At 44.1% G+C, this 72,089-nt stretch overlaps 1 pseudogene; it reads left to right on the top strand.

Moving 5' to 3' along the window:
• The first annotated feature begins 55,079 nt into the window (after nt 1–55,079).
• On the top strand, nt 55,080–67,204 carry LOC140003208 (ubiquitin carboxyl-terminal hydrolase 42-like; annotated as a pseudogene).
• The last annotated feature ends 4,885 nt before the right edge of the window (nt 67,205–72,089 follow it).

Genomic DNA, 72,089 nt, shown 5'->3' with positions numbered 1-72,089 from the left:
ATTGTCTGACTTTGGCTTATGGTGCGTCTGTTGCTGTGTCCAGCACAGTGCAGCCCCCAAATTGCTACCAAAACCTTGCCACAAACCTCAATCCCCCTGTTAAAAGAGACCCTCTTGTTTGTTGCCCTTCTTTCGACACTCTCTAACAGGTTTATGTCTTTTTCTTATACTGTGGAGCCCAAAACTGCACTCAGTACTCAGTACATGGAATACCAACAGAGACTGCCTGGCATTTTCTCTTCTCTGCAGAAGCTCTGTTGCTAACACTGTCCAGAAATCACCACTGTCACAGACAGTAGTAGCATTCCCTCCTCCCACAGTTGGTTCTTCCCCCCCAAGACTTAGACACCATCCAGAAAAATAAGAAGAATAATACTAATACAGTAAATAAAATAAAATAAAATAAAATAAAATAAAATAAAATAAAATAAAATAAAATAAAATAAAATAAAATAAAATAAAATAAAATAAAATAAAATAAAATAAATTAAAATAGTCAAAAGCCATCAGGAAGGCAGTGGTGCAGACTGTGGAGAGCCTGGGTTCAAATCCTTCTTCTGTGAGGCTCTGAACCTATATCCCACCACAATCTCTCTGCTAATGTATGGCAGGGAAAGGAGGAAGAAAGAACATATCTCCTGCACTTTCCATTTATTGTTGACTGACAATTCTGTAGAGTTATAAAGCCTCAATCAGTGAGATACAGGGTTCTTCTCACATTGTCTCACTGTGCCCTAAGCGGAACAGCTCTCATTTAATAGATGCTTCACCACAAAATCATGAGTCATCTGCAGTTTTGAACTTTTCTGGGATCAAGTCCCTTCAGATGGTTGAGGAATCTGCTCCAGCACCTATGTAAACTGGTGCTCTACTAAGCTAGTGAGTGAACAAGAGAGAAATCCTCTGCTAGATGACTTGACAAATTGGGTCTGAAAATAGTGTTGAGGCAGAATAGTCCACGATTTTTGCCTTGGGTGCACAGAGGGATTGGGTGTTGTAGACTTCTTTTATTCTTCATTAAGATAAACATTTTCAAAAATGTGCTTGTTCAACCTTGCTCCCACTGTGTGCATGGGAGGGAGATAACTGAAAGTGGGGAGCGTTGCTTGGATCCTGCAAGTGGCTGAGGTCCAGTGGGGTTGGAGGCTTTCTTCCTCCTTTTGGAAATGCAAAGCAACCCTGCACCTCCCCTGCACTTGCAGAAGGATCGTGACAGCCCAAAGCACAGCGGCTTTGTAATTGCTGCATACACTTCGATCGGATTTACGTGGCAAGGGTTTGGTATCAGGGGCCTGCAGGGATGGCGTCTGTGAGAACAATCCAGACAACAGCCAGCTCCAGATAGCTCCAAAAGGGCCCCGGCGCTTGCCAGAGCTGAGCCAATAAGCGATGTTGTTTGCACCTCTGGGAGAGCAGATGTAAGCAGGGGGAAATACTGCTGCACAACAGAAGCTGGAAGAGCAAGGAGTGAGAAGCAGCCCTGCAGCCCCCAAGGTGAGTGCAGCAGGAGGCAGGAGGTGCTCCAGGCTCACAGCAGCAGTTCCCCTGCGGGCTGTGCAGGGAGAGGCCCCTGGTGGAGCAGGCTGTCCCCCTGCACCCATGGGTCCCTCATGGAGCAGATCTCCACGCTGCTGCCCCCCTGTGGGTGGAGGAGCCCCCGGTGGAGCAGGTGGCTGTGGCCTGGAGGAGGCTGCGGCCTGTGGAGAGCCCCCGCAGGAGCAGGCCCCGGGCTGCAGCTGCAGCCATGGAGAGGAGCCCCCGCAGGAGCAGGGGGGCTGGGGGGAGCTGCCGCCCAGCCGTGGGGGACCCGTGCTGGAGCAGTTTGCTCCTGGGGGATGGATGGATGGATGGAGCCCGTGGGACGGAGCCGTGTGGGAGCAGTGCTTGAGGAGCTGCTGCCTGTGGGCAGCCCGTGTGGGATCAGCTGGGGAAGGACGGCATCCCGTGGGAGGGACCCCACGGGGAGCAGGGGCAGGGAGGGACCCTGAGGGTCACTCTGCTGAGTCTGCTTTGCCCGTCACGATACTTGTTGAGCCATCGCCCTGTCCTTATCTCAGCCCTGGAGCCCTTTGCATCGTATTTTCTCCCCCTTTCCCTTTGAGGAGGGGGAGTGAGAGAGCGGCCGTGGTGGAACTCGGCTGCCCACCCGCTTCGAACCACCGCAGTTGCAAAGTCCTGGGAAAGATTTCTTTCAAGAAATTAAACAAGGTGTTTAACAAAGAAATGCAGAGTTTCCTTTTGAAGGCTTCCTGGAGAATTGGGCTTCTTTCCTATTCCCAGCTCAGAGGAAGGGAATTGTTGATTTCACCTTCTTTTTTCTGACATGGAAATCAAAGGTGAACTGCTCTACAAGGACGGACAATGTCTCAGAATCAAGCTCTTTTGCTCTGTAGTCCTTTCTCAAGGAAAAGATTGATCACACACCTTCCACAGATGTAGGGGAGCAGAGAACAATTTGGGAACTACTCTAATTCAAGTCAGTTTGGGCATAGTGGCACTTCCCTAGCTGTTTCTGAGACAGACGCATTAGCAACAGAGAGTGTTGTGCCGTCACTGGGAGGCGCCTGCGGTGATGACTTCAGAAACAGAACTGAATTGTGTCACCACAGCACTTTGGCAACAGCTGCCTCCGTGCACGTTTAGCTGGGAGGCACAGAGAAGGGTGCTGGATGCGATGAAACCACGTGAGGATTTGTGGATCTCCCCTTGAGGTGCACAGAGAGGGACCATGCCCTTCTGTAAGTGTTTTGATGCTTGGCTGAGGAAAAAAATGTGGTTTTGTTGTGAATGCTTCATTGTAGTATTCTGTAGTTTGTGTCAAGTCCTTACAGAAGCCTCAAGGTTGGTACTTTGCTCAATGATGGAGCTGCACAGAGTGAGAACAGACCCAATGTACGGGTGAGGGCCTCTGCACGTTCTCTTCTTCCTACAGACGATCAACAAATAAGGGGAGACAGAGAAGAGTGTGCTGTGGTCCTCCCATAGACCGCAAGTACTAAAGCATAAACAAGAGGCTTAAGAGTCCCCCTGTCATGTTAAAATTCAGGACAGCAATGGACTTCCTCACACGGGCTGGCCTGTCGACTAGTGTCTCAGGCTGTGGCGTATGAAGATGCACTCCATCTGCTTTCAGGGTAGCAATGGCAGTGGGCAAGCTTCCTGACCTTAACATTTGTCATTTCATTTCTCACCTGAGTTTTGGTGGTTCTCCACGGTTCATTCTTAGTCTAGAAAAAAAAAAAAAAGAAAAAGAAAAAGTGAATTTGGATCAAAATAAAAGGATAAAAGGATTTCCTTTCCATTAATTACATGTTCTTAACTTAACTAAAAAAAGTGAACTGTGATGAAAATAAAAGGATTTCCTTTCCATTCATTACATGTTCTTACCTTTGTAACAGATTTGGTTATTGACTTAGAAGGCAAATATCTGGCCAGACTGCAAGACTTGTGCTCGCAGCGTGGGACAGCTCTCGTAAAGGTGATTCAGGGCAGTTTCTGGTAAACAAGACATCAGATCTCCCAAACAGCTTTCTTTGTGCTAATGTAGGAAGGGTGAGTAAGTGTAAAGGTAAGAGCCCAGACACCGTAAGAAGCAGAAAGTGTGAAGGAAACTTCATTCTGGCTGATACAGCTCCATATCTAGTTGTCAAGTATGAAGAGAGCAGTGCTAAGTTTCTTGGGGAGAGGTAAAAAAGAAGAGACTGGGAGATTGTAAAAGGAAAAAGTGGGATTCCCTATTTCAGGAAATCCTAGGAACTGGAAATAGAGATTGGAAGAGTGCTTTAAGCCAAGACAGACATGTTTTAAAACTAAAACGTAGGAGTTGAATGAACCAAGAAATGAATCCCTTTTGATTATGCAGTTGTGTCCAGTGTTATCTTGGGAAATATGGTTTCCACATAAAACGTATCTGGGGCTTGAAGTTCTCCTAAGGCCCTTCTCTGTGTATTCCCTACTGTTTGGTAAGCGCTGAGGTCACACTGCAGACAGCAGCACGTCCTCTCCCCACTACTTAGCTGTCTGTTCTCACAACACGTCTAGGAACAAAATGGCTTGGACACAACTGCGCCTAGGACCGAGTTCATTCAAGCTGCTGGACGAGGTAAAAGCTCTGGACAAGCGAAGGGGAGGGAGGGATGGGTGGACATACAATATGATCACTTTAATCTCATTTCTCTAAGAATCCTGGCTGAGAAAACAAAACAAAACAGAATCAAAAAGAACAGAACAGAACAAATGAAGCAAGCAGCTAGCTTGCTGGAGACATTGTCTGGGAAGCAGTGAAAACACTTGCAAACAAAAACACGTCAAAGGACTAACTCTTTGAGCTTAATTCTAATCCAACAGCATAACCTCAAAGTCCTGTTTCTGTTCGTAACAGGCTGCTACAGTAACATGTCCCATTGGATGACTTTGCAGCATAGATGTCAGGAATGCAGCTTGGGATCCCCTCCTTCTACTCAGAGTTCACTTTGAAGGGATGAGCAAGTAATTCTTCCTGGGTTGACGGAAATCTAAAGTCTGTTTTCTAACACTCTTGCAGACGCTTCTCTGTCCATCGGCCTGTCCTGCCAACTCTGGTGTGAGTGTGAAGTTGTGGCAAGAGGGATTTCCCATTCCTATTTGACCTGATGGACACCAGCCTTCCTCGGAAATGGCTGATGTTGCTGAGGAGGCAGCAGTATCAAAGCCCTTGCTGATGAAGGTACAACCAGCTGGGGAGGCTTTGGCATTTCTGCACAACGCTGCTCCCTGACTGTCACTCCAGACTCAGATTCGGAAAGAAGCAAAGCAAGCTAGAGGAAAACTGGATGTCCTGGTAATTTTCTTTTTCTTTTATTTCTTCATTCTTCACTTGTAAGAAAATCTAAATCTTAACCCTTTGTTTGAAAACACGGCTTTACGGAAATGCTTATGGGTGTGCTCCTTCACCTTGTGTGGAACCTGCTTCACCTCGCTTCAGCTATAGGACACCTATGCTCCAATTTATGCTTCCCATGATAAAGCGGTGTTCTTTCGGTATTCTTTTCTGTGATGCTTGCAGGCGAGGTTGAAAAGAGTTGTCAGTAGGATTCTTCGTTTCCTTTGCAGTATCCAAAGCTCCGTATTACCGTGGATCTTCTCCTCTGATCTGGAAAGCTTCACAGGCCAAAAGAGAATTGAGATGACGAAGGAAATAGAGAATGCTGACCAATATTGCCAAGTACCACCCGTAAGTTTTGTGAAAGAATCCGGTGCATTTCTGTAGTGGTAGAAAGTTCATAAAATCATCGTCGTGCACTTGAAGGCAAGCAATGCTGTAAAAATGAAGAATGCAAGGCCCTGCTTAAGGACAATCTTCAGGCTGCTTCTAGATCAACAGCTTATTTGCTTCTTCCACAACCTCATCTCCGCTTGCTTAGAAGTTGTGAAGGTCGGAAGCACACTCCGTCTTTTTCATCCCCTCTGTGTATCTTTTCCCTGACAGCAACTTCTGTCTTGGCTCTTCACATCCAGCCAGAGCAGTTGCTTTGCCTCCGCAACCTGCAGGCTGACCTCTCGTGTGTACCTGTGCTGGACTGAGGGTAATGCTTGTAACGCACACAGATGCTGCATTCACTGTGACTTTTAGAAAAGAGAGCAAGAAGCTAACCTGCACAGCAGACTCTTAGGTTTCTCTCTCTCTCTCTCTCTCTCTATCTGCATATATATTTCAGTACTTATTTACTTCTTTAAAGATACCTTAAATAGAATAGATACTTTAAGAAAGCTTACTTGTTCTTCCCCTTTCCTTGTTTTTAACGTTTGCTTTTCTAACCAATCCTTAATGTTACAACATGGGATTGATGCAGTACTCAGTCCTTAGAAGTTCTCAAAGCACATCAGTGATTTCTCTATTTCTCAACCTTTCCATCTTCATTGAGATCTCTCATCTGAATTTAGGTAGGAGGTGAAGAAGAACACTGCAAGCAGCTGAAGCCGTATCAGACACATGCTTCTGCTAGGAAGTCATTCCGAGTGATTCCACGGTGTACTTTAGACAGGTTTGCTCTGGTCCTCTGGACTCAGCATCCCCAAGGGATATTTCAAAGCTCTCGGAAGGACCCGTCATTATCTCTGACACTGCAGCCTCCAGTAGGAAGGGGTAGATATTCCTTGCCCTTGTGCAAAGGAACTACTCAGTTAGCTGTTTCTAACCCAAATCTCGTTGTTGTCTTCTATTGACAGACACCACCCGGCTAGCCAAGCTAAACCACTGAAAATGGAAGGAGTGGGACATCTTCCAAAGCCTGCTGCTGCTTCTAAGCAGAAGTGCGCTGTAGGTGGGGACACAGCAAGAGGACACGTCCAGGCCACGGTGGAACTGCAAGGCACCTGTCTGAGCCACACAAGGAAGTCAGCGATTCCCAGTTGGAGACTGTTGCTCGACCAGTGACACAGCAGCTGGAGCGCTTCTGGTTGCTGCTGATGGGTTCCCGTGAATCAGCCAGGGATAGGAGCTATGAGAACGACTGAAGCGATTTGAAGTTACCCGAAAGAAAGAAGAGAGGAGAGAAGAAGACAAGAGGGGAGGGAAGGGGAGGGAATAAAAGGAAGGGAGGGGAGGGGAGGGGAGGGCAGGGGGAGGGTAGGATAGGATAGGATAGGATAGGATAGGATAGGATAGGATAGGATAGGATAGGATAGGATAGGATAGGATAGGATAGGATAGGATAGGATAACATAGGATAGGGTAGGGTAGGGTAGGGTAGGGTAGGGTAGGGTAGGGTAGGGTAGGGTAGGGTAGGGTAGGGTAGGGTAGGGTAGGGTAGGGTAGCATAGCGTAGTGTAGCGTGTTAGAGGGGAGGGGAGCATAGGAGAGTATAGGGTAGTGTAGGGGATCGGAGTTTAGGGGAGTGTAGGGTAGGATACGGGAGGGGAGTGTAGGAGAGTGTAGGGGAGGGGGGCATAGGGTAATGTAGGGTAGTGTAGCGAACGGGAGTTTAGGGTAGGATAGGGGAGGGAAGTGTAGGAGTGTGTAGGGTAGTATAGGGGAGGGGAGTGTAGCAGAGTATAGGGACAGGGAGCATAGGGGAGGGGATGGTAGGGGAGGGGAGGAGACGGGAGGGGAGGGGAGAGGATGGGGGGGAGGGGAGGGGAGGCAAAAGTGGGGAGAGGATGCAAACGAGGCGAGGGGAGGGGAGGGGAGGGGAGGGGAGGGGAGTGCTACCATAAATAAAATTGCCAAATACATGACATTTTGGATCTGGAGCCAAATCTTTGTGTACATGTCCTCTCCGTAGCCCCACGTGCTGACCACCCACCCGAATCTATCATACTGTTGGTCAGAAAGAACAGGGAGCATAGGGGAGGGCAGGGGAGTGGAGGGAAGGGAAAAGAGGGGATGGGAGGGGTGGGGAGCGCTACCATCAATAAAATTGCCAAATACGATGAAGGTGCAGCAGAGCCTGCAACCTCCAGTCCCCAACATCCTCCAACCACCCCCCACTGCTCCGTGGGAAATAGATAGAAGAATCAAGACTGAGGTTTAGCCTGGGATGGAGGTAGTGTGGCGAGGTGGTTTTCTGTTTGGTTGGTTGGTTGGTTGGTTGGTTGGTTTTAAAGTTTTTAAATTCTCACTGTCCTACTTTGTGATCAGTTGGCAATAAATTCAATTACTCTTCCCCAAGCCAAGTCTGTTTTGTCCATGAAGCCATCTTCCAGTCCTGAAGTAAGAAAGGAAACAGACCTGCAAGCAACTGTTACACAAGTGCAGGAAGAGTGACAAAGGAGGGTTTTGAGGCATGAAGTTCCTGCAAGGATGCTCTGCTCTTTCCTCACTTCAGTATGAAAAGCACGGCACTAGTGGGTGGTCTGTGGTGGTAGTTGTTTTTTTGTTGTTTGTTTGTTTGTTTGTTGTTTTGTCAGCTCCACCCCACAGTATTTTGCTTGTTCTACTTGTTTTGGTGTGCCCCCATTCCCTCCCTCAAGGTAAAACATCCCTAGGGGCCATAACTTGCTGTTAGCAAACAAGATCTTGCAAAAGAGTGAAGTTAACATGGCACCACCTGCACTGGTGTATAAATAGTTCAAATATTTTCCCTCACTTTCCTGTAACTTTCCTGTAAATTGCTGGTCAGGAGATAACAAGTGGAGAAATTTAGGATAAGAGAGAGAAAGTTGTGTTTCCTATTGCCCTGGAGTTTCTGTTGGTCTGGCCACGGAAATGGAGTACTCAAAATCCTCAGGACACTCAGTTTATACCAGATTTATCCTAAAACTGCAGTATTTCTAGGCCCTTGGGATTCTTATCAATTAAAACATACTTTTTCACGCACAGAAGATGCAAAAAAGTGCGTCTACTGCAGTATGCAGACAGAGCCAGTCCTGTCTCTTGATTCCTTCTGCCTTCTGCCTGAAGAGCAGCAGACAATCGAGTTCTTGTCTTCAGTAGCTACGGCCTTAACCAACTGTGCAGTCTGTCCATTCATACACAGAGGAGGAAAAATAGCGTGGAATAACTCCTCTCCTTTGTGCTAACAGAGGAGGGTACAGCTTCCTCACTCCAACCCCACCGAGGCAAACCAGTCAGCAGTGCACGCCAGAGCCTCTGTCTCTTCCCCGTCTCATGATGTGCAGCTGGATCACTCTCCCTTCTATCCCCAGGATCGCTTTCAGCACAGTCACAGAAGGGTCAGACTCACAGCTTTAGGAGCCATCAGAAGAGGCTTTCACTCTTCTGCCACCACACCCCCTATACACATGCAATTTCACACATGCAAAGAGACACCATGGATTGGGGAGTTGCACAGAGAGGAGACCACACCCGTTTGCCTGCCTGCAGTTTGACACCAGTAGGGAGGGAATTCCCGTCAGGAGTTTCCATAGAGATGACAGAATATGGCCCTAGGGTCCTGCTGCTTCTTTCAGCCCTAATTCTTCAAATCCATAGGAACGGAAGAAACCTTCCCAGCCAAGTGCTGCATATCTTGAAGGTTGGAGAACCCACAGCCTTCTGCTTCATTTCATTTTAAAGATCAATCCCAATGTCACTCCCATAGAAGTAGTGGAAGCCATCTGGCTGGCTTGGCTTTCTCTCCAAAGAAGACCAAATGAGAGTTGGTCACGGGTGAGGATGAGCCCTGACAGTTCCTGCATTTTGGTTCTCCTGCAGCCCGCAAAGCTCTCACTGCCTTGCCTGAATTTGAACCCCTTTGGAACCAAATCTACAGATTATCTCTGTAAATCCAAAACAGCACTTATTCACCATGTGAACAACAAATGCCTGGGATGGTTAACAGCACTTAGGTGCAAAAAAGAGCCCCCGCAGGAGCAGGCCCCGGGCCGCAGCTGCAGCCATGGAGAGGAGCCCACGGGGAGCAGGGGCAGAGAGGGACCTTGGAGGAGGGAACTGTATCCTCTTTTTTCATCGGTGCTGAGATTGAGGATCAGGATTTCGTGGTAGGAATTTGTTTAGATGAACCAATTTACCTCCATATGGGTTTTGTATGTTTGTTTCACCTTGTCTTGCAGGACCATCTTGGCTGGGTCTGCAGTGTTGTGCAAAAGCGAAGTTTTTCACAATAAAGAGCAGCTTTTTTTTCAGGGAAAAGGCTGAGGTGGCCTTCATCAGAGTCTTGTGACCTGAAAATGCAGAAAATGGGTGCATGGCTGGATGGGTGGGTGGGTGGGAGTTGGGAATTCAGCCTTGGGATCAGAACTGGGACGTTGTTGGGATAGGAAATGATCAGTGGGATGGGAAGTGATGATGGGGATAGGAACTCATTGGGATGGGATAAATGGGTTTTATTTTTATTGCATTCAATCCACTTTATTGACTGTGTTGTACAGTATGGCGTTGTTTTATTACTATAAAATTATGATGATTATTATTTACTCTTATTAATTAAACAATTTTTATACGTTATTATATTATAAATTATAAATATTAATATTGATTATATTGTTTTTATTCCTTTTCTACCCTATTAAACTCTCTTTATCCCAGTGCACTGGTTTGGACTTTAGTTTTCCTTCCGAGTCGTTGTGGATTCACTCCGGATGGGGCGACATTAGCGAACGCCTGTGTGCTTCAGATCCAAGGTCACCTTTGCCCTCAACTCAAGATACATGTTTGCATCTGTTGTCGTGAAACAATGTTAACAACATCAACAAAAAAGTTCCCTACTTGCTAGCAGCATCCCTACGTTTGCTGGGGTCTGCTCTGTGCATTTTGAAGACCGTTCCATGCTATTCAGCCCCTTCAGGAGGAAATGGATGGTTCTAGGAAAATGCGTCTTGACCTGATGCAAAGCTGTGACTCAGCACCCTGCAGCCCCCGCAACCCCTGGCATTTTACCTGCAGCCCCTCCAACAACTCTGATGTTCCCTGCATCGACTTCAACCACTGCGCTGGGACCTGAGGCCCCTCAAACCCGTGTCACTCGCCCTGCAGCCCCTCCAGCCCCTGGCATGTTCCCTGCAGCACCTCGAGCCCCTGGCATGTTCCCTGCAGCCACTCCAAGCCTGGCACAGGCCCTACAGCTGGCTGCGGGGACTATCCAGAAATCTGCTCCAGAAATACAGTGATGGCAAGGAGCCCTCCACTTCATTCTTCCTTTTTTTTCTAGCTGGAAGCATTCAGAGTTGTCAACGGAATTGGTTTGGAGGAGTAGGAAAGACAGAATTGCTGGGTTTCTGCTTTCTCCCAGAAACTATCAGACCACAACATGACAGTTGTCTTTCTTTTACGTAATTTTACACCTGGATCTTTCTCACTTTTATGAGTGTGGGGTATTCCTTCTTTCTCCCTTTACCTTCCTCCCTTCCTTCCTTCCTTTCTTCCTTCCTTCCTTCCTTCCTTCCTTCCTTCCTTCCTTCCTTCCTTCCTTCCTTCCTTCCTTCCTTCCTTCCTTCCTTCCTTCCTTCCTTCCTTCCTTCCTTCCTTCCCTCCTTTCGTTCTGTCTGTCTGTCTCTCTTTCTCTCTTTCTGTCCAGCACTGATTTTATGGCTACGTGTGTATATCCACAGTGTACAGTTTTCTCCGTTCCGTTTCTTCCCTGAGTCTTGCCCCTCTTCCCTGCAACTGAACAGCATTGCCTTGATCAAGGAAGTGGCAACATGCGGCTTACACAGTAACCTGCTGAAATTACAGCTATAACCATGGAGCACAGCTGCCGATCAACACAAGACCACCAATCGCTCACATTTCTAAACTGCTCGTCACAATTCTTCCGTATGTAGGCTGTGATGCTGCTCATCTCTTAAGCACCCATCCATTTCTTCTCTTCCCAGACCCTCAAGGTGTCCTGGTCAAACCACCTCCCTTCCTCTTGCCCCATCTGGCTCTCCCACCTTCCTTTTCCCTCAAGGCTCAACTTTTTTTTTTTTTTTTTCAGCATAGGAGCTCCATAGAAGCTGCTGCTGCCCACCTCCGAGTTGACTAGGGCTGAACTACTGAAAAAGAAAAGAAAAGCTATAAATAAGAGTGAGAGATATTCAGTATTTCTCTATGTTGTCATTTATTGGTGAAGATGAAAGTCTGCAGTTCATGTTCATGACACTAGCATGACAACATGACCACAAGGGGGACTGTCTGGTAGTGAAGAGGAACTTCTGCATGGATTAAAAATCTTTGCCTTTCTTTATTCTGAACTGTTTTTCTTATGGCTGCTAGAGAGAGATTCTCTGCCTTAGAAATAAAACTGCCCAGGCTGTTCTGATAAACCTGTAGGGTTAAGGCACTTCTACCAAAACAGATTTCAAAAGGCAAGAAGTCAAAAAGCAACAATTCAGTAATCTGTGTACGCTTCTATATTAAGTTTTAAGATAACCTGGTTTATATTTAGTTCACACAAATTAACCAAACATAGCAGCATACAACCTAAGAAAAGCTTAAGAAATTTATTAGATGCACAGATAAAGTGCTGTAACAGAGAAACTTGTGTAAATCTATTCTAAAATAAATAAGGTACAGTTAAACCACCTTTGACTCGTTTTAACTCGGAAAGAAATAACCTAAGTTTTAATCATTTGAATTTTAAGGTCAAGGTGAAATATAACATAACTATAACAGTGGTTGTGATCTGTATCAACTATTTGAGGCTCCTGTTCCTCTTGAGGTCTCCCAGAAACAGGAAGGCTATTGCAAAATGTATCCATTAGACATAGTTCCTTTTACAGAAACATTTTTGTAATAAAGTCTGGTTGCTCAAATACATGTTAAAATATTTAACAAGGAAACAATTTTCTCCTGATCCAGTCAATCTTTTAAACAAGACGATGTATTTTTCCTATGACGCAGCCCACAGGAGGGAACAGAAGTAAACATCCTCCTGAACTGAAGACTGTTTTGCTTGAAGAACTAAACTATTGCATTATTATATGAGAGCAAGAAATATCCATTTGGGTTATCCCTTTCTCCAAACATGGTGCCCAGTGATACATGTATTTTTGCCTTAATCTCAAAGGCCCGTTTGTCTCCAGGTAAGGTACGTTAAAAAGAGATTCCCTTTAAGCATCTTATCACAAGAGCTCTTACTGCCTTTCCATCCGGGGAAGCTTGTGTGTTAAACTGCCCTTGGAGTTTTGGATGCTACTAGATTTCTGTGCTCTGTTATCCATAATTTCAGGCACTTCGGGGCTAACATGGCTGTTTAAGTCAATGCAATAATATTACCAATATATTCAACACTCAGAAGAGTCACCACAGTTTCCTTCACACACTCAGGATTTCAAATTCTTCTTCCAATTCAAATAGCTTGTCAGTAGATTCAATGAGTTCTGTAAAAAAAGATAAAGAAAAAAATGCTTCTAAAGAAATGCCTGATTTTGTTCACTTAAAAAAAACAACTTTGAAAGACGCATTCCAGAAAAGTACTTTGTAAGAGTGAAAAAAAAAATCTGTGCTAGCAATTGTATGGCTTGTTTGGATACATGCCTGCTATATATTGCTTGACACTCACAAAGGATAGTTATTCTACCTGTGATTATTCTTTTATTTGCTAACGAGGAACATAACATTGCACAATTAGGCTTTTAATCGGTGCCTTACCTGCTCCTGTGGTTGTCACTTCTGGTTTTGTCGGAGGTATGAAAGGAGGCCAGTGTGGCGGGTGCTTCTGGACCAGCTCAAACATCCGTAGACTCTGCTGCTTTAGAATCTCCTGAGGACAGAATGCTTTCATTTTAAAAGCTGGCTCGGGAGACGCTTCAAACACAAAACGTGTCTGCTTAATTGAAAGTGTTTTTTAATTACGCATGTCCATCAGGAAAATAAAGTCTTTATACAGACATACTGTGAAATCCAAGCACCATGGTCTCTGTAATACATCCCTAGTTAAAACACATCTGGAAGACAGATCTCTTGAACTGTACTACAAATTATCAGTCTTATCATCTTTTGATATCAGCTTTGATATCTGCAAACCTGTAATTTTGTTGACATGTAGCAAGCACACTAGGAATGTACAATATTTTCTGCTTTTTAAAAGAAAGTTGCTTGCATAGAACTCTCCTCAAGTTTTCTGTTGATCAATAGCACAAAAGACAGATCTATCAGCTCCTCCAAAGGGGGAAAAAAAAAAAAAAAAACGCATCAGATTTTGAAGGACAGGTTTTGGTCAGGAAAAAAGGTGTTCCTGAAGCCAAACGCTATTCCTCTTCAAAGAGAAGTTACCTTCTGTCCTGTATTTCAGTTATTTACAAACTGTTTTCCTTAGATGATTTTTTTTTTTTAAATAAATGCCCTTAGAGGTTGATGGTACTTTACATTCAGACGTCTGGTGCTTAGCTTAACAGCTGCATGCAGAAACATCCTCAAGTCTGTTTCCTGTGGCAGCCAGCACCTTCTGTTCTCCCTAGATCAGCAGGAGCTAGAGGCCTGCAGCACTTACAGAATCAGATCTTTAAGATAGCAGGGACTAACAGTCATAATTAGAACACGCAATCTATTATGTCAAACAATAAAAAAGGATCAGGAAGCAAATCATTGATACATCACTACAATATGGCAGTTAAACCTTAGTCATTTAGTGAGAATTAGAAGTTAAAAGCAAGTGTCACCCAGTAACACCTTCAAGTGTGGATGTTTACACCCATTTTCCAACTGGCAGGGTTTGTGGCTGGTAAAGTGCTGAACAATTTCCAATTAGCAATTCAGTAGTATTGCCTTACCCTGATGCTTTAATGCATTCTTCTCCATGGCTCATACAATTTGTATACAAAGGAAAATGCAAAGGAAAATTTTACAAAAAACAGACAATAAAAACCAGACTTTATAAAGAACAAATCGAGATGCTAAGTTCCCACTCTTACCTTTTGTACAAGACTACACCGGTTATCAAAATCACATTCTTCTTTGCAAAAGAAGCCCTTAGGGGAAAAAACAAACACACAGAGTTTTACCTTTGCAGATGGTAGGTATGTGGTACCAGCAGGTAAGGCGGTTTGACCTCTGATACAGTAATGCCCTGTACGATCAGTAGATATAAGACTCCAAATATGTGGCAGCTCTAGGGAGAGAACCCACGGGGAGAACAAGGCCCTGCAAACCCCTAACGAAATAGTCAAGCAAAAAATAGCAGCAGCTCCTGTGTGCTCCTCCATGGAGCGCCACCCAGTTCCTACAGTCCAGGTATCAGCAGAAGCTGAAAACTTGTAGATGATGGACCACCTAAGGAACATTTCCATTCTGGTATCTATACTGAAAATATTTGCTCTTCATTATGATTTTGTCTGTCTCGTTGCATCATGCCACATTTTGCACAGTTACGTAGTTAAGTATTAAAACAAAACAAAACAAAACAAAAAAACTTTCTAAAAAGCAGCAGTTTTAAAAAACAGGTATGTGAATGAATGACAGATACCGGTATCTTTACAGATTGTTTAAAGCTTTAGAAACACATCCCACTGGTGACAACTGCCAATCACCCAATCACAGGATACTGGCATGGGATCAGATCCAATTTTTTCAAATACCACACTACCCCCATGACATTTTGGGTGAATTACAAATAATACATTTGTATTTGTAATTTGGGGTGAAATACAATAATTCCACTTAAACAGTTTCAACTTATGATATAAAGTAAGTTTAAGTAACTTGTCTAGAGGTGACCAAACCTAAAGTAGTGATAGAATAAAACCCGTAAACCTGTTTCAGTTCCTTGCTCTGACCATTATAATGCCTCTTGAAAGAAGTAAAAGCTGCTCAGTAAAGAAAACAAAGCGAGCTCCCTACAGTACAGACAGCTCCCCACTTGCCCTAAGATTCTCCATGTAGTTATGTACAAACTACTATGTGTTGATCACAGAAGACAGCTTTGTGATCTTGGTTCTGTTCAAGGAGATGCATTGCTGCCCTTACCAATGTAGAGAGACATTACTTTGAGATAAAGTACATGCATTCAAGATTTCCTGACACTTACTAAAGCTACTGAAGGGTCCAAATTCATGATCTTCATTCTATGTGGGGCTTCCTGGCAGTGGAAACTCTCATCGTCAACCGTGCCATTTTCTTCTGAATCTACAAAGCTTTGAGTGGTGTGAGGGTCCAGATAGATCAGCTCATTGCCTGGATGGGTAAAAGCCGTATGTTAAAAATAAGCAAGTGACATTAATAAGCACTTGGTCCAGAACTGTAAAATAGAAATTAGATTGCCATTGCAGTCAGTATAATCTAGACTTTCCAGCTAGGGATTCTTTAAGAGAATCGGAAGGTTTAGACACAGCGTTTCCCACAGGGTATTTAGTATAACTTCCTATTGTCACCTATTACTGTAATTTTTTGGTTGGTTATGTTCTATCTTTGTCACATACTTTTATTTTTCCATGTGAGATCCAGTACTTTTTTTTTTTTTTTTTTTTTTAAATCTCAAGTGTTGTAAACACTAACATTTGACAGATTAAAAGGTACAGGATGTTCACAGATGCAATCTGTAATCCCATTAGGCATTCATTCAGAAATTGGAACAAAAAAGCCTAACTAAAACAGGTTAGGTTTTACAAAAGGACAAAATAGGGTTGCAAAATTTTGGCCCAAAGTGGGGTGAAATCTGAAGGAATGCATTTTAAATTAATTAGAGCAATACTTAATAACAGAAGGTATGCAAAAGGTGAAAAAGATACTGCCATCAGAAACAGTTTTGAAATACAAGAAAATAAAAGTGACATTTGACCAATACACTTGTCAAATGCTATCAGCTATTCTCAGTATGTTGCTCTTGTTGATGTCATCACTTATTTTTACACCTAGCTTTGCTGTTAACTTTCTGCTCCTGTTAAGGATCATCTCATACTGTTTCTAAACTCTTTTAGATATGCTTCTTCATTTATTTTATTCTATTCTCATCTTTCTTTACTTCTAGAGGTTCACGCTTAGACCCCTTACTATTTCCCCTTCAAAAAATGTTCTCTTTTGATCATCTGCACATTTGGAATAAGTTTCTTTTTTCCTTACCTAAAAATCCTATGAAATAATAGGCATTCTTTGGTTTCCCTCCTAATGCTCCCAAAGACTGTGGCATCTTAAAGCATTCCTAGGAGTTCAAAAGGAATAAAGGAAATTGTAATTCATTTCTTTACTGACATCACAGATACCCAAACTTATTTGACAGTAACGAGCAATGAATTGAAAGAAAACCTTACTTTAAATGCATCAATATATACGGGATTTATGTGATTTATCCCTAGTCGTAGAGGTATAATAAGCAAGAGGGCTTTCCAGCCTGTGCAGAGTCCTCCTGCCTTCTTGCTTCGGCCAAGAGCACTTCTGTGCAAATGTGCACTGCTGTGGGACGCGCTGCTGCTCTGAGGAGGGGACCAGCACATTTTTTCTGCGGGAATAAAACTAGAAATCAGTCAACGCACAGAGGAACACAAAGCAGATCTTCCTCTCAGTAGTGAATTAAGCTAGTTTGCCAGGGATCTTTATAGGGCACCCAAGACAAAACGAGCCGGGCATGGCAATTACAGCTATTTAGTAGAAGTAATTCTAGCAGACAGTATGTGCTGGCACGTCCAAGTGAGACGTTAGATCAATGATTGGGGGATGACAATTTAAGACTGCAGTGACATGTCCTATTAATGTTATTAATAGTGTCAAGCTTTGCCTATAAAACGCCAGAGAAATGAAATGGCAGCAATGATGACAGTAGAAATTCTTCAAGGAGCTCTTCACATCCAGTGATGTGAGCACGAAGTTGGCATCAGGGATCAAAAAAACACAACTGAGTTTGTATGTCCTTCTTCCCTCTTCTTACCCTTGCAAGACAAACCCATGGCCCCCCAAGTATTTGTTCATGTTTAGATACATGCTGGCAAATGGAGTCAAATCAGAAACTGTTACCAGAAAACTGATGAGGTGTCACTTCCTGATGTCTTCAATGACCACCGTATTGCCCATAGATACATAAACTGCTAATGAATTCCATTCATCAAATAAAGCAAGCTTCCTAGAAAACATTAAGGTACTAATTAATATAAACTAGTTGGATCAAAAGGGTAGCTTTACACTCAGAACCATTTGATTTATTTTTTTTTTTTTTCTTAAGAAAAAACATCCTTTCTGCATTTTTTAAAGTCTCCATGTAAGAAAAAGAAAACTTTAAACGTTAAATGTTTAATATCTTTAGAAAAATAGGTACTGAGTGGTACCAGGAAAAACATATGCGCTGCACCATGTGCAAACTGTTTTGTCTTACTGCTAAGTGCAGTGACAGTAACAGTTCAACTACATCAAGTTTATTACTTTTTATTGCACTCGACAGTCTCTGCACTGGGTTCTTGCCCAATTGTGTCTTTTCTCATCTGGAAAAGAAAAAAATTCCTATGCCAGTTTTGCAGATTACTTTTTGCTTAAGAAATTCCACTGAATTCAGTGGAATTACTTCTGCCTGAGCCTGCGTGCACAGCAGAAATGGGGCGTTAAAAGCTAAATCAGCTAAGGGTTTGGGGCACCAAAACTTCAGTGGGAGACAGCAGCACACAGTTTTATGTCCACTTCTGCAAAATCCAAACCTTTGGGGAAGGGAGCTACACTCTTAAGCTGCACTGGCAGAATTAGCTGTTTCAAATAAGCCAGAAAGAAATGGGGGTGAGCGTTTCACCATGAAAAACTTGGCCATGAAAGATCTGGAGTCCAGGGCATGCTTCAGCTCCCCTCCCTCTTCAGATCATGTGCCTGTTCCAGGGTGTCAAAGACTTGCTGCTGAGCTCGCAGGACCTGTAGCCTAGCCCCTGCCTGAGGTAAGACACCTCCACGTACCCCTGGAGAACTGAGCAGCCTCAGTTCCTTTCAGTGTGGCTCCCAGACTATGAGGAGCTGCCCATCTTTATCCAGTAGCCTTGCTGGCAGAACTGCTGCTCAGAAAGGGAGGAATTGCAGCTCAGTTCCCTCCTCAGCCGAGATGGCTTCTCTCTGATGTTTCACACCACCACTCCGACCTACACGGTGGCACTCTCGACCTGCCAGAGCTGTGCCACTGTGCAGAAAGGAATATACATCTGTGGTGTGACTGGTGAGGGCATGCAGACGGCATAGCAGGAGACTTTCCTGCAGTTTCTTCTCCTCAGGCTCTTCCTTTATTAAAATTTAGAGGTCACCCATTCCCAACTCAGTACCTGCACACCGAGCTGTGGCATGACATTCCATGCTGCACTTGTAAATAGATGGCAAGTACATTCCTGACTGTGGGACAGGGGGAGATGCAGCCTTCAAAACTCTGCCTGGGCCTTCTCTTGGCTGCCCCAGGGGAGTACGTTCTGAATGAGACTGGTATGATCTCACTTACTTTAGTACTTGAGCAACTGTATTTGGTCCAAACCATTCTCCAATTGACTTCCCCTCTCCAACACCCACCTGTGCTGTTTTCATAGTGAAAAAAAGACACACGTACACAAAATCAAAGAAAAATGAGACCATAAAGAATGTGGGAACAATATACAGTAAATACCGTGACTGTCAAACATTCTAGAGTAACTGCAATCTGTATTTAGCAATAACAATTATTTTCTCAATCTATGCTCTTTTCAAAACTTAGGGAGTGCCAGTTTCTTTAATAAACAAAAGGCTTCTAAACTACAATGAGAATTACAAGTTAACAAATGTTAGTGCCCTTTATTACAAATTACAGCAATAAGCTACAAGACTGCCTATTCTAACATTACTGACTCTGGTACCCAAGGCTTACAGAGTTTATCAAGAGCTAGATTCTAGTACATGGCTTTATTTAGGTCTCAGGGAATGTTTCTGTACTACTAGTCTTTGCGCCCATCTGCATACCTTTTTATTTTTATATAAGCATACACATTGTCTTCACATCCACTTTTTAAAATTATGAATTAACATACTGCAAATTAGTGATTCAACACAGTAGAAATTTCAGTGGAAAAAAACTGAAAGTTTATGTTTGTTCTTACCCATCTGGTGGACTGAATAACAGCAAGCCTTCCTGTCGAGAAAGCATCGTAGGATTCTGTGATATTCTTCTGGTTGTTTTTGTGTTTTTCCCATTGCCAATCTGAAAGGAAAAATTGATATAGAATAAAAAATGGTGACGTTTTCATTACACTGATCAAATGTCTAGACAGCAGAAAGCTTTATAATGAGATGTTAAAAGACATTTCAATTCATCTCGAATATTTACATTTTGTGTAGAGCTCCTAGAATTCCAAGCTTGTTATTTATCATCAAGCTGCCCTTTATCATCATAGGCTAGATTGTAAAAACAGGGAAAATAAAACAAAACAAAAACATCAACTGCAAACATATTCTGACGGATCATGCTGCGTGTTGATAGCCATTCCAGTATCTCTGAGCTTCCAAGATTATTTAAAAGTACAGGCTGTGTTTAGACCTTGTTGGATTTCTAAGCACCCATTAAATAACAACATAAGATCCATACAGAAAGTCCAAACACTCCACTGGCAGCATCCTGGGATGTGACATGCATGCTTAAGAGCTTGCACCAGGGGGGTTTGGACCTCGTGCTGCTGACAAGTGAGGAGTGAAGAGAAGGGTAAGAGCACTGTCCCACGGTGGCAGGTTTTCCCTTGGCCTCAACTTGGGTGTTACACTAAAAGGTTTATAAAATAATGGCGACAGGATTCCCCATTTGTTCTCCTTCTATGCCTATTTCTCTGCTTCAGGCTGGGATGATTTCACCCAGCTGAATATGAATTGATTCATTAGGAACTGTTACCAGGGCATCAAAGAAAGTCTCACTAATAAATTCAGGGTTTGTGCTTTTAATGGAGTACTTACGAAGAAGCGTCTGCAGACAATACCGAAGTTCCCTCAGGACCAGCACTCACCTCTCCCTAAGTGTCTGCAGATCAGTGCTTGGGCCAGCATCATCTGCCCGCATCGCAGCATACATCCCCAGCCAGCGTCCGACGAAGGACCCGTGCCTCCTGTTAGGAAAGTTCAGCACAATCAGTGCAGGCTTTCAACTGGGTGCAGCACCACAGAGGACATTTCAGAGTGCTAGAAAACAGATAGGGCTGCTGAAGCCTCCATGAACTGTCCTACAGATAAAAGGCACAGAGCAAGACTTTGGTTCCATGCTGTTGGTCTAATTCTAATCTCTGCATTGCACAAATAAACAAAATTCATTTATTCCTTGTGGAGCTGACTTACTCTTTTCATTCTTCAAGCAGCATTCACAAACCATTTACTGCATGCTATACAACATGATCACCTGTTTACATACAGACATAAATAAACACTGATTTTAATAATCTTCATGTTTGCATAAACAGTTAAAATGATGCTCAAAATGCGCTAATACTCTAGAAATATTTTCCCAGCCTACGATGCCATCACTTATCTTGCTATTTAATTTAGAACAATGCAGCAAATCTGCAGTATACTCACCAATAGGCGAAAACTTTCTTCTATACGTAAACCACGTTAAACCACAGTAAACCACACGTGAACACACCTTGGCTTATTGTCTGACTTTGGCTTATGGTGCGTCTGTTGCTGTGTCCAGCACAGTGCAGCCCCTAAATTGCTACCAAAAGCTTGCCACAAACCTCAATCCCCCTCTTAAAAGAGACCCTCTTGTTTGTTGCCCTTCTTTCGACACTCTCTAACAGGTTTATGTCTTCATACATATATATACAACAAAACATCAAAGAGCTCAGCAAGGTCCACCAAGGAAAGGAAGCAATGCAGGAGAAAGAAGACAGGACAACAGGGAGAATGGGCAGCATAAGGGAGGAGGCAGCCAGTGGCCTTAAAAACAAAGCCTAAAAAATAACTTCCACTAGTGGGACATAGTGAATTGGAGCTCTGGGGTCTGCATCTAGAGATGTCTTTTCTATTTATCGTCTTGTTGCGGAGATGGGTCCTCTGGCTTTGGTTGTGTTTTTTCATGTTGGGCAATTATCTCCCAAGAAGAACCCCCTGTTGGACAGAAAGGTAGAGGTGTGCTCCAGAAACACAGTGATGGCAAGGAGTCCTCCACTTCATTCTGGCATTTTTTTCCAGCTGGAAGCATTCCCAGTTGTCAACGGAATTGGTTTTGAGGAGTAAGAAAGACAGCATTGCTGGATTTCTGCTTTCTCCTCCATCCTATCAGACCACATCATGAGAGTTGTCTTTGTTTGATGTTCTTATGTCGCGTTCTGTTATTCTATATTTTTTTCTCTCTTATGTGATTTTATGTTCTTCTGTTACGTTATGTTCTTATGTTCACAACAGGACTCCTTGCCAACACCGCCTCACAGACACCTGGGCCAAAGAGCAGGGCCTTGAGCGGCTAGCTCACCATGACAGAGCTCATTTCCTTCCCAGTAGCTGCCAGGTGCCCTCTGGGGGCATTTTGGGGCTACAGCATGGGAAGACTTCCTTGGGGTGGGAAGCCATTGGGCTAGGAAATGGGCAATGTTCCCTAGGAAGGAAATCCCTGGGAAGCAAAAGCCTTGGGATGGGAAGTCTTGAATGGGGTGGGTACCATTCCCTGGGGAAGGAAGTGCTTGGAGAAGTCCTCCAAGAGAGGGGAATTCTTTGGGACGAGGTCTCTTTGGCTGAAGAAACGCTTCGTGTTGATGGGGCAGATTTCGTCTGGGTTGCTGGGAATGTGCCATGCGGTGAAATGGCAAGGATGGGCACTGCCGCTGAGGCCGAGAAGCTGGTCCTGGGCTGGGCAAGCCTTGGGCCGGGCAAGTGGTGGTGTGGAAGCGTCGTGGGCATGGCAAGTGCTGCGTGGGAGGGAAAGCCTGCTGGGGATGGCCAAGTCTTGCGCTGGGCAGCCTGCTTGGCTCCAAAGCCTGCAGTCCTCCCCAAGATGTCGGCGAGGGGCTGGTCAGCCGTTGGGACGGAACCCCCGTTGCCCGCGTTCCCCAAGCAACCGCCCCACTCTCCAGCCACCATGGCAGGTCCAGCAGCCGGCTCCCGCTCCTCCCGGGGCTGCGGCCCTGCTGGTGAGCCCAGCGCCCCAGAGCTCAGCCCAGCGCCCTTTTTCCCACAGAGGGTTTCCCCAGACGGCTTCCGCGGCTTCCGCAGACGCAAAACTCCCCCTTCGTCGTCCCAGCCGTGCCGCCAACGGTGGCTGCCTGGCTGCTTCCCTCCCTCCCCGGAGCAATGGCGCTGCCCTTGCAGCCCCCCCAGGTACCCACCCTCCCCTCCGCACTGCCCCAGGCCACCGTCTGGCACGTGGTGCCGGGGGTCCAGGGGCAGGTGCTGCAGCTCCCCGCCAGGGTGCAGCTGCCACCTGGGGGGCACCTCCCAGCCCAGGGGCACCACCTGCAGCTTGGGCAGCTCCCCGCCGCCGCCGTGGGGCAGCTCCCTGCTGTGGGGCAGCTCCCCCACAGCGCTCCTGTGGGTGCCCCCAGTGTCTCCCAGCCCCTGCTGATGTGGACGGGGACGCTGGTGCCCCAGGATGGTGCTCCCCTCTGCTTGAGGCCCAGGGCCGTGCTCCATGGGGAGCTCCTGCACCCCGCAGGCACCTGCCTGCTGCAGGCCCCTGCCTACCCCGGCCCCCCACCACTCCTCGTGCCGGGGCCTCCGCTGCGGGGGCAGGCGCTCCCCGCGCCCCGCACCCTCAGCAGCAGCCGGGGGCAGCTGCCGGAGCCCTGCTTGCACGCCGTGGGGCTCAGTGAGGACCAGGGGCCCCCGCTGCCCGGCCCCACTCCCCCCGAGCCTGCCCAGGCTCCAGCGACCGCCAGCACCCAGACGGCGACGCCCGACGGTGAGTTTGGGGCTGGCCCAGCCGGCCGCTGGGCGCCCCACACCCAGGAGCCATGGCAAAGCTGGCAGCGGGGGATGCTTGGGGGATTGCATTGGCTTGCTTTTTCCTCAGCGGCGACACTTGCAGAGGTGCCTGAGGAGCCCCTGGAGCTGCTGGAGCTGGGCCCCGATGCCTTCGCCGAGGCCTTTCCCCAGCTGGCAGGGGACAGCCAGCAGCTGCAGCACCTGCAGGACCAGCTCCCGGCCGACCTGGACAGCTCCGGCTTGGAGGAGCTGCTCAGCTGCCTGGATGCCGTGGAGCCCCAGGACGCCTTCGCCGCTGTCCCCAGCAGTCCTGTCCTCAAGCGCTTCCTCTCGCAGCTGCCCGACCTCTGCGAGGACATTGAGGAGCCCAGCACACAGGGACTGGCAGCCACCAGAGCGCTGGGTGAGGTCCCCTCAAGCCCTGGGCTGCACCCCGACAAGGTGCAGGCTGGGCGGGCGCTGCAGCCCCCTGCAGCTGCTGTGCCGCCACTCAGCTCCCCCCTCAAGCCTGCAGCCCGGCCCCAGCTCAGGAGAGCCCTGCCCAAAAGGCCCCCCCAGCAGGAATTCATCCCTGCCTGCAGGAGAACCCTGCCCCAGCCTCCCTTGGCTCCCCTCAAGAGGCGCCCCGACCCTGACTGCCTCCCTGCCCACAAGAGACCCCTGCCCCAGCCTCCCCAGGCTCCCGTCCAGAGCCCCCCCGACCCTGATTTCCTCACTGCCCTCAGGAGAGCCCTGCCCAAGCCTCGCCTGAGTCCCCTCCAGAGCCCCTCTGACCCTGCCCGCAGGAGACCCATGCCCAAGCCTCTCCCCAAAAGGCCCCCCCAGCAGGAATTCATCCCTGCCCGCAAGAGAACCCTGCCCCAGCCTCCCTTGGCTCCCCTCAAGAGGCCTCAACTTCTCCCAGCCCTCAGGAGAGCCCTGCCCAGTCCCCCTCGCAGTCCCCTCCAGAGCCCCCCGCTCTGGAGGGGACTGCCCACGGCTCTGCCCACGCAGCCGCGCACGCTGCAGCGTCCGGCGCAGCCCCGCGGGGACTACGTGCCCTGCGTGGGGCCCTGGGCGGGCGGCGACGCAGCGCCCACACCGCTGGAGGAGCAGGAGTCGTCGGTGCCCATCACGCCGCAGCAGCGTCCCGAGCGGGAGCGCCTCAAGAAGCTGGCCCAAGAGGAGCGGCAGCGGGCGGCCCACCACATGAGGATCGGCCCCGGGCAATTCTTCGAGCAGCGGCAGAAGGACCACGCCAGAGCCTACTCTTACGGCTACCCGTGACCGACCTCGGGCTTCTCCTCGACGGCCCCCGCAGCACCCAGGCCCGCTCAGCACGCAGGCAGGCACAGAGACCTCTGCAGGCACCTGCTCCAGCTTCAGCCACGCTCCTCAGCCCTTGCCCCTCTCGCTTGCCCTCTCCCCTCTCTCGTGCTGGACCTACGCACTGCTTGCCACTCTCAGGGATGGGCAACGGCAAATGCCAATGGCAAATGCGCGCGCGCCTCACCCAGGAAGGTGGCAATGGCAAGCTGGGGGGATGCTGGCAGCAGCTGGGCTGGGAAAGCTTGCCCATGGCAACTGCTGCTTGGGACACCAAAGGGCTGAGAGACAAGACTTAGCTCTTCTTTCGGGGCATTGCTCTTCTTTGCTGCCTTCTGGATTACATTCCTCTCCTTAGGTGCTCACTCAGCAAGGCCTCTGCCTGCAGCTCTTCTTGCACTGGGACACCGAGGGGATCAGAACTGGGACGTTGTTGGGATAGGAAATGATCAGTGGGATGGGAAGTGATGATGGGGATAGGAACGCATTGGCACGGGAAAAATGGGTTTTATTTGTATTAAATTTACATTTTTAAATTTTATTTAATTTCCTGGGTTTTATTTGTATTAAATTTAAATTTTTAAATTTTATTTAAATTTCTGAGTTTTATTTTTATTAAATTTAAATTTTCAAATTTTATTTAATTTACTGAGTTTTATTTTTATTAAATTTAAATTTTTAAATTGTATTTAATGTACTGGTTGTATTATTTATTTCATGAAATCCACTTTATTGACTGTGTTGTACAGTATGGTATTGTTTCATTATTATAAAATGATAAGTATTTAATATTATTAATTAAACAATATTTCTATATTTTATACTCGTAAGGGGGTGTCGAGAGGCAGGAGACCTTTTCTCCATTAACACCAGCGACAGGACCCACGGGAACGGGGTTAAGCTGAGGCAGGGGAAATTTAGGCTTGACATAAGGAGGGGGTTCTTCACAGAGAGGGTGGTTGCACACTGGAACGGGCTCCCCAGGGAAGTGGTCACTGCACCGAGCCTGTCTGAATTTAAGAAGAGATTGGACCATGCACTTAGTCACATGGTCTGAACTTTTGGGTAGACCTGTGCGGTGTCAAGAGTTGGACTTGATGATCCTTAAGGGTCCCTTCCAACTCAGGATATTCTATGATTCTATGATTCTATGATACATTATAAATTATCAATATTCTCATTTCTTATTTTGTTTGGTTTTATTCCTTTTGTACCCTATTAAACTCTCTTTATCACAGTGCACTGGTTTGTTCTTATACTTTTTCTTACACTGTGGAGCCCAAAACTGCACTCAGTACTCAGTACATGGAATACCAAGAGAGACTGCCTGGCATTTTCTCTTCTCTGCAGAAGCTCTGTTGCTAACACTGTCCAGAAATCACCACTGTCACAGACAGTAGTAGCATTCCCTCCTCCCACAGTTGGTTCTTCCCCCCCAAGACTTAGACACCATCCAGAAAAATAAGAAGAATAATACTAATACAGTAAATAAAATAAAATAAAATAAAATAAAATAAAATAAAATAAAATAAAATAAAATAAAATAAAATAAAATAAAATAAAATAAAATAAATTAAAATAGTCAAAAGCCATCAGGAAGGCAGTGGTGCAGACTGTGGAGAGCCTGGGTTCAAATCCTTCTTCTGTGAGGCTCTGAACCTATATCCCACCACAATCTCTCTGCTAATGTATGGCAGGGAAAGGAGGAAGAAAGAACATATCTCCTGCACTTTCCATTTATTGTTGACTGACAATTCTGTAGAGTTATAAAGCCTCAATCAGTGAGATACAGGGTTCTTCTCACATTGTCTCACTGTGCCCTAAGCGGAACAGCTCTCATTTAATAGATGCTTCACCACAAAATCATGAGTCATCTGCAGTTTTGAACTTTTCTGGGATCAAGTCCCTTCAGATGGTTGAGGAATCTGCTCCAGCACCTATGTAAACTGGTGCTCTACTAAGCTAGTGAGTGAACAAGAGAGAAATCCTCTGCTAGATGACTTGACAAATTGGGTCTGAAAATAGTGTTGAGGCAGAATAGTCCACGATTTTTGCCTTGGGTGCACAGAGGGATTGGGTGTTGTAGACTTCTTTTATTCTTCATTAAGATAAACATTTTCAAAAATGTGCTTGTTCAACCTTGCTCCCACTGTGTGCATGGGAGGGAGATAACTGAAAGTGGGGAGCGTTGCTTGGATCCTGCAAGTGGCTGAGGTCCAGTGGGGTTGGAGGCTTTCTTCCTCCTTTTGGAAATGCAAAGCAACCCTGCACCTCCCCTGCACTTGCAGAAGGATCGTGACAGCCCAAAGCACAGCGGCTTTGTAATTGCTGCATACACTTCGATCGGATTTACGTGGCAAGGGTTTGGTAGCAGGGGCCTGCAGGGATGGCGTCTGTGAGAACAGGCCAGACAACAGCCAGCTCCAGATAGCTCCAAAAGGGCCCCGGCGCTTGCCAGAGCTGAGCCAATAAGCGATGTTGTTTGCACCTCTGGGAGAGCAGATGTAAGAAGGGGGAAATACTGCTGCACAACAGAAGCTGGTAGAGCAAGGAGTGAGAAGCAGCCCTGCAGCCCCCAAGGTGAGTGCAGCAGGAGGCAGGAGGTGCTCCAGGCTCACAGCAGCAGTTCCCCTGCGGGCTGTGCAGGGAGAGGCCCCTGGTGGAGCAGGCTGTCCCCCTGCACCCATGGGTCCCCCATGGAGCAGATCTCCACGCTGCTGCCCCCCTGTGGGTGGAGGAGCCCCCGGTGGAGCAGGTGGCTGTGGCCTGGAGGAGGCTGCGGCCTGTGGAGAGCCCCCGCAGGAGCAGGCCCCGGGCCACAGCTGCAGCCATGGAGAGGAGCCCACAGGGAGCAGGGACAGAGAGGGACCTTGGAGGAGGGAACTGTATCCTCTTTTTTCATCGGTGCTGAGATTGAGGATCAGGATTTCGTGGTAGGAATTTGTTTAGATGAACCAATTTACCTCCATATGGGTTTTGTATGTTTGTTTCACCTTGTCTTGCAGGACCATCTTGGCTGGGTCTGCAGTGTTGTGCAAAAGTGAAGTTTTTCACAATAAAGCGCAGCTTTTTTTTCGGGGTAAAGGCTGAGGTGGCCTTCATCAGAGTCTTGTGACCTGAAAATGCAGAAAATGGGTGCATGGCTGGCTGGGTGGGTGGGTGGGTGGGAGTTGGGAATTCAGCCTTGGGATCAGAACTGGGACGTTGTTGGGATAGGAAATGATCAGTGGGATGGGAAGTGATGATGGGGATAGGAACTCATTGGGATGGGATAAATGGGTTTTATTTTTATTGCATTCAATCCACTTTATTGACTGTGTTGTACAGTATGGCGTTGTTTTATTACTATAAAATTATAATGATTATTATTTAATCTTATCATGTTTGCATCTGTTGTTGTGAAGCAATGTTAAGAACAGCAACAAAATAGTTACCTACTTGGTAGCAGCATCCCTACGTTTGCTGGGGTCTGCTCTGTGCATTTTGAAGACCGTTCCATGCTATTCAGCCCCTTCAGGAGGAAATGGATGGTTCTAGGAAAATGCGTCTTGACCTGATGCAAAGCTGTGACTCAGCACCCTGCAGCCCCCTCAACCCCTGGCATTTTACCTGCAGCCCCTCCAACAACTCTGATGTTCCCTGCATCGACTTCAACCACTGCGCTGGGACCTGAGGCCCCTCAAAGCCTTGTCACTCGCCCTGCAGCCCCTCGAGCCCCTGGCATGTTCCCTGCAGCCCCTCCAAGCCTGGCACAGGCCCTAAGAGCTGGCTCCGGGGACTACCCCGGTGCTGTCTCAGGCGCCAATACACACAAGGGGAAGGAATGCATGCAGAAGTCATCTCGTTTTGGAAGGGCAGAAAGTCCTCCCAAGAAGGGGAAGGAGCAAGAGGAAGGCAAGGCAGCCTACCCCAAGGTAGGGCCATCCCAGGGAACAGGAGGCTGTTGGAAAGGAGAGCAGAGAGAAAAGCAGCAGCAAGCAGGTGATCCCCATCCCTGGGCGAGCTGCGAGCCATGGGACAAGATTGCAGCTGTCCTCCAGGCGAGCACATTGTCAGCTGGCTGCTGCGCTGCTGGGATAGCAGCTGCGGGAGCCTGGCAGCAGAGGGCAGGGAAGCCAAGCAGCTGGGATCCTTCTCTGGGGAAGGGGGCACTGAGAAAGCGCTTGCAAACGGGGCACAAGCCCTCAGCCTCTGGAGGCGGCGCCTGGCAGGCGTGAAGGAAAGGGATCCCTTCAAGGAAGATGCTGTGGGCTTGCTGAGGCTCGAAGAACAGATGCTGCTGGCTGCTACCAGTGTGCTGCAGCAGCGGCAAGAGAGAGCAAACCGTGGTGGTTTTCCTCAGCTGGGCAGCTGAGCTCCAGCACAAGCGCTCTCTCCCTGCCCCTCCTCCAATGCCAAGGGGAGAAAAGAGGCTGGAAAGGGCTCAAGGGCTGCCAGAAGGACAGGGAGATCACTCCACAAGGAGCGTCACGGGCAAAGCAGGCTCAGCACAGCCTGTTCCAGTCCAGCCCGGGGCCTGCTCCTGCGGGGGCTCTCCACAGGCCGCAGCCTCCTCCAGGCCACAGCCACCTGCTCCACCGGGGGCTCCTCCAGCCACAGGGGGGCTGCAGCGTGGAGATCTGCTCCACGGGGGACCCATGGGCTGCAGGGGGACAGCCTGCTCCACCAGGGGCCTCTCCCTGCACAGGCCGCAAGGGAACTGCTGCTGTGAGCCTGGAGCACCTCCTGCCTCCTGCTGCACGGCCCTTGGGGGCTGCACAGAGCTTTCCCACTCCTCCCTGAGCCAGAGGCTGCTGGGCAGCAACTTTTGTTCCCTTTCTTAGATGCAAGATCCCTTCTTAAATTCAGTCCAGCCAAGTAGGAAAAGTAAATGTGGACAGCTGTACCTTGGCAAAGAAGATAGTAGGGGACAAGGAGGTTTAGCAGTCAAGATGGAAGGTGATGCCATGAGGCTTACAGGCTAGTAATGTTCTAGTGAAACCCAGCCTTCCTAAAGAAACCTGCCTGACTACTTCACGTGAATAACAGACTCTGTTCAGCTATTTCCTAACATAGAAAGGGTGCTGACTGCTTCTTCAGAGTAACATGGTAGTGATACTGCTGAAATAGTTGTGGTTCAGACGTAGATCTGATTTCTCCTAAGCACGCTGAATTCACAGCTGTTGATCCTCCAGAGGAGGCTTTGCAATTGAACACCTGGAGAATAGGTAAATTTCCCGCTGTTGTTCTCCTCTCCTCTTGTTTTGTTTTGTTTGTTGTTTTTTATTTCCTAGTAGCATAGGCTTAAGACTCTGAAGAAACGGGCTGCTTTTTTTCATTTCCAACACTGGCTGTTCCTCCTGTAGAGATTATATCAAACAGTCTTGAAGTGCTTGATGACTTACCAGTCTGCAGATTTATTATCAAACCAAAAAAAACCCCGACTTGGTAGACTATTTTTTTCTTACTTTTGAATGACTACTAGGAAGAAGGTTGTTCCGGCATCAAGAAAGTCACGTGGAATGTAATAAAATTTACTGAACCAGTAAATAAAAACTATATTTTTCTATTAGTTCCATTGTTTCAACTCTTCTGACGCTTATGGATGGCACAGATAACAGAGGGGAGATCGTGGTAATCGGAGCTACCAACAGACTGGATTCTATAGATCCTGCTTTACGAAGACCAGGACGCTTTGGCAGAGAGTTCCTCTTCAACTTGCCAAATAAAGAGGTGAGAACTTAAATTGAATGTTAGTGCTACCATGGCAAAGTCCAACTTTATAGGAAAAAAAAATAATTGACAACTTGAACAAAAGAGTGATATGTGGAGACACTGCAAAGTTGTACCTGTTTGCTTAATTATTTAGTCCACTTGGGCGTTTTCATCATGAAGTTGTGTTTTTGGTCTCAATCCTTCACTTCTGAATGAATAGGGGACGTGTTTGCATTTGATTGTGCCCCGGATCGGTGGTAGTAGTTTGAGTCATAATTATTTTCTTCTTTATAGTAATTGTAGCAATTTGAAGCATTGTGCCAGAAGTGCTTTCTGTGAATTTACAGCCTGAAAAGCAAATGTGATGAAGTAATGAGACTGTCACAATGAAAGCTTGCTAAGTTTTAGAGAAGATTTTTGGACAACAAAGAAATGTTTCTGGATAAATTTTTCATTACAGTATTTTCCTCTGGGTCATTAGGTCCCGTAGTTTGGAAACTTGTTATTGAAGCTATAAATGCCTTTTCTTTCATTGTAGGTTCCTAGAAAAAGTTCAGTATAACAAATAAGAAATATTCAATTTCCTGGTTGAAAATGCAGAGTGTATATTAAATAACTGTAAAATACTTGAAAGTTGAGCAAATAAGAAAAGCGTATTAATAGATGAGGGGTTTTGAGGAAGGACTGGTTTTTTTTTGTTTGTTTATTTGTTTGCTTGCTTTTTGGTTTGTTTGTTTCTTGGTATTTTTAAGGAAAACTTGGGACAAGCTAAAACGCAATGATTTTGCTTCCAGGCTAGAAAAGAAATTTTCAAGATTCATACTCGTGACTGGACCCCTAAGCCACCGGACATGTTGCTTGATGAACTAGCTGAGAAATGCATTGGTAAGACTGAAACCAAAATGGATTCTTGCTTGTGAGCAAGTTGTAAAGAACCTTAGCTTGTACCAGGCAGTACCCAAGCTCTTGTGCCTTGTTGCACAACTAGTCAACGAGGCAGCTGGCACGCCTTCATAGCAATCAGAGTTAGATGCTTTCATCTATTTACTCTTTGTTGTCGTTCTTTTTGTTGTCTGAGAACGTTAAATGGTTCTGGGGCATCTTCCTCAAGAGTATAGTTTTTGATGAGGAGTCTGTTTCAGCTGCATAAGCGCAAGATATCAGACAGTGCGCAACATGAAACTTCCCTGCAGAGCGGTAGCACTTTGAATTCCCTGTTAACCTGTTTGGTTTTGGCATTACAAATTCTTTAAATGTTGCATGTTGTAAACCTGGGCCTTGACTGATGTAATGTTTGATTTTTGTTTGTTAGGATACTGTGGTGCAGATATCAAATCTTTATGTACTGAAGCTGCGCTGTGCTCTCTACGTCGATGCTATCCTCAGATTTATGCAAGTAGGGAGAGGTTGCTACTATTAAAATAAAAGCAAAAAAAAAGCATTATATAAAAAAAAAAAAAGCATTATATTATGCAAGTAGGGAGAGGTTGCTTCTATTAAAATAAAAGCAAAGGACTTTTTCATGGCTCTGAAGAAGGTTGTTCCGGCATCAAACAGGATCGTGGCTTCACCCGGACAAGCACTATCACCCATTTTCAAGCCACTTTTTAAAAGATCAGGAGCGAATATTTTACAAGTTGTGCAGAAGATCTTCCCGCATGCACAGCTCGCACTAAAGGAGGACCGACAGCAAGGTATAACCACAGCATCCACTTCTTTATAATTCTGCTAAAGCAAAAACTTGTGGTTTGTGCAATCAACTTAAACCTTTCAGACATAATGATGGTAGAATTTTATTATTTGCATGTGCATGTCTTTCTTTTGGGCATGTCTGGAAGATAACGCATAGGTTTTATTCTGGATTCGAAACTGAAATGCCAAATGGAAGCCCTGAATGACTCAATACACAGTAAAGGACGATGCGTTCTCTACTGAAGCATCCTGCTTCTGACGGCAGCTAAGATAATTAGCATTTGTAGAGGTTGACTTGAGGTTTGAAGTATAAGGCACCTATTTTTCTTTAAAAAATCAAAACTCAGATATTTGGAGGGGAAGCATTTCTAGGTCAATGTTTCTAATTCCTTTCTGAAGAATGTCGGGACCAGGATACAAGTATAACTGGTCTAAGCTAAATATTGTTTTAGCTATCATCGTTTTTAACCAGTCTCCTAATTTAAATGTTTGTAGATCGTACTATACATGTGCATGTGAGATCAATTAGCACTGATATTTACTAGATGAATGGAATTCTGTGGCCATCACATCCTTAATCCCCGTGCTTTCATTGTGGGAACCTCCTCCAGAAAGAAATGGTCTTGGTTTTTTTTTTTTGTTTGTTTGTTTGTTTGTTTGTTTTTAGCTATTTAGCAACTGCGGAAATTGTTTGTAATCTCCTTTATTCTAAGGGGGAGAAAAAAATCACCAAGAGTAGCGTACCTTATACGTACACATCAGTGGGACTTAGTACAGCTTTGTAGGGCCTTGTGCCATCTCCTTAGATCTGTGGTGGGATGAACTCTAGGAAATAGCTTTCAGTGTGTGCTCTCAAATGAAGAAAGGGTTTTGGCACTGATTTAGAAGCTGTATTCATGTAAGAGAACGAGACAAAGGCTATTCAGAAAAGTTAACAAACCTCTTTTGTCTTTCAGACCATTTAAATCCTATTTTACAAGATGATACGTTCGACAGTGATGACGATGCATCCTTGGTTTCTGGAGATGAATTAAAAGAGGGAATGCCTGACGGACCAGAGAAAAAAACGCCTCTGTTTCAGCAGGTAAAGAAAGATAGATCCCTGTTATGTTTAGATTCTCAGGACTGCTGAGTCTTTGTAAACAGTTCCAGCTGTTAAAAGTGCGAGGGGTGGTAGACGAAGGGGTAACATCAAGTTTGTGTGTTGAAGGGGTGCTTGGTATTCACAAGGAGAAAGGGTGAAGGGACTAAAGTGGTAATGAAGTTGCTCTGAATGACCAAATTGAAAAGCCCAGGCTTCTCTTCCTAAGCCAAAGTGATCCGTAGACTACCAGAACACGTTGACTTAATCCATGGCATTCTTTGAAAGACTCAAGACCACATAAATGTCCTGTCTGTCCTTTTAGCTAAAAATACCCCAACTTTATGGGTTTGTGTTGCCACCTTTTGCCCTTCTGTTTTCCAGGATTCTTAAACCAATGGTGAATTGTGTAGCAGAAAGAAAACTGAGAAATGGCTTGTTAAAACACCTTGAGAAAAATCTGAATGGTGTCTTTATTTGTTAAGCCACCAAGTTGTGTTAATCTTGTGGTATTTTAGTATGGAAGTCATGCAAGCCCACTGTTGGAAAGTTAGATCATGTTGTCACAGCTGGATCAGTTATTTTTCTCAGTTTCTATTGCTGTGCTGTCCAGAAGATTTTCTGTCCTCTAGAGCAAGGCTAAGTCTCTAGCATCTTTGATTTAAGCCAGCAAAGGTACAGCCTGATTGTAGTGGGGAAACAAATGCTTCTCACAAATTTATTTCCTAGTAGTAAAGCAAGATTGCAGGGATATTAATTTGCAGTCTTGGTTCAGTAAAGAATAGGAAACACAAGGGAAGAAGATGAAACAATTGGAATGACTGAATAACTTAACTGGAAATCTTACATGTATTTAATGTACCGCTACCATTTGGATTATTTGGGGATGGAAAAGTAAGTCTATAGGAAAATTACTTGGAACATCTGTGTGTGTCTATTCAGCACCTCATTTATAAACTTGTTTTCTCTACTCTTGTTCTAGGAGTGCTTTCTGTGAACCAACATCACGCCGGCCCCGTCTGCTAATAGTAGGAAAAGAAGGGTACGGCCAGGTTTCTTACGTGGCACCCGTGGTGTTGCATGCTTTGGAGAAGTTTCCTGTTCACACCCTGGACCTTTCTGTTCTGCTTACAAACGTTGCACCGCCAGAAGAGATCTGCAGACAGGTACCTTTTTTCTTTTTATTCTCATCGGATTCACTGACTGTATATAAAGGATCAATCGAGTTGCAAGTAAGGTGAGCAAAATTCATTGGTAATGGAGGTGGCGTTGTTTTAATGTGCTGGGATGTTTGCTTCTGTCTGAAAATCCCCTTTTCTTTTAGACAAAACCACAAACAATCTGGATGTTGTACATGTCCACATTTTCCATACCCAATTTTACAGTGATGATGTTGCTAGCAGCTCAGGAAGCTGGGCGGTGTTGCTAATAAACATCTCTTTGTGGAAAGAAATGCTGCTCATCTCCCTGGGATCCAGAAAGTAGTTCTCATTGCCTCCGAAGACTGTGTGCTCCCAGTAGATGGCTCTGTATCAGACTGCATGTCGGCTACTTTTTGTAGCCTTCTTCTAAATTGTATTAGTAAGGCAACCAAGGTTTGGGGCTTCTGTTTATTTTGTTTTCACACGGACATACACAACTTGTGCCGTTGCAGTATGTGCAATAAAAGCATTAACATTCACTAAACACTTCATTTGCATGCTGATGTGGTTTTAACTAGAAAAAATAAACAGATCTGGTGTTTTTACTTTTAGGCAGGAAATCCATTTTATTGTTTGGCATCACTACCTTTAAATATTTTTACCTTTAGTGGGAACATTTGAGAGCCATACAAGTAAGGACAGACATGTTACACGACTGAATACTGATGTGTCCCATAAGAGGGACATTTCCTTTCTTTGTTATGCGATGATTGTGGCTGTGGCCATATAGCTACGGTGTCTAGCCACTGCCTGAATATATCCTTCCCATCTTCTGACTAGAGTTCTTCGAATACTGGTAATCTGAAAGGGTGCACAGAGAAATTCCTTATGTGAAAGGATGCTTGCCACTCTGTTCACATAGTTTCCTTTCATGGGGCAGTCAGGTGGCTATGTAGCTATGTATTAACAGGTTATTCTACGTGTTTTAGTTTTCTTACCCAAGCTTTCCTTTTCACTAGCTGATCCGAAATGCTCAGAAGACAGCACCAAGCATAATTTATGTCCCAGATATCCATTTATGGTGGGACAACGTTGGACCTGCCTTGAAACTTACTTTTCTAACTCTAACTCTTCCAGCATTTTCGCCAGTTTTGCTGCTTGCTACGTCTGATGTATGTCACTCAGATCTCCCAGAAGAGGTATTTGTCAATACTTTTCTTACTATTTCTTCAGTGTCTTGTAATTTATGAATGCTTTCAGCATCAAAATGCTGCGCTTTCTTAAATGCCTACTGTTATTACTCAGGCACCCTAACAAATCACTTAAAATTTGCTTAGAGAAAAAGAATACTGTGAAAGCATCTGCTTAAGGTTTTTTCTGAGTCAAGCAAGTGACTTTCACCCCCTTCTCATGCATGCAAATAATAAATTAATACAATAATTCTGGTGGCTACAAAGTGGTTCAGTCAAGAATATGCAGTGCTTGAAATGACAAGAAGATGTTTTTACTGAAGAGATTTCTTCTGACAGTCTGCCATTCCATGCTATGTTGGGTAAACTGCTAATAATGCAATTTAGTAGAGAATTGAAACAGTTTGATTAAAAAAAAAAAAAAAAATCAGTTTCTTTCTTCATATAGGCCAAAGCTTTCCAAGCTGGAAAGCTGAGTTCCAATTTCTGCTCAAGTAACTTTGGAATGGAATTCTAGTTGTATTCCTAAATAAACTGTAGTAAAAGTACATGCAGAACTTCATTGACTTCTGAGAGTTTACATTAAGGGAAGGTGCCCAAAACAGGAACACGCTGTTCTCATTCCGATTATTTTGTCTCAGTTACTGGGGGAAGAGAACAGGTCTTACCTAGATGTGTTTATTATCAACTGCTTTGAAAGTGCTTGAGTTCCCACAGAAGTTTTTGTACAGGTTCTAAATTCCTTCTAAAATAAGTAGTGAAATTCCTTACCTACCTTTTAATACTAGAAATTGAAAATGGAGGAAGATGTAGAGGTACTAGCTACTTCAGACACCTTTTGGTAGAGAAATAAAAACTCAGCAAAAAGCCCTCACTTGTCTGCTGAAGCCTTTCTCTTCCCTCTATAGCCATAAAGGTTCTAAGTAAAGGATGCAGCAGGGCCAGTAAATACAAAGGAAGCGATGTTGGATGTGGTGAAAGCCATTACTTTATCAGTGTAGCGTACAATCCCTTCACCAAGATTTAATTCTACAGGTGATTCTTAAAGGTGATATTTGAATTTGCCATGCCAGCCTGTGAAAATGTAGCCATTTAAGGCCAGGAAGATAACTTTTTTCAGTTTGTGTTCTTCAGGTTATTATTCATTTTAAAAGGTACTCATCTTTTTGGAATAGAAGATGAGTTTTTGTGGCCTTAAATCTGAAATGTCTTTCCTCCTTCTGCTTTAGATCCAAAAATTATTTAATAAGGAATTTGGAGAAGTGTGCAATATTGAGTTGCCTGGTAGGGCAGAGAGAGCAGCTTTTTTTGAGGACCTAATTCTAAATCAAGTGGCTAAGCCTCCTGTAAAGAAAACAGGTGAGGAGGATATAAGAAGTACATCTAAAACTTTCCTATCGAAGTTACTAGCTCTTTGGGATTTGCTTTGGCGGTCATTTTCTGTCAGTAATTTTGTCATATGCTTGTATTTGAGTACTGTAAATTGGCTAATTTTTCCTGGTTAATTGAAGTTGATCGGACATTGGAAGTCCTGCCTGTAGCACCACCAGCTGAGCCTCAGAAGCCACAAGAGGAAGAAGTAGGGATGCTGGAGGAGGAAGAGGAGGATGCCTTGCGTGAACTTAGAATTTTCTTGAGGGACGTTACTCACAGACTTGCCACTGACAGACGTTTCAGGGAATTTGCAAAGCCCGTTGACCCACAGAAGGTAAACTAGTGCTGATCTGTGTGTGTCTGTAACTTCTCAGCGTTCGTATTTCTCAGCGTTTTGGGGAAGGTTCAACTTTGTTTTTAGGGCTGCACTATTAGGATTTTGCAAGAAGCAGAGGCAGTGCTTTTACTTCTGCTGACTCTCAGATGTCTCTTATCGGATTATTCGCTGAAAGCCCTGGTTTCATTCTAAGAAGCCAGTCCAAATGCCAACACAGTCTGTTCGTGAAAAGGCTTTGATATGTAGGCATGTCACAGCACTGAAAAGCACAGAGATCTTTCCTTATAATTACAAACAGTACTTACAGGACTACTTTAATGAAGTCTAAAGCCCTTTATTGGACTGTCAGTTCCTGTGGGAACAGGAATAGGAGCAGCAGTTTGTAAAAATAAGTTTTGAGATCCTGTTCTCTGTTTCATCTGGAACTCCTCAAGAGGAATCAACCATAAGTGCAGTGTGTTTTCTTTTTCCTCCAATAGGCTGCTTAGATCCCTTTTTCTCCTTAATTGATTAGATAAGCCTAAACTAGGGGCGTATATTTCAAAGACAGGTGTAACTTGACTATACCTGCGGATCAGCAAAGGCCTCTTCACGTGGGCATCCACTGGCTTTTCTTCCCCTTTTCTCCTAGGTTCTTGAGCTGTGAAAAATCTAGACAGATACGTATGTCTTCATCTGAACTAGTCATTAGGCTCCTCTTATGGTCTGAGGGAAGAAATCAGCACCTCTGGGCCCAGTTATCTCATTCTAAAGTAGATGCCTGCAATAGGTACTTCACAGGTGCAATTCATGCACCTTTTCCTCAATGTCGACAGCAAAAAGAATGTTGGATGGCTTACTCAGCTTTCACTGTTGTGATTTTCTGAAGCAAAGTGAAATGAATCTCCCACCCTCAGTGTTTCTTCTGTACCATGCACGTGCTTCTGACGTCCCTACTTCTTGTTGTCCTCTCCTAGCAGCTCTAATGCCAGTTGAAAGAGCCCTTCCATTTTTGAGAAGCAAACTGGTTAATTTCAGCATCTTCTGATGCATCGCAAATGTTCAGGGTTTTTAGGAAGTCGTTTATTTAAAGTTTTCAGAGTAATTTTGGTAGACAGTGTGCAAGGTTAAGAAAACCTCTGAATGCTTGTATTTGATCTGCAGGTACCTGACTATGCCACAAGGATTAAAGAGCCGATGGATCTTTTAACAGTTCTGACTCAAATTGACTCGTGCCAGTACCCCGCTGCAGGAGACTATCTGAAGGACATCGATCTAATCTGTAACAATGCCTTAGAGTACTACCCAGATCAAAGATCTACAAGTGAGGATGTGCTTTTTAGCCCTAGTTTAAAAAACTAGGGCTAAAAACGTCTGTCAAACGTATAGATGGATAAGTGCTGTGTGCGGACAATAGACTTTGGATGGATTCGATGATTTTGGACATCCACAGAGAACATCTCTTACCACATTGTAAATATTTTATCATTTTGCTACTTGGGCATGGAATTGTGATATAAATGTTCCCAAGGAACTAGTGCTTTTGTTTTAATTAACTTCTATGTTGATATGCTGAAAATATTCACTGAGATAACCTTTCGGAACCAACCTATGAAGAAAGCAATTTTTTTCTGTGATCAAAACAGTTTCATTGGTTGGTAGACAACATTCAGTTAAAGTCTGTAAAATTTCAGATTGTCAAAGAGCCTATGTTTTGCAAGACACTGCATATTCAATGGTGAGGAACAAAATGGATAGAGTTTGGACGACTTTGTGAACAAATTAAAGAATCTCGTGAGAAAAGAGGTACGTGCTTTAACGCTAAGGATTTTAAGACTTGTCTCTGCATTTGTAACTGAAAATGCACAACGAAGATCTTTGGTATCTATTCTTTAATGCAAGGTCGCACCTCTCCAGCATGTGCTCCATGTGACAACTCCAAGTCACCACAGCAGAACCCTGCTACTGAAGACGACAAACCAGATGAAGAGAGTAATGAAAATGAGGCGATGACAGCGGCACCTGTAGATGCCAGTACACCCATTTCTAATGGTAAGTTGCATTTTATTCAGCTGCTCTTGTCATTCATACCTTCTCTGTTCTTGAGACGCAACAGGTGTCTCTGATGCCTGGCTCTTTATGCCAGAGGTATTTTGTTTTCAAATTTACTTCAAAATGTGAGAGAGAAATCCAGAGGTCATCCATTCAATATAGTTATGAATTAAAGTTCAAAGAAAGTTGGTTTACAATATAAAAAACAAAAAACAAAAACAAAATAAAACAAAACAAACAAACAAAAACTTTGACGGCCCAATTGCCATTTAGTCGCCCCTAAATTGCTAATTCTTGAGGTAAAAAATGTTGTGGATGGCAGTTTCTGAATACTTAACTAGTTTTTAATTATGCAAAATGGTATTTTTACCCCCACTCCACCCCTCCCTTCCCCAAATGCTAAAATCTTAGCTACCTCATACTGTGATTTCCAGTTGAAGGAGGGAAGTCTAACTAGTGAGAGTGGGAATTTTGCCATGGACTCCACCCATATCCTTTTGCAATACTATATGAATACTACGAATGTTGGGCAAAACCACAAAGTTTGTTTTTTCACAAAAGGTTTACCGAATCAGGAAGCATACGAGGTATAAGTCTTCACGTTTTTTCTCCTTTGAATATTCCCTTAAAATTGTCTCATTAATTAATCTCTTCCAAACATGTATTCAGCTTTTGAAGTCTTCAGCTTGATACCAGACTCGAAGGAGAGCTTATTTCCAGAGGCTTTTATGATGTTCATCTGTATTAGTTCATGCAGTAAGACAGTGACTTTATCAAATAACCTCACGTTGTATTAATACTGCCAATCCAAAGTAAGAATCCTCAGCATGTAAAATCCTGAAAGTGACTGTTTAGTGAATGAAATTCCATAGCAGTGTGTGTGGTTTGTTTGCTTGTTTTTAATCTTAATAGCAAACTGACCCCATTAACTTTCAACTCTTTTCTCAGCATATGTAGGCAGTGGTAGCTCAGTTCCTTTGTTTTCCTTGTCAGTCAAGTAAGATGAAGATAATGGATTTTGAAGAAAGAATTCTTTTGGTTATGTTTTGGATTACTTTTTTATGCTGTCTCTTTGTAGGTGCGTCAGAAAGAAAGTGCAGAAGGAACAACTGTGCGCATGCTGCAGCAAAGCGAAGAAGGAGTTCTCAATTCGATACAGAGAACAGAGTACCAACAGATGACCAAAACGATAGTGATGAAGAAGAGTTTGTGGACAAACATGTTTCTGACATATGTCAAGTAAAACTTAACACTGAAAAGGAAAGTGCTAAGCTTTGTGGATATTCCCCACCAAGATGGGGAACTATAACTAATGAAAATCCAAGTTCAAATGGTAAGGGAGAAGTCCAACGGATCCTTTAGCACCTTATTCTTGCTGAGGAGGATTGCACTATTTATTAGCTTTAGCCTTCAATTTCACTCTATTTTTTCTGTTACAGCTCTCAAAAGTCACCACACAGTTTATTCCGTAATGATGTTGCTCCTCTAATTGTGCAAGCCAAGCCCGCATGTTTCTGTAGGTGCTGTTTTTTTGATTCTGAAGTCTGTTTTTTTCTAATGGTACCTAACTGAAAGCCAGCAGTCACTGACATTCTTTTATTGTACGAGGTGCTTTCCAATAACGAGCAGCTTAGGTGAAAAAGCTGCACTTCAAGATGCGTGGATCCAGAGTAACATGTGGAATAGGAGACTTAAGCCCTAATGTTGTACTCTAAGATGTGTTCCCTAACCTGAATTGGCAACATGACTATTTTTTTCCACTATTAAGCTTTTCATTAGTGCTTTTGGTTTGTTTGTGGGTATTTTTGTTTGCTTTTTTTGTCTTAGTTTCTAATTTTTGTAGAGCAGTGACTTTAGCTGGAAAGAAGGGAGAAGCCAAGTATTTCTCAGTGAAGACGATAACAATTCTGTCTCTGTATTTGTAGAAAGAGACTGTTTGGCAGGTACAGGATACTTCACTGAGACTGTATTCTAGATAAACAGAAAACCTGACTGAAGAAATCTGTGTCCTTCCAGATTCCTGGGCATTTCAAGCGGTGACTCCTGAACGTTCTTGGGAAGAAGACCAACAACAGATAAGTGATGAGAACACTGTACAAGTCCCTACGGAGACAGACTACATAGTTATTGTGGATCGCTATGAGCTCAAAGTATGTCTAATTTCAGCTTTTTTTTAATGCTCAAATAGGACATATTCCTGCGTCATGTAAAATTGCAAATTAAGCCCATTGTTAACCAATGCCAATTAAAACAATTAATTGGAAGGACATACAGATAGTGAAATAATTCAGCCTGTAATGCACTGTGACTGTTTAGTTTCCACACCTCATGGAGATTTCTGTAGGCTACCATTTGCTTCTGGTCATCTGTAGTTTAGGAGACAGATTCTTTGCCTAATTTTTAAGACAAAAGGCCTTGCTGAATTTTAAAATACCACACTGACAACCTGCTAGTACTATTATGGATATCATTTTAATGATTCATAATTCTTATGATGGGTTTGAGGGCTTTTATTTGGGGATTTTTTTTCATGCTTTGATGTATTAAGAACCTGAAAAGGATCTTTATTTCTTGCAGTGATGATATTAAACCTGAAGTTAGCAGGTTGACGTAAACTAGCTAGCCATGGAGAAGTGACTACTTTTCTGAAATTCCTTGAAAGTGCAGTATTAGAATTTCTTATATTGTGTGTGTGTATATATATATATATATATATATATATATATATATATATATGTACATGAAGGAGGCAGAGTTTGCTGATAAGATGATAAGCAGCATTATTTCCAGGGGGCAGTAGTATTTCCATTTGGTATGGCTGCTCCCTAAAGCTACATGCTTGCAGGCTCACACAGGTAATGGACAGCTGTGGCAGTGGAAGAAGGTGCTGCCACTAGCTTGCCACTGTTGCTGTGCCAGAGATTATCATCTCTGCATCTTTGGTAATAGAAATGACTGTGTGAGAGAGAGGTGATTGCTACAAGCAGTCGCTTTGCTATTTACCCACCCCTGAATTTAAAGGTAGGATTGAGCAAACTAATCCACCTTTGCTCTGGGCGTTTGAGCAATCTGTTCTGCCAGCAGAGTTGTAGGCATGGCACACGTGGGTAAAGGTAATCACCTAAGGGTGCTTCCTTTTCCAGCTGGCACAGCTGTATCTACAAGATCTGCAGCCTTTTTACAGTGCCCCACGCTGCTGCAGTGCTTCTCTAATGAAATGCAACAGTGGCTTTGCTGTGGCAGCAGCTGTCCTACAAAGAGGATCGTGTCATTCCCTGCTGCTTTGGGAGCAGTCGACTTACAATTACAACCACTGATGTGATAGATTGGTTAGTAGTAAAAGATTGTCCGAAATTTCAGCCTTTCCTTTCTCTGAAATATGAAAAATTAACTCATTTTCCCTGCTGAAATCTCATGGGATATTTAATCTGTTCTCTGAAGTGTCACATTTTATTTAATAGCGTAAGAAAAAGTAGGCTCTCACTTGTATTGTTACTGTTCAACCTCCGAAAACATATAGAGCGTATTCAAAGGATCTGGTACTATTCTAAAGTTGTTGTTTTGCTCCATTGTTGTCTTCAGAAATTGTTATGCTTTGTCACTGAGATAACGAAGGGATTTGACATTTATCACCTGGAAAAAGTATATGGCGTCATTAATCAGTGTATTTACAACCAGAGAGAAGACTACGACAAAACCGATTTGGTGAAGGTAATTTTTGTTTTGAATTCTAGCACTTTCTGTCACTGTTACGCAGTATTTGTGTGTTCTGGGGTATCGTGGTTGTTTAGCATTGCTCTTCACTGCTTAGCTGTCTGTGCACAGACAACAACAGTACGACTTCTCCCTTTCAGTCTGGAAGACGTTTATCCACCTTGCAAAACAATTGTTATATTTGGCATAACTGTTGGCAGTTTCTGCAGGAAAAAGCTTGAACTTGAAGACAATGGGTCCACCCACACAGCCCTTTCAAAGCAGTTAACCTTAGTCTGTCAGTAGTTTTCCTTGGGAACCATTTTGGGAGCGGGAGGACTACGAAGGGAAGGTGCTTTTCTAAGTCTTTCACTCGCTCTCTCCCTCTACAGCCAGTCATGCACGGTGATAGCAGTTGTTCCATCCTTGGAGAGAAATTTAAGTATATAACAAGAGTTTGAGACTTCTCTCTAGTCACACTCTAATCTCTTTTTAACTAATGCGCTTGAGTATCTGTAATTGGGGAGATTTCTGCCTGTGCCAGTTTTACACTGAGTCAAATTCTCTGGTCTCTTCCTGTAAAAGATGATTTCGGAGTTGTCCGAACTCCTCAGAAATCTGTGTGAGGCGTCCATGGTCCAAGTCAGGTGTTCCCAGTATACGCTTGGATATTCACTCTTCACATTGAAGATCCTTGAACCCATTTATCTTAGAGTTGCTTGTGCTTGAGAACAGATGAAATTTGTTGTGCCGATCAGTCTGCCTTGAAAAGAGAGTGCCTCTTTTTTTTAGGCACTGGTCATCTCGATCTCTTCTTCCACATGTGATAAAGAGTTAGAACGGACACTCTGTTCTGCCTGTGAGAGGATTATTTAGATTCAGGGAGGCCGCTCCTGAAAAAAAAAAATGAGATCTTTTAGCTTGAGAAGGGATTTATTTATGTTATCTCATGGCCTGTGAACTTTTGTAACTTAACATTTAATTTAAGTGTTAAAAGTTAAGTAGCTTTCTTGGTTTTCTATTTCTTCCTTTAGCTTAGGCAAACAAATCTCTCCTATTCAGAGTGCACTGTACAAGTTAGTCAGGAGCGTGCTCTACTGTATGGAGAGAGAGAGAACTTAAGGAGTAATTATTCAAAGTCCAGAAATTAACTTGAGCTTGTTGTGGCTTCTCAGCAACTGTTTCTTCCTTCTAATTGTTGTGAAACCACTGCTGAGAGAGATCCATATAGTTTATATCCTCCTCTCTATTTTGGATGTGTAAGGATGCCTCTGAAGCTAGAAGGGGTAATAGGCCGTTGTGATGGTGGTAGCACACTGTTTGCTAAATATTACTAACCATGTATTACAAATTATTTATTTTTATAGTAATAGAAAGTGTTCTTAAGCTTTCATTTGTGCTTACTGCTATTTTAGTAATAGGTAGTAATGGTAATAGAAGGATGGTTGGACTAGATGATCTTGTGGGTCCTTTCCAACCTTGTGTTTCTATGATTCTTTCATGAGGAAGCTGTAGACCGCGATGAGGTCTCCCCTCAGCCTGCTCCTTTCCAGGCCGCACGGGCCCAGTGCCCTCAGCCGCTCCTCATATGTCTTCCCCTCAAGGCCCTTCACCATCTTCGTAGCTCTTCTCTGGACACTCTCCAACAGTTTAATGTTCTTTTTGTACTGTGGTGCCCAGAACTGCACACAGTGCTCGAGGTGAGGCCGCACAGCGCGGAGCAGTGCAGGACAATCACCTCCCTCAACCGATTAGCAGTGCTGTGCTTGATGCACCCCAGGGTATGGTTGGCCCTCCTGGCTGCCAGGGCACACTGCTGGCTCATACTCAACTTGCTGTCAACCACGACCCCCCTAGATCCGTCTCTGCAGAGCTGCTCTCCAGCATCTCATCGCCCAGTCTGTACATATAACCAGGGTTGCCCTGTCCCCGGTGCAGGACCCGGCACTTGCTCTTGTAAAACTTCATGCGGTTGGTGATCGCCCAGCTCTCCAATCTGTCCAGATCTCTCTGCAAGGCCTTTCCACCCTCAACAGTCAACAACTTCAAGTTTAGTGTCATCAGCAAATTTGCTCAAAACACCTTCTAGTCCTACATCCAAATTGTTTATAAAAGCATTGAAAAGAACTGGCCCTAAAACGGAGCCCTGGGGGACCCCACTGGTGACCAGCCACCAGCCTGATGTAGCCCCATTTACCATAACCCTCTGAGCCCTACCCGTCAGACATTGCTCACCCATCGTATGATGTTTTTTATCTATGCTTGACATTTTTAATGGGATTGTGTATATGGTTTGCTTTTCTTGTTCTCTAAAATGACTTTTTGAGAAATCCTTTATATAATGAACATGAAGTTGAGGAATCACAGACAAGACAGGTGACAAGAACTTCTGAGGTGCTCAAAAGAGTACACCATAAAAATATCCATTTCTGCTTCCTAGCTTTTTTCCTAATCTGTTGTAAGTGCATTGTCATCTTTCTCCCGTGACTGCATTCTACAGGGCTGAGTTTTTGGGATACTAGCTAGCACTCCTGAGCACATTACTTCAGGTTTCTAGGCCAGTCTAATAATCGTCTTCCACCACTGTGGCACCAGTATGAATATGAACCAGTCCTTTTTGTTAGAATTGTAGGGGTTGGAAGGGACCTGCAGAGATCATCGGGTCCAACTCCCCTGCCAAAGCAGGTTCCTTAGAGCAGGTTGCCCAGGTAGGCATCCAGATGGGCCTTGAATATCTCCAGAGAAGGAGACTCCACAACCTCCCTGGGCTGCCTGTCCCAGTGCTCCGTCACCCTCACCGTGAAGAAGTTCTTTCACATGTTGGTGCGGAGCTTCCTGGGCTCCATTTTGTGGCCATTGCCCCTTGTCCTGTCCCCACAAACCACTGAAAAGAGGTTGGCCAAATCCCTCTGTCCACCACATCTCAGATATTTATACACATTGAGGAGATCCCCTCTCAGTCTTTTCTCCAGGCTGAACAGCCCCGGGTCTCTCAGCCTTTCCTCACAGGGGAGATGCTCCAGGCCCCATTATCGTCTTTGTTGCCCTCTGCTGGACTCTTTCCAGGAGACCCCTGTCTTTTTTGTACTGGGGAGCCCAGAACTGCTGGACACAGTGCTCCAAGTCTAACTTTTCTCAATTGTTTCAGGATCTATCTATGCTATATAAACCATGGAGCTTTCTAGGCAAACACTGGCAAATCGTGAGCCAGGTGCAACTCAATGCCGACGTTTCCGTCAGTGTGTTAGGGGTGGCAGCTTTTTCCAAGACTGACCTACGCCTGGCACCTAATCTGCGTTTCAGTAGATGTACAGAAGGGTACAAAGAGCTGTGTTGTTAGCACTGTATTTAAAAAGCTACCGTGAAGAAGATGCCTGTGTTGAGCGGACAACAGGAAGCTTTCATTGCATCTCCAGGCAAAGGAGAGGAAAAAAAAATATCACTGAGGCAAAAATGTGTTTCTTCTTATCCACTTCAAGACGATGTTGAAAACCTGGTATCCTAAATGCATCTTTACCTCTGGAACCACAGTCAGCTCATTGCATTGCAACTGGAAAATTTCATACTTAAAAGGGAATGACAGGCAACGAGGAAGCAGGAGCGTTCCTGGCATCAAAACTTTTGCTCTTCAAAGTTTTGGGCAAACTTCTCCCCGTTATTAGTCTGGAGAGAAGAAGACCTTCACAGTTAAATATATATAAAGGAGTAAATCTAGGTTGGACATGAACAGCTGTCACAGCTAAGGGTTCCCAGAAGCCCCATTCTGGTTTTTCTGACTTGGGGAAAAGATCAACTTTTAGCGTCTGAGGTAAAAACATTGCTAAAAGCAGTGGTATTGAAGAGAAGTACGTAGTGGGAGTTAAAGCGAAGCGTAGACTAAGATATCTGGACACGTACTGAAGGAAGAGCTCCTCTTTATTCAACTTGGAGGTGGAAAAAAAGGGGGTTGGGGGTGGGTTTTTTGTTTGTTCGCTGTTTGTTTGTTTTTTCTCCAAAGGTTTTGGGGGTGTCCCAGCCAGCCCCGGAGGGCATTCCTCCCTCAGCAGCGGGCACCTGAGGGGAACTCGGGGCTGGAGAAGAAGCCGAGGTCGGGGAGCCGGGCGCCCTCAGCGCCTTTATGCCCTGAGCCGAGGCGAGCCGAGCCGGGCCGGGCCGGCCGCCGCCTGCCGGGCGGAGTGGCTCCGCCCCGCTCCCTGCTGGGGGAGGCTGAGGCACCGCGGCCCGCCGCTGCCTGGCCCTGCCCGGCTCTCAAACCCTCCCGGGGACGGGGGGGGAAGCTGCGAGGTGCCAGGAGGATGCGAGTGGGTGCCGCGGGCTGCGAGGCGAGGGCCCGGGCGGCCGGCGGAGCTGGGACTCGGCGACGGCTCAGCGCCCGCCCCGCCGGCAGCGGACGACTCCCAGAGACACAAAACGGCGGCGGCGGAGGAGGAGGCAGGCGGCGGGGCTGAGAGGAGAGGGGGGCGAGGCGGCTGCGGGAGGCGACCCCAAGCGGCCACGGGAGACCCCCGGGGAGAAGGCGAGGCGCTCCCCCGGCCGGCCCTGAGAAGAGGGGCGGCTGCGAGCACCCCTTCCCCGGCTCTGTGAGGGGGGAACGGGGCGCGGTTGGGCTGTGACAGAGCCGGGGGTATGGGGGGCACACGGGCAGGGCAAGCAACTTCGCTTTCCGTGCCTTGAAACGGGACGGAGCCAGCCGAGACCGGGCTCCCCCCCCCTCTATATATACACACACGCGCTCGGTGTGGCGGTGGGAGGGGAGCGGGGCCATGTCCCCAGCCCTGCCGGGGGGTTTTGCGGTGCCGGGGGCTTTTGCGGTACCAGGGGCCGCCCTGACGCCCGGCTGACCCCCAGGTGCTGCGCGGCGCTGGAGATCGGCAGCCGGCGGGGCGAGGCACCTAATGGAGGCGGCGGCGGGGCGCTGAGGGAGCGGAGAGGCTGCGGCTGTCAGCGCTGCCCGGTAGGTGCTGGGGCTCCCTGTCAGGCTTGACGGAGGAGTTTGGCTTCGTTGAAGGGTGAGTCAAGGCTGAGGTGGCGGTCCCAGCCGGGACAGGCGCCCCAGAGAGCGCCTTGGGGCTGTCAAAGTGCACGGCGATCCGTGCAAAGGGGGCTTTGTTGTGGAAGGCCTGAGGTGAACACGAGCAGCCCGCTGGAGGGGGAAAGGAGAGGGGAGTTTGGAAAGCTGCGCTGCTGGTGTTAAGCAGCAGCCTGTGCTGTGTTGGTGTTTGCTCAGAGGGGTTTCACGCACGAGGAGCTGGTGGGTGCTCTGAGGAACCTGGTCCAGCTGTGGAGAACAACCTGTATGAGGCAAACCCCAGGACCTAAATGCCATAGGCTGTAAGTCCAAACCTCCCCGAACAAGCAGACATTATGTAGAAAACCCATTTGTTACCATCTTGAAACATTGCCAGCAAGGCAGCCTCTTCCAGTTACGCTGTTAATTGGGTTCTCCGGAGCTCGTTAGAAGGAGGTGCCATTTTTTCTAAACGAGGTGACTGCTAACTTCAGGCTGGCAGTCTTACTAGCTTTCCTCAGCCAAAAAGCCCTTTGCATTTCCGTAAAGCACCTGTGCACTGTGCTTGTTTAACAAAGACAAGTTTGAGACATAACACTTGGAGGTAGGGCACGCATTCTCTTTGTGAGGCTTTCCTACTCCTTGAATGCTTCTTGTGGCTCTCCTGGGCTCTCTCTTCTCTTGCCAAGCCCTCGATGACCTGTGCCTGCTTCAGCTGCATCCAGCGCTCCGTTTGCTAGCCGTAATTGTCGTCATTTATCTCTGCTGGTTATTACTGGGAAAACCGATGTTTATTGCTGCGTGTCCATGCGTCCCTGGAGCCTGTTAGAGCTTGGTTTTGAACGGTTCTGCCTTTTGTAAATTTCTCTACGCTGAAGAATTTCTGTCAAGTGATGGACTTTGTGCTGTTGTTAGGATTCCTTTTGTTCCTAATGTACCAAAAAGGCTGTTTCTTTGGGTCTTTTGCTTCCCTTAGCAGTTTGTGGTGTTTCACTTAGGCTTATTACTATCCTTGCGCTGTTTTTCCCCCAGTCACTTACAAAGCCTGAGGGACAGGATTAATTTTTTTTTAATCTAGTTACCATTAATATAAATGATCTTTTTGTTTGGATGTGACTTCTGAATTCATAACAGTCTTACTTCAAAGATCTACGACTGGTTTTGAAGTCTGATGCTTTCTTCAAGTTTGAGTTGAGAATTTCTTCCATCTTTATGGAACTAACTTCTAAAGCAGCAAGTCAGTGTAAACTGTTTTTCTAGTTCTGTTTGCACATAATAAATATAACGGAGGCATACTCTCTTGTGGCTGAGCTCTGGCCAATCTCTATTTCTATGGTCAGTTTCGCTTTGTCTCAAGGCTGAAGTCTAGCTGAGAATTCCCCTGTGCCAGATGCAGTATTTTTGTATATTATGAAGTTAGCCTCTCTAATTTTGAGAAATGCTGAGCCTGTTGCAAAATTGACAGAACGAGCTCTTTGGGGTCTGTTTAATAGAAGTCCTACGTGATAAGTTTTGGGGTGATGAGGGGAGGGGACATTCTGACCACATTTGGTGGAGTGCAGGAGGGCCTGGACGCGCTATTCCCTTCTGTGAATAGCGGTCGGTATTCCCTCTCCGTCCTGTGCCAGAGACGTGAGGTCACTGATCCATAAATGCCCGAGATGGTTTGCCTCGGAGTTGCCGGTGACTTGTAAACAAGTGATGCAATTTTCAGGATAGCACGGTTTCCCCTCCTCCCTTTGTTTCCTCGCTGTTTCCCAGTCAGGTACCAGTATCAGTGTTCAAGTCCGGCTGTCGGTTGTATCACCTTTGCCGAGTGTGTGCTCACAGGAATCCAGTTTTGTGGTGTTATTAATTAACTTTCTGACACTGTCACATCAGGCACTAAAGGTGCTTCCTCCTGCAGTCTACACAAGGGATGTGATGACTCAAGTTTTCAACATCTTTATTGTCATTGGTAGTATTAATTCTGATGTTCATCTTTTATTGCAGTCCATCATGTTAGTTTGGTTTGGTTTCGGTTTGGTTTGTGGTTTCGTTGTTGGTTTTTGGGGTAGCTCAGGGCCTCCTGAAATACTCCAACCACTCTGCTGCATAAATAGTTGTTTCTTTTTCTGTGGAGATGGGAGCCACCAAAAATGCCTCCTTTCCTTATCCTGTAGCAGCCAGATGGCATTTCGCAAGGCTGCGCCGTGCCTCCCTTTGGCTGATGGTTCATTTCCAGTTCTCTTGCCTTTCTGAGAGCTAGAAGGAACCACACCAGGACCACTCACCTCTTTTCGTGTACCCTTCAGAGTGCAGTGAGCTGCAAGGTGTTGCATAAAGCAGCATCTCTGCTTCCAGGGGATCCTTTCTACCCAGCTCTGGAAGTCAGCCCAAAGGGAGCACAGGGCTGCTGACGTGGAAGAACGTGAAGGGAAAAACAGGCAAGAACTCTGACCACGTTGCTACTAGCTCTTAGAAGACCTTGGAGATAGATCATGGAGAGCTTAATGACGCAAACATGCTTTGAGAGTTTGACTTCTGCTTGCACCTAACAGGTCCACAAGAGCTCACTTCCAAAAAAACCAACAGGCTTCCAGTTGTGTTTGGAGCCGTTCCAGAAAGCCACTTGGTGTTGCAGGTTCTCGTTGGGTGTCTTGGCCTTCTTGACCCACAGCTTGAAGCCGCTGCTGGAGCCAGCCTTGGAGCCAGCAGGGAGCTCCTGAACTTTGTCATGGTTATGGCAAAGGCTGCAGGTGTTCAGCGCCCTGAATCTGGAGAGCATCTCTCAAGCCACATATAGTTTGTGAGACCAGAAAGAGCTGCCGGCTTATAATGAGTGCTGTGACTTAGGCGCACGGTTTGTAGAGGTTTTAAGGCGTAGTGCATGAGTGCCAGGCTCCTGTTTGGTCACTGGGACAAAACGAGATCTGGGAATGTTGGATGTCCTAAAAAGAGTACAGGGGAGACAAACGGGGAGGAGATGTGGCTCTTCTTGGCCTTGTTTAGCCCCCAGCCCCTCTACACCCCACAAACCTTAGTTACAGCTTTGGGCTTCTGCAGAAGGTCACAATGCCTAGTAAATCTTTGGGATATACTTAAAAGCAGGAAAATACTGTGTTGGTTTCTTCTTTTTTTGTATACATAGGGCAGCTGCCAGCAGCAGCACCTGCTGGAGTCGAGGGTGCTGAGCAAGGCAGGGTCGTGTCCCGAGCAGCAGTCACAAGGGGAGCTGAGCGGAGCCCGTCTGAAAACTCGGGGGGTTTCTGCTTCTTAGCAAGCCGAAACACAGCTCCCCGTCCCCAGTACTCCTTGCTGTGAGGATGAGGACTGAGGAAGGCTCACCCTGCCTGCAGCTTCTTCAGTTCTTCGTGCGGGGAACTCGTGGAGGAGCCAGTGCCTCTGGAAAGAAAGCACCTGTTGGTACTGTGGGCATCTGAGCGTGATGCTAACCCACGCAACGCTGCCCCTTGCATCTGACAAATGTTTTACAACTTTGACTTCTTTGCAGGTTTTACTTAAATTTGGTGGAGGAGGCTGTGGCTGAGCAGAGAACTAATTTGTTATTTCACTAACTGGAATAATTTACAATGGAAAGAAGCTTTTTTTAGTTAAAAGTTGTGTTTCTGATTACAGCTTCCGGTATTTTACCTCGCAGTCCACAAACACTCTTCTTAAACTTGATTCCTGACAAGTCGCTTTTCTCAGTTCTCGCGTTCTTGGACTCCACCAGGGGAAAAGGAAGGCCCTGCTAATATTGCTTGGCTGTTTCCTTCCAGAGGAAGGAGGGGAGAGTTGAGAAAAAGAGGAATGAAGTAAAATGAATTTACTCTTTGCACACGTGCTGAAAGAATAGGCAGGTGTTCTTGGGAATATCTCATTTAAATCTCTGTGTATGTGTTTCGAGAGGATGCGTCCTCACTTAGAGGAGCCAACATCCCATTGCTGGACCTAATCCTGATGGGGCTGGCATCTGAGGGTTACACGGGCTGCTCCCGGCAGAGCTCTTCCCACGCGGGGAGGCCGAGGGAGCCGGTCGAGCACTGCTCCGCTGCCTGGAAAGATTCAGTCATTTCCACCCAAAGCGAGGAAATAAAAAGCTCGGTCAGCCATTTCATCTGGAGATACCCCGCCCTCCTCCAACAAATACGAAAAAGGGAAAATGTAGGCTTGGGCCCTCACATATCCCAGCAGTTTGCACCCATTCGGGCGATGCGATTGGGGTCGGGGCAGGCAAAATAGAAGTTACCTTTATTTTTTTTTTTAATTTCGGCAGAGGAAGTTATAAGGTTGATGTTGCCCCTTTGATATTTGATTTAACCCACTGACTGCCTGGGAAGGAAGGAGTCTGTTTAGTTTACCTTTGTCCTAGATTCAGTTTTAATATCTCATGTTTAATTGGAGGGGGAGGGGGGGGAGGAATCTTTATTCTTAATGATTCATGCTGCCTCAAAGCACAGTGGTTTCTACTTGTGTGCTGCCTTTCCCACTGGGGGAGGCAAACAAAAGAACAATAATTTCAGACTCCTCCTTCAGTTTCCAAGAGAACCTTAGCTGCTCAGGGATATCTCTGAATTTTAAAAGCATTTTTTTCTTCCAAATTATGTATTGATTGCACATAAAATGGCAGCACCGTAATATGCAATTTCAAACAAATGCACGGGGGTGCTTGGTTGCTTTTAATGCTCCTCCTTTATTTTTATTTTATTTTTTTTCCTCCAGCAGAAAACAAAAAGTGGATTCTGTTCCCATAAGCCGCTCTTGTAAAATCTGCACAAACATTTATTAGTCTAGACACAAAATATTCTCAGCCGGCCTCAGCCTGACGATGGCAAAAAGAAATAAAAATAATAATAATAATAAAAAAAAAAAAGAAAAGGCAAGCTAATATTGTACTTGGCTGTGAAAAGGGAAGGGGGGGATCATGCCCCAGGCTAGTGAAGCTGTAACATTTTGCTGGGGCTGCCTGCAACAACAGATGCATCTCGTTCCCCTGGGCTTCCAGTCCTGCCTATTCTCTTCTGCTGAACTTGGCCGCTCGCAAACATTCCCTGTGAGTACCACACCCCGGGCTTCTCCTGGACGCTTTTGATTTGATTGAATGATGGCACCAGGCATGCTCCTCTTCACCAGGCCTGCTCTTCTGCCCCAGAAATCATGTAGCGAATTCATTGATTGGAAAACGTGCAGAATAGGTGGGATCTGGGGTGACTGGTAGAAATCAAAAGGGTTTGAAATAGGCGATGTGACCGCAGCTTAAACCTGCAGGAAGGGAGCATCGACCCGAATGGTTTATCTGAATCTTCAGCTGCAACTTCTGTAAATACCAGCTCCTTCTCCTCATTTGCTACCATGGCAGTTTGCAGACTTTTGCTGAGTTAAAAGGACAAATCATAGTTGTGTGCGTTTGTTTGATCAGGCCTTTACCTCAGCGCTCACGTTCTCAGACTGCTGGGGTTTTATATTTTTGTCATTTTCTTAGAAAATGGCGAATGATGCATATCCCGGCTTCCAGATGATTAGTTCCTTTTGCTCCCAATTTGTGTCAGGCTGCGTTTGGTTGGAAATGAAAATGTAATTGCAAATTCCCCTCAACAGCACAACATGTCTGTGGTATTAATTAAAGCACTGTAAATACGTAGAATATCTGAGAATGCATTCCTTCGAGCATGGCCGTGTTTTTTTAAACCTACAGAGGAGGCAAAATACGGTATTTAGGCTTAGTAGATGAAATGTATTGCTTCTGTGGTGGCAGATCCGTGTCTTGAGATTTTAAACCTGGTGTATCTCATGCTCGAGCCTTCAAAGGAGATGTTACATAGACAATAAAACGTCCTGCTTTTCGGGGAGGGCTCTCCTTAGGTCACTCAGAAAACGCCTTCAGTCTTCACTCACTGCAGCATTCACAAAGTGAATGCCTTCCTGTAAGGTTAGTCACCGATGGCCACTCATTCCATGCTTTCACTAAGAAAAACCTTCGCAGCTTTGAATCTGAATTTCCTGCCCCGCGTTTAGGTGAGCCCGGAGCGGCATCAGGCATTGCTGGGCTCCTCGTCCGGCGGCGATGGTGAAGTGAAAGATGCCAAAAGTGAAGTTTGACAGTGAGCTCGGGGGCTTGTGCTGGCCCGGTGGCTCTCTAAGCCCCCGTGTCTGAGCAGCGGGAGCATCCGAGCAGCACAGGACGGAGCTCAGCAAGAGGCTGGGGTCAGGGCACTGCTGCAAATAGCAATGCTTTGCTGGCTGCAGAAGTTAACCAGGTACACAGCACTGTTTTACTACATGGTGGAGACCTACGGAGAGTGTTTCTGCCCTCCTTTTTAGCTGAAACATCCCCAGATTCTAAGGGGAAAAGGAATAGAAGGGACTTGCGGAGCAATGTTCTAGTGAAACCCAGCCTTCCTAAAGAAGCCTGCCTGAATAATTCCTGTGAATAACAGACTGTTCAGCTATTTCCTAACATAGAAACGGTGCTGACTGCTTCTTCAGAGTAACATAAGTTAGTGATGCTACTGAAATAGTTGTGGTTCAGACGTAGATCTGATTTCTCCTAAGCACGCTGAATTCACAGCTGTTGATCCTCCAGAGGAGGCTTTGCAATTGAACACCTGGAGAATAGGTAAGTTTCCCGCTGTTGTTCTCCTTTCCTCTTATTTTTTTTTTTTTTTTTTTTTTTTTTTTTTTTTTTCTTAGTAGCATAGGCTTAAGACTCTAAAGAAACGGGCTGCTTTTTTTCATTTCCAACACTGGCTGTTCCTTTTGAGCCCCGCCTTCTATTTTTGCAGTCACAAGATATGTGAATGTAAATTCCTGGGAGAGAGGTAGAAAACTCTGTTTCAACTGGTGTCTTTTTCGGCTATGTGGGGAGACCAAATAGGGTGGTTTTGAATCTTCTGGCTCTTATTCAGAGCAGCAGCATGTGGAGGGAGACAGATGCGTGTGCTTTTTTAGTGCAATGGCTTCAGAAGCAAGAGGGGAAAAAACACTTTCTCTGGGAGCTGGAGAAGGTGTCCTAATCGCAGGAGAGGTTTCTAAATGGCATATCTTTGCGAGTGTTCCTGTAGTCTGGAGGTTTTTGTTTGTTTGTTTGCCTTTGGAAGGTTTTACTGTTAATCTTCACGTCCTTCAGCAGAAGTGAGAAATGTGATTTTATTTTGTGCAGTGTCGCGGACCCTCCGAAATCTACTGGGAAGGATGAATACCTCGCACAGTACCAATGTGATGACAGTGGAGACAAGGAGAAACCAAGAAGATCAAAAGAACGTGACCTTATTTCAAAAGAAAACGTTTTGTACGGCAAAGAGTCTTCTGAGCCTGGTGAGAAATTGCGGCAAACTTCCTCTCTCAAGTGTGACACTGAATGTAGCTCTAAAAAGCTTTCCTCCTCAGCTATTGCAGAGAGATGCCAAGGTAGAAAGGACAAGACTAAAAACACTGAGAAAGAGCATTACCAAAGCACGAGGGAACATGCTCCTAGTGAAGAGAAGGAGAGTCAAAAAGCAGGTCCTTCCAGCGGCCAGGTTCAAAAGGCGTCACGCTGGAGCTCCGAGTTCGGCAGCATTCCGAGACCGTTTTGGCGGTTGTGGAGACGGCCCTGGCTGAGGTGGCTGCTGCTGTTGCTGCTGTCCCCTCTGTCCTCGCTGTTGCCGCTGTTGCCGCTGTTCCCGGACCTTGGAGACCTCCGGCGGCTCCCTGTGACAGGCCCTGTGGCCCCGGGGAGCTGCCCGCCGCCTCGTCGGCCAGCCCGGCAGCAATCCTGCCAGCACAGAATAGCTCACTGCGTTTCAGGGTAAAGTGACGATTAATTTCTATTTCCTGGCCTGGGTGCTGCTTCCTTCTTTAAGGAAGCTTCAAGGTTAAAGGTTAAGCTCAGTTATGTCAGGGCCCAAGTCCGTTTTGTGAAGGGGCTCTTGTACGAAAGCTTAAGCTGGGATTGACTCTCTGCTAAGCGGAGGCCAAACGTGTACCTACTGAGAAGCAGGTCCTAAGTGATAACATTTTCTAAAGAGACTGCTAAACACATCTGAACAGTGCTGCTGCAGAACTCTGAATGGGGGGATAGCAACTGTCTTAACTGATCTGGAATCTTGAGTTTACTTTTCAGTGGACAAGAGGTGTGTCTCTCAAGGCAAACAAAGAGAGGAGTAACACCCGATACTCATGTCAACATAAATTTATGCTCAGAGCGTAGGTGTAGGAACAGCATCGGTATGTATATGGAACATCGGGAGAGGAAGCTCTGTCGGTATTTACAGTTTTTCTACTACCTTGTCAGAGAGACGTTATCTCCACATTAGAAATGGATGTATTTTGAAACAGTGGTGGTGGATCGGATTTCTTCTTTCTAGTGTTAATATTTGCTCTTGAATCGTACTTAATACCTGGTAACGCCTCAATCAGTTGTCAAAAATAAACTTAAAAATGTGTAAGGCTTATCTCGTTGGTCAGTATAAAGATCAAGGCTTTTTTCCTTTTTCCTTTTTCCTTTACCTTTTCCTTTCTTCCCCAGTGTTGTTTTTCTTTTCTCCTTCTCACTACAGTCTTAATTTTGTTTCTTGTCCCTTAAGTGTGTTTTCAGTGTGTTGCTGAAACATTTTCTCTTTCAATCCGAAAAAAGGAGCTGTCACTGGTGAAGATCGGAGCTTATCTGAAAATCCCTGAGCCCAGGAGCTGTCACCTTAGTCTTCCAGTCGGACAAGGACGACTTCATTTCTCGTGTAAATGCATTTTTCAGGTTTGCGTATTGTTTTTTCAGGAACGGAAAGTGTGTATAGAATGGATTTAAAATCAATCTTAAATGTAAAATGTCAAGGGAAAAAAGTTCTAGTTACAACCTCTGCACATAATTTGCCAGCTGTGGGACTAGGAGTTTTCTTATTTACTGTGTTTTGTTTAACGTGTCTGAAGTTTAATGGATAGCAATCAAGGCGTGCTAGAAATCTGAAAGCACTTTATGCTTTGTTCTCTCAGTCATTTTGGTATAACAAACTAGCTTATGTTTTAAACGCTCCATTAGGTTAGTGGTTTCCCTATAGGTAACAAGTCCCTGTGTGCTACAGTAAGACAGTAACAAAACATGAAGTATAGAAGTTCATCCTGTCATGGATGCTTCTGCCTACGGACACACAATTATGCTTATTTAAAGCGGTATCACCTTGAAACCTAATCAGCATTTTAAAAAGGACTTTGTAGCAGTTATTGGCTTTTGTCCTGGAGGGCTGAGGTTTGTTTTGTTTTGTTTTACATTCAGCATTTCCGTTTCTAGCTTGCATTGCCCTGTTGTTTTGCATGAGGAAAACGTGCAACTTTACAAAGCAGAACGGAAAGAGCTGCTTTTTAGTCTAACGTTTCAGTTTTTTGTAGGAGTTTTAAATGTGGTAGGAGTAAAACACCAGAAGTACTGCTGCCAAAGTTATATTCAAACTCGTATTTCGTGGAGAAGCAGAAGAAGCCCAGGGAGAAATAAATTTGCAAACGTGCTCTTCATGCTCTCCTTTCCCAAGATTTCTCTGAGATATAGCCCATCCTCTGTGGGTTTTGAGGTATATGGTTCCCAGGAGTGAGAAGGAGGGCCAAACATCTCTCTTCTTGGATCTCAACATGCCAGGGCTTTAGTGTACTGCCACTTACGGCTCCGCTTTTTCACCTGGAAAAAGCGACCACATGATGTAGACTGAGGAGCCCTCACAAATTAACTTGCTATCACAAAGTGACGCCCAGAAAAGGTGTATTTAAAAGCTAGGCTCATTATAGAATAACAACAAACCCCTCATGATTGGTGCAGTAGACAGTGAGGTAGAGGGCGATCCCTGGAAAGACAGAAGAAAAGGAGCAGTGAGTTCTGGGTACCTTTGTGCACACGAAACAGAAAAACGCAGGCAGTGAAGTAATAGTGTTCCATTACTAACGCCAGCAATAGATAATTGCAACAATTACCTATTAGATCATAGGTAATAATTAACAGATAATTGTGCAACTCTGGAAATCAATAAATAACTGATTCCCCTCAGAGAATGTCTTCTACATTTTTATATTAAAAAGACTCCAGAGTTGTAATGGATTAAAATCCTACGGAAGTGAAAGAAATGGCATCAGCCACTAGTTCTGCAGAAGCTAAAAGTAATACCAATAGAGTTTAGATGGAAATTTTCACTTTGTGTGTTTAGTTTGGGGATTCTTTTTAAATCATTCATACCAGCGATTTAGTTCTTAAGGCTGTTTCTTTGAGATTAAGTGACAGGACTTCTGCTATTCTTTTCTTCTTGGAATGCTTCTTGATATTCTTACGTCAACCAGAACTTCTGTCTCTGTCGCAGATGTCAACAATGACCGTAGTTAAGAAGCCCAAATCTTCAAAGTCTAAAAAGCCCTCTTCAAGGCGGTCTGGCAAATCCAAGAAACCAAGTACTAAAATACTGATGTCACGCACCGCAAACTGGGGCCAGATACCGCCTGCAGAAGATTCAAGCCAAGTCTCTGTGGCCCAAGGACGTGGAGGTGCTATTTACTGTAGATCATCTGAAAAATCTAAGGCTTTTGCCCCAAGAGATCTAAGTAAGTGTGAGCTTTATCCTGACTCCATTTTCTTCAAAGCAAAAGTAGAAAATGCAGTTCTTACTTGTTGCACTGATAGAGAAGGGGACTAGTGTGAACAAAGACTTCAAAAGCGAATCCCCTGAGGCAACTGAAGTGACTGATGTTACAGAAATTAATTTTGATATATTTACAGTCAACAGAGAAATATGGGGAGCTTTTTGTAATGCACAGATTCATCCATGTCTTTTCCGTTTTGCAAAGAAAAGTGTTTGATTGTTGCTATTCACAGCTTCCATTTTTCACACGTTTTTTGAATGATAACATTGCTCAGGAAAAGATCTGGTATCTGTAGGGGTACCGTCATTCCTAGTTACTAGTTTTTACCTTTTTTCCGTATAATTTCAAGTCTAAGCTTGTGGTTTAAGTTATAATAAGGAAAAAAACAGTAGTTGAGTTAATCAGGTTAAAGATTATAGATGGAGAGGAACTTGGCATTAGGTACTGCAAACAGAATGGCAGTTAGCCTTGCCTTAGAAAAATTAAAATGGTTGACGAAAGCTGGTTTTTTGTTTTTTTTTTTTCCCCAAAACATTGTGTTGACCAGCCAATTTGAATTTGGCGGTATTAAAGCTGTCTGCAATAATTTTCTTCTGGCTTGGATTGTAGCTAGCTCCTCTAGGTGCTCCTGCAGAATAGTATTTTTTTAAATACCTTCCTTAGAAACAAACAAACAAAATCTCTTTTTAAATTTAACTTTCTTGCAGTCGTTAATGATGGAATTGCTCCACCACAGAGCATTCTTTTTCCACCTGAGAAGATTTGTATGGATTGGCGAGAAACACAAAGTGTTGGAGTTGGCCTGTACAATCTTGGCAACACATGTTTTCTTAATGCTACTCTACAGTGTTTGACCTACACACCCCCACTTGCCAATTACATGCTTTCTCTCGAGCACGGCCAGTCATGTGAGTACTTTCTAAGAGTATTTCAAATCTGTTGGACAGCTCTGAAGGTGAAAGAACAGCAGTGATTCTGAGACAAGCTTATTTGCCTGATTTTACCTGTAGAAGCTGGCTTTGAGCACTGTATTAGCAGTGGGCTCCGAATAGCATACGGAGTGCAATTAATGCACTGTTTGTTTAATGAATGAATTTATTTATTTATGTATTTATTAAAGGATCATTTATTGCTTCGTGGGAATAATGAAGTGCATTGGACAGTAATGCATTTAGTAGTAATTTTAGAGAGTAATACATTTTTCAGCCTGTGGAGTTCACATTCCTGTCAGCCTTTACAAATGTGACTTTGCAGTAGTCTTTTAGATTTCTCATCACAAAATGCATTTGAATACAGGCTTAGTGGATATTTTTATTCTGTAAAGTTGTGTGAAATGAAATGTTACAAGACTGTTGGGACATTGGCATCTTGGGAGAATAGAATGTAGCAAGGAGAGTGGATATCGTATCTATAGTTTAAATTTTACTTAGATGTTTGTTTGTAGTTATGGATATTTTGCTGGACTGGGATGCTTTCTTCTTTCACTCTTCAGGTCGTGAACAAGATTTTTGCATGATGTGCACAATGGAGACTCACATTAACCAGGCCCTGCGTTGCACTGTTGATGCCATCGAGCCTACGCATGTTATCAGTAATCTCAGTCGTAAGTGGCTTCAGATGTGTTTCTTTTCGATAGCTTGTAATCTTCAAATACTTATTTGATGTGTATAAGTGGTTTTAACACTAGAAAGAAGAGAGATTTTAGAAATAGAAGAATGATTTCATTTTTAAATGAGGTGAATACTATCATCTTCTTCTTTAGGAATAGGACAACATTTCCGTTTTGGCAGTCAAGAAGACGCACACGAGTTCTTGCGCTATACTGTTGATGCTATGCAGGAAGCGTGCTTGAATGGAAGCACCGAGTAAGCATAAACAAGTTCACTTTCATACATTCTCTAGCACCTTCTAGTCCTTTATTTACTATCAAAAATGATCTCTAGCACCTTTTAGTGCCTTATTTACTATCAGCAACGAAAGTCTACATCATCCTTAGTTTTCATAAAACTCTTTGAAGAGTTAACTCTGCGCCTTAAATCTTCTGAGGTCTGATTATAATTTATTTCCAGATTGGACAGATCTTCTCAAGCTACCACCATCATTCATCAAATATTTGGAGGATTTCTAAGATCGAGAGGTACTTTAAAAAATATTCCTGTCCTTAGAACTGATCTGTGTCTTTTGTCGGTAGTAAAGCAGTCTGTAGTTTGTCTAAAGTAGTATCTGGCAACAACTTGAATTTGGACAGTTAGTCTCCTTCACATAAGGTTAAGCATTTATATTTTGCTTCCAGTGAAGTGCTTGAATTGCAAAGCAGTTTCGGATACGTATGAGGCATTTCTTGATATCACTTTGGATATAAAGGTAAGATGTTTTCTAAATATAATTCATGATGTTTAAGTACATGCCTAACTTTCTAAATTAAACTTGTTTACCTTAAAAAACCAAACCACATATAATGTTAAAACGTAAGAGCTTGGTGGTGCTAAGGAAGTGGATTGGACTTTGTCCTTCTGTGGAACCCATGTAAATAGTCTCCACATTTGCATTGGGTTTAAGGGGAAAGAATTCTCTTTCTGCAAAAATTATAATGCTGTCATACTTCTCTGTTGTTCTACCCCAATGTACATCTAATTGTTAGACTGATGAATTTGTCCCCAGTATTGATGACAAAGCACACTATAGGTGCTGTCTAGGCTACTGGAAAAGTATTTGTTCCGAAGTCAAATGACTTCCAGGTGAGGTCAATGCTGAGCATGCTCTTTCTGCCTCCTTCTTCACAGTGCTCATAGTAGATCGCTGGAGTATGTTAGTAAGATTCTCTTACAAACTACTAGTACGTCTCTGGAATTTTGAATTTACGGTGACTTTACGCTCTTCTTTCTCGCTCCTCTAGGCGGTTTCATCTGTTACCAGAGCTCTGGAACTCTTTGTGAAACCTGAAGAGCTGGGTGGAGAGAATTGCTATAAATGTAGCGAGTAAGATTTTGACGAATTAGGTCTTAATCCTAGATGTCAGTTTTATATGTTGCATGACTCTGTTGGACTACCTCTAAACTTTGGATCTACTTACGAGTTTTGTGGAAGTTTATAAAACACTTGGATTTTTGTTTCTTTGGAGGGGGGAAGTCTTGTTCAGAGGCATTCCCTATGGGTTTGCAATTCTCTGGCTCGTATTTTGCCATCAGAATTCAAAAAGAGATACTTTTGTTCTTTCTATTTATTAGCTCTCGACAGTACTTTTCTTGATGTAAACTGCCCAGTTTCCGTTGTTCTCTGGGCTAGTGGCTAATTTTCACTGCTTACACTGTAGGTCCTACCTTGGAGCGGGCAATGTATCAAACTGAACTATTGTGTTTCAAAGGATGGCAGACAGTTTCAGTGTCTTTCCAGACAAGCTCAGTACATGAAGACTTCCTACTGTTAAATGTCTCCCTCCTGTAGAATGACCATGTGCTTCTGTTGTATTTTTGATGTTGATAGACGACCTATGTTGGAGATTATTTGCAATTTCTAGTCCTGGGGACCAAGGCTCTCTCGTTCCACTTTCATTATTTGTATTTCCCTTGAAAGCTGAAAGAATGTATCCAGGATTGGAGTTCAAATAGCCACTTTTGTAGACCAAGAAATGGTACCTTGCCATCCAACCTGGTAATACCCTTTCGTGAGAGATTCCTGTTCCTGCTATGCCCGGGGTTTTGGGAGAATTTACCTTCTTCACTGTATTAACAAACCTGACACGCAGTGCATGGGTTTATGAAAAGAAAAAAGACCAACCTATTATGCAAGTAAATGTCATTCAAATAGCATAGGCATGCGTGAGACATTAAAACGAGTTTGTTTTGGGGGCGAAAAAAGAAGATGCCTTCAAACACTTATCTCTGCTTGTTTTTAAGGTGTAATAAGATGGTTCCTGCATCCAAGAGATTTACCATACACCGTTCTTCCAAGGTTCTCACAATATCACTGAAAAGATTTGCAGATTTCACAGGTGGAAAGATCAACAAGGTATATTTACCACTGTAATGCAACTATATCATTGTGTAATGGGACATCCCCCAAAGCTGAAAGTTGTTTATATTTTCAGACAGTAATTGTAGACTAACGACTATGGCTTATTCTTTCTCTTAATATCAATAAAGTTCCCGCTTGACAAGAAGCATATGCTTTCCTCTGAGAAGGCTGATTCATCAGGAAACAGTTCTCTGCAACTTCTAGTCTTCAACATTGTTTATGGGAAGACTTATTTGTAGTGAATCAAGAAATATCTTCTAGAAATATATTCTAGAAATAAATTCTAGTCTGTGTTTTTTGGAAGTGTTTTTCTCTGGCTAGTCCACGAAGTACTCTGGGATAATTTTCTATCTTCTTGGTCTCTCTTTAGGAGGTGAAATATCCGGAGTATTTGGACCTGAGAGCCTACATGTCACAGTCAATGGGAGAACCACTGCTCTATGCCTTATACGCGGTGCTGGTACATCACGGTGTCAGCTGTCACTCAGGACACTATATATGCTATGTAAAGGTAGAAGTCAACAGCATTTCTAACAGGGTAAAGGTTGTGCTGGCAAACCAGTGAAAGCGTGACTAGCAGCTACTGTTTCTAGGGAAAAAGATTTCATTATATTTTTATTTGACACGTGTGTATTTTGTTCCTATCCGTGATTTCATTTGGAACACGTGCAATTCACCTAAAGAAATGGTTGTCTTTATTTGCAGGCTGGTAATGGACTTTGGTATCAGATGAATGATGCTAAAGTAGTCCGTACTGACATTAAGAGAGTTCTTGGTCAGCAAGCTTACATACTTTTTTATATCAGGTAATAACAAATCTTAATATGTGTTCAGAAGAGATTTACTTTCCTGTTATTGATATTTTTCTGTTTTGCAAGTGTTTTTCTTGCTATCCCAGGGAAAGATTATTATTTGTCTAATTCAGTTCTGTCTAACCTGAAATTCTCTGTGTCATTTATTATCTTTTGTTGCTTGGCCTGAAACTGCAGCACTTGTGTAAATTGCTATCTATGTGTTACCTGTAGCTGGCTAATTTAGAGAAGGAGAAAAATGAAGGTCATCTGTCGTGTAAGAATGAATGATTGTTCTGAAAGTGATAGTCTTAGTAGGAAGACTGTTCTCTCCTTTTCAGTTTGTAGTCTTGGCGAAGCCTTCTGTAGAGAAGGCTTCCATATCGTATGAACTGTTCCTCTAAAATTATAGGATGGGATTTAATCCAAGAGTAGGCTGAAAGAAAAACTAAACTCCGATCACTGCTCTTTTCTGAAGGCGCTATGATTTGACACTTGGAGAACGTGCGTTTTACTTGCCAGCACCATCTTATCCCTGTTCATTCCCTCCTGGTCAGCAGGGGGCTAATAGTAAGCAGGCTGGATTTATGGGACCACGACTTCTTCCTCATATGATTAAGGTAATTCAGGGAAGTGGGAGGGCAGGTAACGGCACCAAACTGCTAGTGGGTTTGGGGTTTGGTGTGGGGTTTTTTGTTTGGTTTTCAGCATCTTAGTTTTGTTTTCCTTCCCATGCTGCAGCTTTCTTCACAGCCTTCATGCTACAGCCAGAGTCATTCAAACAGTGGTTACTGCTAAATTGTGCAGCCATGCGACTCCATTACTTAATACCTCCAAGACAGCTTTCTAAAGCACAGAGAGCTACGCTCTTTGACAATTTAAGCAGAGTGTACTAATCCTCGAATCATTTAAAAGAGGACTTGTTTTTCCTATCGTCGTCACTTTAGCTAAGACAGGGAAAACTAAGTGTCTTATTCCTGAGCACCAGAACAATTACTTCAGGCTTTTCAGGGTATGTTTAAAGGGGAAAATAAATATATTTGGGAATAGCAGCAGGTAATGTTAAGTTGTTTGGCTGGTTTTCAAAGATGATGTTAATTTGATTCCAATCGGCTGTAAACCAAAAGCAGGAATTGAATACGCTTATTGGACTTGCATTTATCTTTAAAGGGCAGTGTGTTTTTCTTTGTAGGTGTTAAGACCATTTGTAGAAATACTCAGTAGGAGAGTTTTGTGTTTCAAAATGTTAAATGCAGTGTTTGCGTTAATCCATCTTGCCATTTCTTCTTTTTAAATACAGAATTCAAGCCGTTTAAATGGAAATGGATCCATAAAAGAGGACGCAAAGACCACTGGTGTCACCCTAAAAAGGCCATCTTCAGCACCACCGATGGCCTGTGTTCAAAACCAGACAATTACCAGGCCTTCAATTACTGATCCGTCAAGAAAACAGAAGATCACCACCAGTATTCACAATAAATTGCCTGCTCGTCGGACTGTGTCACAGCCTGACTGTCTTAGCAGTGCTGCGGAGGACGAAGATCTCTACCAGGCTGTTCCTTCATCCACAATTACAAATTCGGTAATGCAAATGAAGCAAATGCAAACAAGCAAAAAAGTTTCTGATGAGATTTTTGTGGAGCCAACAGTGAATGAAAATCCTAAACTCAGCTCTGATAACACAGTCCCTTACGGTGCAGAATCTTCAGGAAAATCTGAGGAGGAGTCAAAGGGCTTATTTAAAAGGAATTGCAATGCAATGTCCTCTAATGGAATTTTGGTTGGAAAGGTAGTCCGTACATTGCAGCATTCCGGTTCTTCCTGTCAGAATGCTGACGAAGGAAGATCCCAGCATGAGCTGCCAAAAACCGATTCACTAAATGGTGCTATTAGGTTAGTTAATGAATCGAAAGAAAACGGACTGAAACTTGATGATTCCACTTGCCGAGTTGAACCTGTTAAACCTTCTGAGATGTTCTTTTCTAAAACAAATGGATTGCTTGAAACATAGATTTGCTCCATCGAGAATTTCTCACCTATGATGTATTCGGGAGTGTTTATTGTGTTCCTAATTCAGGTGAAATACTGAGAAAACACAGCACAAATGTGATTGTAAGACTTTGTGGTATTATCCCATTAGAATTTGCAGACCTGAGCTTACATTACAACTTGTCAACTTAAGCTCAGCTGAGATAAAAATTCCTAAGTTTCATAAAGTAGATTTTGGGAGGTGAGTTGGGGTTATCTTTGAAGTGTAGATAATGCATACAACTCAAAACGGTCTTGCTTACCATTTAATGGAGAAATTCTGACAAGACTAGTCCTCAGTACTACTACAAATAGTATTTTTTTGTCTGCTGACTTGTGCGTTTTGATTGCAGATGCCTGGAGCTATGCCTTCAGTCAATCGAGAAATCATCACGGAGTCCCTCACAGCCAGCCAGCTGAACAGCTTGTCAGAGGAAACGAGGTAAAATGAGCACAGTCTGATTAAGACAAGACCTTATGGAAGTTCGTTACGGTTTTATCTGTCTACTAATAGTATTTAATGGAAGGATTTAAATTAGTACAATTCCATGCTGTATGTCCAGCGTTACGAACAGAACTAATGATCAGCACTGAGCATATCACTCTGATGCAGGTTGGTGCCTCAAGGAGAACTTGTGTTCCTTCATAGAATGTTTTTCCATTTTTCTCCACTGTCTGGAGAAACACTGGCTGTTCCCCGCTCGCCCCTATGCCTTTTTTCTCAGAGCAGCAGGTGGAAGGAGACGGATGCATTTGCTTTTTTAGTGCAATGGCTTCAGAAGCAAGAGGGGAGAAAGCACTTTCTCAGGGAGCTGAAGAAGGTGTCCTAATCACAGGAGAGGTTTCTAAATGGCATATCTCTGCGAGTGTTCCTGTAGTCTGGAGGTTTTTGTTTGTTTGTTTGCCTTTGGAAGGTTTTACTGTTAATCTTCACGTCCTTCAGCAGAAGTGAGAAATGTGATTTTATTTTGTGCAGTGTCGCGGACCCTCCGAAATCTACTGGGAAGGATGAATACCTCGCACAGTACCAATGTGATGACGGTGGAGACAAGGAGAAACCAAGAAGATCAAAAGAACGTGACCTCATTTCAAAAGAAAACGTTTTGTACGGCAAAGAGTCTTCTGAGCCTGGTGAGAAATTGCGGCAAACTTCCTCTCTCGAGTGTGACACTGAATGTAGCTCTAAAAAGCTTTCCTCCTCAGCTATTGCAGAGAGATGCCAAGGTAGAAAGGACAAGACTAAAAACACTGAGAAAGAGCATTACCAAAGCACGAGGGAACATGCTCCTAGTGAAGAGAAGGAGAGTCAAAAAGCAGGTCCTTCCAGCAAGAGGAGGTGTTCTCAGAGCGTGGAAGTTGTTCATCAAAAGCGTCACAAGCAGGAGCACTGGGAGGGAAGCAGGTGCAGATCTTTCCCTGGTGAAAGAAACAGCCCTGAGAATGGCAGAAGAGCAGTCAAATATTCAAAGTACAGATCTGGCAGCGGAGGAAGATCAGAACAAGGTAGCAATAGATATTACCGATCCAAAGGGGAAAGAAGTTGGAGCAGAGAAAGATACTATCGAGATGAAGCACGGAGGTGGGAAAGATGTAGCTATTACAATGATTACTATTCACCTCATGCGACAGGAGACAGTAGAGAGAGAAAGTTCTCTCACGGTGATGCAGCCTTTGACAAATGGACTGCAACTTACTACGGCAGGTCACATAAGCATTATCATTACAGAAGTGGATGGCCTCACGGTTCCCTCTTGAGAGATGAAGATGGACGTCGCTTTAGCACACCCCGAGCAGACTTGCATCGTTGCTCGGTATCTCAGCAACATTCTGGAAGACATTCTCGTGAAAGACATGCGCTTCCACCTGTGTCAGCTCATTTGGAGAACTGTCGCCAGAAAAATGAAACAGAAGGAAACAGAAAATCTACCCGTGCAGAAGGTAGTGAAAGTGAAATAGAAAGGAAAGACAGAAAGATAGAAAAGGAGCTTTTAGGTGGTGAAAAAAATGCAAAAATATCACAAGTTCTAGAAGAAAAAGAAGTCTAAGGATAAACATGGAGAGAAGGATTCCAAGTAAGCAAGGATTCCAGCATACTCCGCATTTTTTATCCTAATTCTTTTCTGGGTGCTTCTCATGTATTCCTTCTTTTTTTTTTTTTCTCCTTTTTTTTTTCTTCTCTTTTTTTCTTCTTCTTTTTTTTTTTTTTTTTTTTTTTTCTGGTAGTTTCTAAGTTACTTAGATAGCATCAGCTGGCTGGGGATCATGTTGTTAGGTTGATCAGTGAAGATAGGAAAGCTATTGCTGAATTGTTTCAGAGCACTAGCTTTGGACCACATAGTTGGAAACACATCCGTACACCATTCTGGATTAGGTTAAAAGTTTTTTTCTGCTTGCACGTATTCCAGAGCTAGCCATTGTTAATGATCTGTGTACAAACCAGGACCTATGGCCCTCCAATCTGAGGGCTTAAGTTTGCTACATCTAAAGTAAGTTGCGTGTGCACAAAGCACCACAAAATAGCTGACATGCTGCAAATCATCACCTGTGGTAAAATAAATAAAGTTTCATATAGGCAACAAGTGCCACATCTTTTTTTCTCTTTTAAACTTGCATGTTTCTTTCAGACTTCACGATTTGTGTTTCTGTGTGCTCCACTTTGACAATGCCAATCCCAAGCGTAAAACAAGAAGAAAAAGGAGAAGAAAAAGAAGAAAAAAGAGAACCAGCAGGAAAGTGAAAGGCTCCTTGGAACACTTAGATCCTCATTTCCAGAAGATAACGCGGGAGAAGAAGGAAGAATCCCATCCTCCAGATGGCTCTTCATGTGAGCAATGCAGAAGTGAGAGCAGTAAACAACCTTACAAGGAAGGGAAGCCTTCCAGTGCAGGCGAAAGCAAGAAATACAGCTCCGTCTCATCCAACGAGTGTATTAAAGGTAAGCGGCCGCAGTGTGTTTGAGGAATTCCTTTTCTATTAATGTAGAGATTATTTCCAACAGTCTTGAAGTGCTTGGTGACTTAACAGTCTGCTGGATATTAAAAAAAAAAGCTGATGGACTTTTTCTTTCCGTTTTTAAATGACCACTAGGAAAGAATGCCTGAAATAAAGAGGTGAAAGGCAAATAGTTTTCATTTGGTGTGATGATTAAGTGGCAAACAAGAGGAAGAGTTGCAAGATCCCTTCTTAAATTCAGTCCAGCCAAGTAGGAAAAGTAAACGTGGACATCTGTATCTTGGCAAAGAAGATAGTAGGGAGCAAGGAGGTTTAGCAGTCAAGATGGAAGGTGATGCCATGAGGCTTACAGGCTAGTAATGTTCTAGTGAAACCCAGCCTTCCTAAAGAAACCTGCCTGACTACTTCACGTGAATAACAGACTCTGTTCAGCTATTTCCTAACATAGAAAGGGTGCTGACTGCTTCTTCAGAGTAACATAAGTTAGTGATACTGCTGAAATAGTTGTGGTTCAGACGTAGATCTGATTTCTCCTAAGCACGCTGAATTCACAGCTGTTGATCCTCCAGCGGAGGCTTTGCAATTGAACACCTGGAGAATAGGTAAATTTCCCGCTGTTGTTCTCCTCTCCTCTTGTTTTGTTTTGTTTTGTTTTCCTAGTAGAATAGGCTTAAGACTCTGAAGAAACAGGCTGCTTTTTTTCATTTCCAACACTGGCTGTTCCTCCTGAGCCCCGCCTTCTATTTTTGCAGTCACAGGATACGTGAATGTAAATTCTTGGGAGAGAGGTAGAAAACTCTGTTTCAACTGGTGTTTTTTTCGGCTATGTGGGGAGACCAAATAGGGTGGTTTTGAATCTTCTGGCTCTTATTCAGAGCAGCAGCATGTGGAGGGAGACAGATGCGTGTGCTTTTTTAGTGCAATGGCTTCAGAAGCAAGAGGGGAAAAACACTTTCTCTGGGAGCTGGAGAAGGTGTCCTTATCGCAGGAGAGGTTTCTAAATGGCATATCTTTGCGAGTGTTCCTGTAGTCTGGAGGTTTTTGTTTGTTTGTTTGCCTTTGGAAGGTTTTACTGTTAATCTTCACGTCCTTCAGCAGAAGTGAGAAATGTGATTTTATTTTGTGCAGTGTCGCGGACCCTCCGAAATCTACTGGGAAGGATGAATACCTCGCACAGTACCAATGTGATGACGGTGGAGACAAGGAGAAACCAAGAAGATCAAAAGAACGTGACCTCATTTCTAATGAAAATGTTTTGTACGGCAAAGAGACTTCTGAGCCTGGTGAGAAATTGCGGCAAACTTCCTCTCTCAAGTGTGACACTGAATGTAGCTCTAAAAAGCTTTCCTCCTCAGCTATTGCAGAGAGATGCCAAGGTAGAAAGGACAAGACTAAAAACACTGAGAAAGAGCATTACCAAAGCACGAGGGAACATCACGGAACATTTTCCGTGATTTTCTTCCTGAGCAGAAGTGTGCAGTACTCCTTTTCCATTAATGTAGAGATTATATCAAACAGTCTTGAAGTGCTTGATGACTTACCAGTCTGCAGATGTATTATCAAACCAAAAAAAAAAAACCCGACTTGGTAGACTATTTTTTTCCCACTTTTGAATGACTACTAGGAAGAAGGTTGTTCCGGCATCAAGAAAGTCATGTGGAATGTAACAAAATTTACTGAACCAGTAAATAAAAACTATATTTTTCTATTAGTTCCATTGTTTCAACTCTTCTGACGCTTATGGATGGCACAGATAACAGAGGGGAGATCGTGGTAATCGGAGCTACCAACAGACTGGATTCTATAGATCCTGCTTTACGAAGACCAGGACGCTTTGGCAGAGAGTTCCTCTTCAACTTGCCAAATAAAGAGGTGAGAACTTAAATTGAATGTTAGTGCTACCATGGCAAAGTCCAACTTTATAGGAAAAAAAAATAATTGACAACTTGAACAAAAGAGTGATATGTGGAGACACTGCGATGTTCCATGGAGGGCAAATCTGGTACTGGATATATATGGTCAGGATGATACCACCAAGTAGTTAGTTCTATAATCAAACCTTTCATTCCCAAAGTTGTACCTGTTTGCTTAATTATTTAGTCCACTTGGGCGTTTTCATCATGAAGTTGTGTTTTTGGTCTCAATCCTTCACTTCTGAATGAATAGGGGACGTGTTTGCATTTGATTGTGCCCCGGATCGGTGGTAGTAGTTTGAGTCATAATTATTTTCTTCTTTATAGTAATTGTAGCAATTTGAAGCATTGTGCCAGAAGTGCTTTCTGTGAATTTACAGCCTGAAAAGCAAATGTGATGAAGTAATGAGACTGTCACAATGAAAGCTTGCTAAGTTTTAGAGAAGTTTTTTGGACAACAAAGAAATGTTTCTGGATAAATTTTTCATTACAGTATTTTCCTCTGGGTCATTAGGTCCCGTAGTTTGGAAACTTGTTATTGAAGCTATAAATGCCTTTTCTTTCATTGTAGGTTCCTAGAAAAAGTTCAGTATAACAAATAAGAAATATTCAATTTCCTGGTTGAAAATGCAGAGTGTATATTAAATAACTGTAAAATACTTGAAAGTTGAGCAAGTAAGAAAAGCGTATTAATAGATGAGGGGTTTTGAGGAAGGACTGGTTTTTTTTTGTTTGTTTATTTGTTTGCTTGCTTTTTGGTTTGTTTGTTTCTTGGTATTTTTAAGGAAAACTTGGGACAAGCTAAAACGCAATGATTTTGCTTCCAGGCTAGAAAAGAAATTTTCAAGATTCATACTCGTGACTGGACCCCTAAGCCACCGGACATGTTGCTTGATGAACTAGCTGAGAAATGCATTGGTAAGACTGAAACCAAAATGGATTCTTGCTTGTGAGCAAGTTGTAAAGAACCTTAGCTTGTACCAGGCAGTACCCAAGCTCTTGTGCCTTGCTGCACAACTAGTCAACGAGGCAGCTGGCACGCCTTCATAGCAATCAGAGTTAGATGCTTTCATCTATTTACTCTTTGTTGTCGTTCTTTTTGTTGTCTGAGAACGTTAAATGGTTCTGGGGCATCTTCCTCAAGAGTATAGTTTTTGATGAGGAGTCTGTTTCAGCTGCATAAGCGCAAGATGAGACAGTGCGCAACATGAAACTTCCCTGCAGAGCGGTAGCACTTTGAATTCCCTGTTAACCTGTTTGGTTTTGGCATTACAAATTCTTTAAATGTTGCATGTTGTAAACCTGGGCCTTGACTGATGTAATGTTTGATTTTTGTTTGTTAGGATACTGTGGTGCAGATATCAAATCTTTATGTACTGAAGCTGCGCTGTGCTCTCTACGTCGATGCTATCCTCAGATTTATGCAAGTAGGGAGAGGTTGCTACTATTAAAATAAAAGCAAAAAAAAAGCATTATATAAAAAAAAAAAAAGCATTATATTATGCAAGTAGGGAGAGGTTGCTTCTATTAAAATAAAAGCAAAGGACTTTTTCATGGCTCTGAAGAAGGTTGTTCCGGCATCAAACAGGATCGTGGCTTCACCCGGACAAGCACTATCACCCATTTTCAAGCCACTTTTTAAAAGATCAGGAGCGAATATTTTACAAGTTGTGCAGAAGATCTTCCCGCATGCACAGCTCGCACTAAAGGAGGACCGACAGCAAGGTATAACCACAGCATCCACTTCTTTATAATTCTGCTAAAGCAAAAACTTGTGGTTTGTGCAATCAACTTAAACCTTTCAGACATAATGATGGTAGAATTTTATTATTTGCATGTGCATGTCTTTCTTTTGGGCATGTCTGGAAGATAACGCATAGGTTTTATTCTGGATTCGAAACTGAAATGCCAAATGGAAGCCCTGAATGACTCAATACACAGTAAAGGACGATGCGTTCTCTACTGAAGCATCCTGCTTCTGACGGCAGCTAAGATAATTAGCATTTGTAGAGGTTGACTTGAGGTTTGAAGTATAAGGCACCTATTTTTCTTTAAAAAATCAAAACTCAGATATTTGGAGGGGAAGCATTTCTAGG

Source organism: Anas platyrhynchos, chromosome 9 (genome assembly GCF_047663525.1).
Source record: "Anas platyrhynchos isolate ZD024472 breed Pekin duck chromosome 9, IASCAAS_PekinDuck_T2T, whole genome shotgun sequence".
Lineage (NCBI taxonomy): Eukaryota > Metazoa > Chordata > Aves > Anseriformes > Anatidae > Anas > Anas platyrhynchos.
The sequence above is the reverse complement of the archived record's forward strand: the minus strand, read 5'-3'. Positions and strand labels throughout refer to the sequence as shown.